This window comes from Pinus tabuliformis, chromosome Q (assembly GCF_031772625.1).
Source record: "Pinus tabuliformis cultivar Carrire ecotype Pingquan chromosome Q, CPIR1, whole genome shotgun sequence".
Classification (NCBI taxonomy): domain Eukaryota; kingdom Viridiplantae; phylum Streptophyta; class Pinopsida; order Pinales; family Pinaceae; genus Pinus; species Pinus tabuliformis.
In genome coordinates, this window is record NC_142296.1 from 903320060 (window position 1) to 903392148 (window position 72089).

The 72089-nt window shown below is 37.9% G+C and overlaps 1 pseudogene; it reads left to right on the forward strand.

Moving 5' to 3' along the window:
• The first annotated feature begins 22190 nt into the window (after positions 1-22190).
• LOC149222384 (benzaldehyde dehydrogenase, mitochondrial-like) lies at positions 22191-34236 on the forward strand (annotated as a pseudogene).
• Positions 34237-72089: the final 37853 nt, after the last annotated feature.

A 72089-nucleotide genomic window follows, 5' to 3' on the forward strand; every position in this document is an offset into this window, starting at 1 on the left:
ATGTGAATTGTTATGCAATAGGAAATTCCCACTATTCTTTGATGGGAATGGGGATTTATACTCCAAGGAATCCCTCATGAAGAGCCTCAATGACATTAAGGAAGATCATAAATGATTTTATGGAGGATTGTCCACTACATGGAAAAGAAATTGTAAATTTATATGAAGGCTGTTTTGAGGTATTTTTCATGTTAAAAAGTCTCTTCAAAGAGTGGAGCAAAGTAGATTATGAGACCATCACTACTTTAGAAGGGACCATTTTGGATGCACAATCATGTGATCTCCCTTTGGGAAAGCAATGGAGAGATATTATGGATTTATATAAACATCACATGCACCAATGTCACATGTGTCACCCGTTGAAGCAGACTCAAGCTCTAGGTCTTTATAGCAGCAGTAGGCATGACCTCATCCATCAACACTAACATCAACACAACCAAGGCCAGCACCATCGACAACCCAACCAAGTTGATGAACACTCTTCTATTATTTCCCATGCAAGAGAGAGAAATCCACCCAACACATAAGTAGGAGAGAGAATGATAGGCCTACTATAGTTAATCAAATGGGATCCACCCTACAACTAGCATATTTTTCTAGAAACTTCTAGCATAACTTAGTTAAAAGAAAGTTGTCATTTTGTAAAATATTCCTAGTGGTTTTTGAATACCACTAGAAGTTTAGGGATAGGGTCTTGAGTCTTGAGTGTAGGGGAAACTATGTCAAAAAAATTCTAGAATCTGTCGGGGTTTCTGAAGTTGTTGTAAAGACGAATTTTGAAGTATGCCTTGGGCTGTTAGAGCTTACTTTTCATGTAACTCTAAAACCCAACTTGTAATTTGAGTTTTGCACCATATTAATATAATTACAGAGATTTTTCATGGCATATTATGTTGTAAACTTGGTTTGGTATGAAATTGAAATGTGATTGTTAATTAAGGAAAATTTTGAATCAGTATGATTGTTTTCTTTAATTTTTGTAGAATTTATCAAGATTGTTGAAGAATATCTTTAATATTTTGTAAAATTTTACACGGGTTTTAAATGAAAATTAAAAATTCAAGTTACTATGTTTTCTTATAGTTGAATTCTTGATTGCTCAGTTGTGCATCTGATTTTGACAGGTTGAAATGAATTATTAATTGCTCATTTTAATTTGTTAAGATATTTTCTCCATTTTTATCTTCTTTTATAACCACTTTATTTTATTTTATGTCAAACCCAAGGCACATGGATGCTCTAACTAAAAACTAGTGGAAATCATACCCAACAAAACCATTTTGAATTGTTGATATTTTCCCTTACTTGAATTCTCAGAATAAACTAAAATTTTAAAACAGAAATTAAAATATTATTGAAATGGTTGAAAATGTATCGTTATGTTTCCTTATTTTCCGTGACCAAGCTATATAAATGAACTAGAGTGCATCAAATTTGTATTAAAAATAAACACAATAAATATCAACAAAATCCAAAGCAGAATTTACACAGTGATCCAGTAGAGATAACATTTACAATCAACATAACTAATGGTTGATTTAGTTGGTTGAAATTTATTCATTGCATTTTATTTTTCTCATTGAAACTTTACACCAAGAAAAAGAGTACATGAATACTCAAACCAAATTAAAATGGAATTATGTTTAGCAAAATTGAATAAATTCAAGTGATTCACTACAAGAAAAAAGGTCATTGGTGAGGGTCATGCCTATGATGGAATTTTAAGGTCCATCACCAATTTCGCATATGGTGACGGTCTTTAAAAAAGAGTTGTTGTAAGTGTATATAGTGATGGTCTTTTAAGGTTTGTCACCAAAGCCATTTTCAATGACACTTTTGGTGAGGATCGTTAAAGGCCTGTCACTAATTCTCTCTTTGGTGACACTTTTGGTGAGGGTCGTTAAAGGCCCATCACTAATTCTCTCTTTGGTGACACTTCTAGGGACGATCTTTTATTGACCCTCACCAATGCTCTTTTTGGTTACTTTTGGTGATGGTCAAAAAATGTTCGTCATCATTGATCATTCCAATGAGTTTTTGATTACGCTTCATGCCTGTGACATACCTTTAAGGTCTGTCACCAATGTCGCATATGGTGAGGATCTTTAAAAAGATTTTGTTGTAAGTGTATATAGTGATGGTACTTTAAGGTTTGTCACCAAAGCCATTTTCAATGACACTTTTGGTGAGGGTCGTTAAAGGCCCATCACTAATTCTCTCTTTGGTGACACTTTTGGTAAGGGTCGTTAAAATCCCATCACTAATTCTTTCTTTGGTGACACTTCCAGTGATGATCTTTTATTGACCCTCACAAATGCTCTTTTTGGTTACTTTTGGCGACGGTAAAAAAAATTTCGTCATCATTGATCATTCCAATGAGTTTTCGATGACACTATGTACCTGTTACTATATTTTTTGTTAAAAGATAACTATTTAAGACTATTGTTGTGGAGTCTTTTTCATTATGTGTCCAAGGTCGTAGTGGTTATAGTCAGTCAGTTTGTTAAGAAGTAATTAGTGTGTATCATTTCCCTCAATTCATAAGAATATAGTTTTCCTATGAGTCAACACATGATTCATCTCTATTAGGTTTATTATGTAGCAAACTTCTTTTAAATAAAGTTCCACTAGTGTGTGTAGGAACTATATTATTTAATACATAAGAAAGCTTTGTAAATCCTATTAATGAGAGAGACATATCGCTCCTCAACACTCATGGCACACCTTAACATTCTTTGGAACAGTACACTAACATTCCTTGGCACCTCACATGTCTTAGTACATCTTTGTACTTGGAACATCTTTGCACCTAGAACATCTTGCCATGAGTAGGATGCCCAAGCACATGTTGGCATGCCCTAGCATAGCATAGCACTCCCCTATCATGTGTTGGCATGCCCTGTAGTCCCTAGGATGCCTTGGAACAACTTGGCATAATATTGCATTGACAAACATTAGCACTTGGCACACATTGGCACTTGGCATGTACTGGAACATATTATTAGTGTGCCTAGCATGCCCCTTTTGAAAAAGATAAAGTCCCAACTTATTAACCCTCTTATGTGTTCATTTCCTTACATTTTATCTTGGTTATTCCTTTTGTTGCCCTGAAACTCCTTGACGCATATTAGCATACTCTAGCACCCTGAACATCCTAGCATGTCTTAGCACCTGACATGCCTTGGCGCTATTTGGCACATGTTAGCACACCCCAAAACTACCTAGCACACTCTAGCACTTCTTGACATTCCCTGATATTCCCTGGCATGCCTTACCCATGCTTAGCATACCTTGTCACTCCCTCCTTGGCATGACATCTAGCACTGATTGACACTCCCCAACACACCCTCATATTCATTCACTTCCATGCATTTTTACCTAATGCTCCCTTGTGTTTTCCTAGTACTCTTTAACACTCCTCAGCATGCATTGGAGCTCTCTAGCACACCTTAGCTCTCTTCGATATGCTCTGCAACTTGATAGCATGCATCACACTCCTTGACGAACGTTGGCACTTGGCCCGCGTTGGCACTTGGTAAGTCTTAGCATGTTTGGCATGCGTTCAGATGGCTTGGCATGCTTTGTCATGGTTTAATATTAAATTTATTTGAGATCAATTATTGGAAACTAGATGAGAAGAAACAGAGGAATATTTGGCACTTAGAATGCATTGACACTTGGCACTTGGCACCTATTGGCACCTAGTGTTGGTGTGCCTAGCATGCCCCTCATGGAAAAGGTAAATTGATGACTTATTAACCCTATTATTTGATTATTTCCTTGTATTTTAACTTGTTCCTCCCTTTTCTTGCCTTGACAGTCCATGGTATGCATTGTCAGACCCTTGTACATCTTGGCATGCCTTAGCACTTGGCACATATTAGCTTGTTTGACATGTCTTCATACTATCTAGAACATGTTAGCATGCCCTAGCATTCCCTAACACACCTTGGCAGTCACAACCTCACAAATAGCATTAAATTTTTCCATGAATTGGGAACCTTACATTCACTAGAACACCTTGGCACTCCCTAGTTGTCATGCCCTTTGTTATCCTCCACAATGTCCTAGGCTGATGAGGAGATCGAAAGAGGTAACCACAGATGAAGATTTTAGTTTGGTAGCTAGCCCTACCAAACTAAAGAGGGCTCGCTTTATGAAATCACAGCCAAGGGATGATTGGAATGTAAAGGATTTTAGGCTAGATAACTAGGCTTATGTGGGTTTTGGAAAATTTAGGGTTTTGTTGCTGGATAAGGGAGAAAAACTAGGTAGCTAGGTCAAAGGATCAAAGGTTTACATAAGCAAAGATATAAAGGAGCAACGTAGTATTACTTTTGTGATGGATCTTACAGTTTTTCAATTTAGTGTAGTGTTTAGAAGAAGAAAAAGGTCTTAAGGAGCATGAAACATGAATTCATTAAGCAAGAAAGAAAGTAATACATAATGATTTTTCCATCAAAACAGAGATTTATGAAAATAATTCATTTTATAAAATGTAAGGAAAACCATTGAAGAATTGATGAATGGAAAGATAATATGAATATCTTTCATATAAATCTATAACATAGAAAAAAAACAGCACAAACTTACTGCACATGAATTCCTAGATAATCGTTGCAAATTGTGTCCTTTGATTTCCAGAAAATGTCCAAGTACAAGCTACAACAGTTCTCTCCTATGAAATCCAACCCGTTCTATCACTGAGAAACTAATACATAAATACCAAAACAACATCTCCCACTCTCAGGGGTCAAAACCATGACTCTAGGAACTGTTCCATGAGGTGTTCTAACGAAACCCTAATGTCTAGGGAAGTTAAAAACAACTTCTACAATTAGCTTTGACTCCAACCTCTCTCATAAATGAGGTAAAATTTACATAAAAACAGCTTAAAAAGAGTAAACACCCATTATTTACATTTATTTACCCCTCACATTCATATACTTCACCCTTTTTACTTTTACCAAAGTCAAACTAGGAATTACAAAAAATTACACAGTGAATTTTTTTTAAAAATCTCATAAATTTTGAGGTGCGCAGCGAGCTGTTGGAGGACATTTGTGAGTGCCTTTATGAAGTCCAAATCCATATATGAATCCTTTTTTGGAAATATGGGAGAGTTTAGATGTATTTAAAGTATGTGTGCACTCAAAAGGACCCATGTTTGGCTAAGATATGGCCATTCTCCCAAGGTGTCTCCAGGTGTGCAGCGAAATGGAAAAAGAGGGGCAGAAAGGTGATTTTTGACCTCGCTTTTGCAAATTTCTCAAAAATTGAGAACCAGAACAAGAAAGTTGGAAAATGGGTTTTGAGAGGGGGTCATAATATTTCCAAAAATGCTGATTTTCCATAATTTGGATCCTTGAGGAAGAAGCACAGTGTGAGCTCGTTGCGCTCTTAGACAGAAATTTTCCAAAAAATTGCAAGTCTGCACCAGTCTGCACCAAAACACAAAATTTTCTCCAAATACTCCCAAAATGTGTCTAGAGATGCCTGATGAGGTATTTTATGCAATCATGGATGCATCAGCAAGCAAATCTAACTTACCCTTATCCTCTTGGTTGATTAGGGTTTCCTTGAGTTTTTCCTTCAACTGCTTGATTTTGACCTTTGCAAACTAATTCCTTGTGTAATAATGGATGGCCATTTTCTTTTGGAACTTGTTATCCTTGGTGGCCTTGTCAAGGATCTTCTCAAGGTTTCAATTGAATTTTTCAAGCCAAAATCCTTGTCCTTGTTTATTTCCATGACAATCCTATCTTCAAAGTTCAATTCTTCCATTGGTGGCTTTTGTTATCTTTCCCTATGAAGTGCCTTCCTAAGACCCATTGTCCTTGGTCTCTTCCTTGCCACATGTCCTTCAAGATTCTCAGTGTCCTCATGGTCCACCACTTCCTTGCCTTTCATCCCTTGTTTCTTGGCTTTGAAATGCTCTTTCTCCATGACTATCTATTTTTCCTTAAGTTGACTATTTACTTGCTCAAGGAATGAAATGATGAATTTGGCCCTTTCCAAATTGTCCTTGAGCTCCATGATCTAAGAATCCTTATCTTTTATGACTTGTTTCATGGTTTGATGTTCATCATGTGCCTCCAAATTAACTAGGTCAAAGTCATGCTCAATGGGCTCCTCATCAAGCAAATAAGCCTCATGATGTGATGGTGATCCTTGTTCTGCTGATGTAGTAGATGTGGCTCCTTCCTCAATTTGAGGAGAAAACACAAGCCTTCTGCCTCTCTGATATGTGTTGGTCACCTCAGGCCCAGGTGCCTTGGAAACCTCATCATGTTTTCTTGATGACCCCACCTCCATGGGATGTACTGACATGGTTTGGTGTTGGCTTGGTGAAGTGATTATATGCATTTTCAAGGCTGCCTCACTAAAGGTGTCCCATGACATGTTCTTCTCTGTCAACTGATGGAGTACTATAACCTTTATCAGGCTATGGTGAAAGGGGTTGGGATAATGCACTTTTCCTTTCAATTGCACCCTTTCAGACATTTTGGTTAGGCTCGTATACAAGTAGATGGACAAATTTAGAGACTTGGTAGTTGTACAGTGCATGAGCAGTCTTACGTGGTATTGATATAGCCTGGAAAATCTACCCTCACATGTAAAGAAATTCATGACAGCCTTCATCAATGGTGTATATTTTCTCCAACAAGCATTTGAATCAGAAAACATGTGAGTGAGCTCCTTTCTATTGTGATTTCAAGTAGGGTTTGTACTCTTTTAGGTCTAGGTTCATGCCTTGGAACCAATTTTCAACATGGTGTTATATGCATGTAGCTTGAGAGATGACATCCAATGAAAACATGAAATCAGTCCCTGCAATGGTGATCTTGTCTTCCTTCAAGGTGAGGGAAAATATACCTATGAGATGATCATGGTAACCTACTTCCTACACTCTTTGAAAAAACCCTAAACAGTTGACATCTTCAAAGAATTTCATGAAAAATGGGGAGGAGGTGATTTCATTGCAATTAGAGGGCTCAAAACTTAGTGTCTTTCCCCCCTTGTTGTACTTCCTCTTCTCTGATGGTGATGAGTCAGGCTCCATACTTCAAACCCTAGGTGAAAGGCAAGTAAAAACATTGAAATTTTTTGCTATGAGGGAATGAGGTGGTATGAAGGACTTAGGAGTTGCCTAATTTTGTAAGGAAATTTAGGAGGGTAGGGGATGATGTCAGTGAGTAGGGGAAAAAGGAATTTTGGGAAATGAGTGAGGGGAGGGGGTGGAAAAGGCCAAAACGCAGGCCTACCCTAGAAAGAGATATGGTAGATTAGGGTTTAGAGGAAAATGATAGAAAATGAGGGGATAAGGCTTTGTGATGGATGGAAATGGTATATTAGCTGAAAATAGAGGTGTAGGGACAAGGAATCTAGGGTTTAGGGAAACAACTAATCATTTGAGGATCAAAACCATGAAAATCGTGTAAACCCTAGAAGAATAAGTATTTGATAATTTTCTTGACATATGAGGCAAAGGAGGGTATGGAAATGATTAAACTTGCTATAGAGCCTGGAGGATGAAATGGCTGAAGAGGATCTTTGAAAAATGAATTTTGGTGGTCAAACAACAATTTTGGAAAACTTTTCCCCGTGCACAGTGAAGCCTTCCTATGCATAGCGTGCTATCCAAGTTCGCAACGAAGGCTCTCTATGTGCAATGAGAGTCAATTCTTTCGAGTGATGGCTATCGAATCACAATTTTTTGCAAAGGAGAGGGGGATCTGGATGCTAATATGGTAGACAAGTGAAAATTAGTGTGAATGAGCTCCTCTATGTGCTTTTATAATTTTGATTTTGGTGCCTAAGTAATTAGTGAGGTACGATGGCCCACCTCACCGATTCACTTTCTGTTTTATTTTTGTAGCCTTAGGACCTCTTCTTGTAACTTTAGAACATTAGGAACATTATTACATATAAAAACATAAATTACATTTGAAATCAAGTGTTATTGAAAAAATTTATTATTTCTACTCTGTTGTACCTCTGAGATAGTAGTAGGTCAGCTACCAATGCCAGAGCATCTAAAATAATTATTTTGGGGGTTTTTGGTTTTAATTTTGGAAGACCAATGAATGAAGAAAGATGTAGAATTGAAGTAATTAATCCTTTGGGTTATATTAATACTTCAGCAAAGGGCCACGATAAAGCATTACACAGTGATATAGATCAAAAATAGTGGTGAGTAGAAGACAACAAAAAATATGATTATCACAGTTTCTAGACTGTAAAATAGAACAATCATAAGTTGGAAAAACTTCTAAACTGCGTTCCAAAGGTTCAAGGCAGTATACTTAATGCTTACACAAGATGCTGATGATTTATTGATTAGAGGGGATTAGCTAAACAGACAGTTCATTAATCCATTCTCTTAATAGATGATCACTTCAGGAGCTTATAGGAATCAATTGAGACACAAATTGTTCCTACCTAGATATCTCTATAAGTCATAAGCATATGAAGAAAAACATAATGATTGAAAACTGGAAAAAATTACAGGATAACACAAAACTGTGTAAAACCAGATTCAGAATCCTCTGCTTTGTATTAAGGTTCCAGAAAGATTGAGTACATCAAGTGTCTGCAAAAGCTTCCTTCAAAGGCGGCTTCCAAGTTCAAAGTAGAATTAACAGTCAAGACTTTACAAGCAATGAACTATGAATCTTGAACTCCAAACCCATAATAGCTCGAGAAGAGAGTTATTTATACCATAATGAACCTAAGGCAATATCCTAAACTGATTAATATTTATTCTAGGAAAGGAAAAGATCTTCATGTAAGAAGATAGGGGCAGCTATTGAACTACTTCTTGTTGTCCCCTTTTATTTAGGTTGTGCTAGCTTTGTTTGTCTGATATTTTGCCCTTTATGCTAATCGATTGTTTATATCCTTCACATTGGTTTATTTCCTTCAATTTGATCTTTCATCTGATACTCTTTAAACTCTGTTTAATATGCTTTCACCCTACTGAGTAACCTTTGTTGTGATCCTTTTATCCTTACTATGGATTTCAAATTTTTACTGTGTTTTTCAATAGCAAATCGCTTTGGATTTTATGTTACACGGTGAAGTGATTTGATATGGTCTTCATATTTGTCCTCCAACTGTACACAGGCTTTTACTTTGTAAACCCGTAACAATAGTCTTCACCTACAAAACACAGAAATCATTTAAGAAAAACATGGTGACAGAGATGGTCATGAATAGCTTTATTGAGTCTTTAAAGGCTATTGGAAGGAATCTGGGGCATATCTGAAGGTAAAATGATGCTTTTTTGTTCAAAGAGGCTTATGGAGAGTTCTTTGTGTAAAACAGGCAAAAACAGAGAAAAATGGTCATTTGGCATTTAAAAGGGAAAAATAGTTTTCCTTTGAAATATGCGTGATAGTGAACAGTAACCATTTTGTCATTTTAAGGAAGGTGGTTTTCATCGCACCGCTTATAAGGCACGGATGGTTTTGGGGAGAGGTCACTTGAAATGATCTGAGCCTGACACGTAGCAAAGGCAACAGTGGAATACTGCTTTTCAGGTGGGTAATGCTCGTACAGAGAGCTAACCTGAAATCGCCGAGGGTTGTTGGACCTTAAGGCTTTAGATCGGACGGTAGTGGAGCAAAGAAAGAGTATGGAGGGTACAAATGGTAAAAAATGGTGGAAATGGTTGTATTATGGCTTAAAACTAAGATTAGTAGTTAAAATGGAGTTTTAATTGTTTCTTCGCTAGAATCATAGAAAATGATTTAACAAAGGAATTATTTGCAAAACGCGCTATGGCGGATTTGAAAATGTATGAATTCAGGTGGAGAATGGTATCGGGACTGGGCTGATATCGCATATCGCAATCACATTTTAGTGGGGAGAATGCCCATCATAAAGGACTGTGATATGGGTCAGACGCAACATGGAAATAAAACCATGAATAATATCGTGTCGAGTCTGGGCTCCCATCGGATATCAAAGATCGCAATGGCAGAGGGTGTATACATCGAATGGGACTTATAATGAGGGCAGATGCGAAATGGCATAAACTGTAATATATATTTGGATTAGGTCCGGACCCATCACAATCACATATCGCAGTGGTGGAGGGTTATGCTCTTAGTGGGACTTTTAATGGAGGGGCGGATGCGAAATGGTAATAGGTTATGATATATATTTGTGTCAGGTCTGGGTCCATCTTATCGCAAATCGTAATGCGGAGGGGAATGTATTAATGTTTGAAGGGCTTGCGATCTGATATTTATGAATTACATAGTTTTTAATGAAACTAAAGCGTTTCGGGTTATTTTATAAAGGAATTAATATACACGGGAAAAGGGGAAATTTAAGGGTTTAATACATTATGTTAGTGTTAATATAAAATGTGAGTGGAAAGGGAAAATGCACTAAGTTATGATGTTTTTTTTGTGTTATTGGCTTTTCACACACACACACACACACACATATATGAATAATTAGGCTAAATGACTTCTTGTGGGTTTTTCGTGTAAAAAGGGATTTTACATGGGATTTTTACTTTTCCTAGGCAAAAAGGGTTTTGACCTTAGGAAAAGGGGTTTTGTGGAAAATGAATGAATATGAATGTATGAAGGTAAGAAAGGGGAAATTAGTAAATATAGGAATGAATGGGGATGAAATTAGTTAATTAATCAATCTCGTAGACCCTCATTTTCTTTGTATAATTGCATCATGGACATAGAAACATATGGTGAAACATGATGATATACCTTTTGTCCAATGAATCATCAAACTTCTGCAATCTTATTCTGCTTACCCTTTGCTTATCCTATCATTTTCTCTTCACTTAATGGGTGCATTTAAGCTAGCAAATCCTTTTCCTTTCTTTTTATTTTACAAAAGAAAACTATCTAAATCTACCCTTATAACCTCCAAGGGCTCAGATTAAACTGATGAGCACCTTATTATTCTCTACCTAACTATTGGTCTGCCAAGATTAAACAGTTTGGCCAGATCTTTATTCTCTAACTATAACATCAAATTTAAAGCATGAAGCGATCAAGATTAAACTATTTGACTGTCATGGGTTGTGGCATTTAAGACAAGCTGCACACAACCATTATTTTGCAGAAAAAGAGTAGTGGCATTTAGACTTTCTCACTTTTAGATTTTATTTGTTTTATTTTCTTTCTAACCTAACATTTTCTTTTTGCCTTGATTTTTTAGAGCATCTACCTAACATTTTCTTTGATATGGACATCATTATCAAGATATTTTATTTTACTAAAATTTTATTCACTATTATTATGTCCATATCCTAACTTAACATTTTTTCAAATATTCTATCTTACCAAAACCAAAAAATGCTACAACATTGGCTCCAACTGGGGACTGCTTTCTCTTGTAGAATGCAGAGAACCTGCAAATCCGTGTGCCTTCTCCTCGGGCATGGAGCCTTTGCTGTAAAAAATATCACACTGACATCTTGGAAAGGAAAATAAAACCAAAGTATTTATAATATAAAATATTTCAACTTCTTAGAACTAAATTTAATGTTTGAGAAACCTTCCATTTATAGGATAAGTGGAATATTTACCTTCAATATTTTGCAGCACAAAAGTGTTGTTACCCTTTACTTTAGCAATTGCTAAAGGTCCAAACCATAGATTGTCAAATTTTCCATGCTTTCCTTTCTCTTCTATCCTGGCATCCCATCTTAGAACTAGATCACCTTCCTTAAAGTCTCTTTCCCTTGCTCTTCTGTCAAATAGGGTTTTCATCTTATTTTGATATTTGATCAATTTGTATTGAAATTCATCTCTATTTTCATTAAGTTCAATAATCTGATTTATTCTTCTTGAAAAGTCATCAGGTTCATCTATTGAATCCTACAGGAATTTTAAAACAGGGAAGGCCAAATTGGTAGTGAAAATTACATCTTTCCCATAGACTAACTGAAACGGAGATTTTCCAGTTGAACTCTTTGGAGTAATTATGTTTTCCCATACTACATAAATCAAATGTGAATCCTAGCTCTTCTTATGATCAGCTAAAGTCTTTTTTATTACCTATACCAGACTCTTGTTTGATGACTCTGCAGGTCCATTATCTTGAGGGTAGTATGGAGTTGAATGATGTAACATAATCTGATATTTCTGGAAAAAGTCAATCAATTTAAAACTAGAAAAAATTGTTGCATTATGTATGACAATTTGAGTTGGGCAACCAAATCTAGATATGATATTTTCCTCAATAAACTTAATTACTACTACATCAATAACATTTCTGACTGGAATTTCTTCCACCCATTTAGTAAAGTAGTCTGTTGCAGTGAGGATCCATCTATGCTGATTACTTGAAGTGGGATGAATCTATCCAATAAAATCTAATCCCCATTGAGAAAAAGGTGCTAAAACTATTGATGGAACAAGTGGAACAGCTGATAACTTTTGTTTACCAGCAAACATTTGACAAGGAACACAACTTCTGACCTTTGCCCCTACTTGTAAGAATAGTGTGGGTCAATAAAATCCTCATCTCAGAATTTTTTATGCTATTGCTCTCCAAGCATAATGTCCCCCACAAAAGCTTGTATGAAACTGATCAATGATTCCTTCAGTTTCTAATTCTTTTAAACATAATAACAAAATTTTTAGTGGATCTTTCCAGTATAAATTTGCATTTACAATGTAGTACTTGACTGATTTTAACTTAAGGGTTTTACACTGGGTTTTGGAGAACGATGCTGGACACTCAAAATGAATCAAGAAATTTACAATATCTTGATACTAGTTTGACAACAAGAATTTTTCATCAATGTGTATAGGACTGATCTGCTCAAAAGGTAGAGGTTCTTGTGGATTCTCCCCTTCTACAAGGACAGAAGGTTCTTTCGTATTCTTCCCTTGTATTTCTAAAATAGAATTGATTCCAGGTACTTTTCAGTTGGATTCAGCTAGAAGCTTGGCTAATCCTTGACCTTTTACTAGCTTGGTAGTCTTGATAGTTAGATCAAACTCCAGAAATTGAGTGATCCCTCTACCTATTTTCCCATCAGTGTCTGTTTGGGTTAGGACAATTTTCACAACACTACTAGGGACATAATCAGTAATAGTTGAATGTAAGACATACATTCTGAATAACTTCAGGGCTTGAATGAGGGCATAGGCTTGCTTCTCAATGATGTCATACTTAAGTTCAGCATCTCTCATAACCTTGCTGAAGAAGGCTATGGGTTGGTCATGAGAATCTTCACTTTCTATAAAACAACAACAGTAAGGGTTGTTTCAGAGGCAAAAGAGAAAATACTAAATGGCTTAGTATAATCAAGGCTTCCTAAGGTGGGAGCTTTAGAGATAGCCTTTTTTATTTGCTCAAATGCATGCCTAGAAGATGGAGTCCATTGGACTTCATGGTCGTTTCAGAGCATGTCAGTTATGTCTTTTACAATCTCTACATAATCTGGAATGAACCTCCTTAGAAAATTGATCTTTCATAGAAAAGCTTGAATCTCCTTCTTGTTTCTAGGTAAGGCTAATGTTTCAATGGTAGATACTCATTTTGGATCAATTAATACTCCTTTGAAATAATATGGCCCAACATTTTTCCTTCTTTGACAACAAACAAGGACTTCTTAGGGTTTAATGATATTCCAAATTTTCTACACCTGTCAAAAACCTTCATCAAGTGCTTTAGATGTTTCTGATCAGATTTAGAAAAAACAGTTACGTCATCAAGATAAATAACCGCAAATTTATTTAGCTGACCCATAAAGGCTATGTCCATATCTCGCTGAAACATTGCTCCAGCATTGGTTAAGACAAATGGCATCCTAGCGTACATGAATGTACCCCAGGGCGTAGTAAAGGTTGTCTTTTCTCTGTCTGCCGTATCAACATTCACTTGATTATAACCTGAAAAACTATCAAACATAGAAAGTCTTTGTGCTCCTGAAACCATTTGAAGTAACTGATCCATTTTGGGCAAAGGATAATTATCTTTTATGATTCTTTATTCAGATTTCTAAAATCCACACAGAGTCTTATTTCTCCATTTTTCTTTCTAACAAGAACTAGATTTGCAACCCAATTAGAATATCTAAGAGGGAGGATGATCTGAGCATCTAGCATTTTCTTAATCTCCCTTTCTATAGTTGGTAGAAGTGCTAGATTTATCCTTCTAAGTTTCTGTTGATAAGGTTTTGCTTCTGGCTTCAACGGAACCTTATGTTGTATTAATGCAGTATCATAGGTCTTTAGATCAACGTAAGTCCAAGAAAAAACATCCTTATAATTTTGCAGTAACTTAAGACATTGAGCTTTGATCTCAGGGTCTAGAGATGCACATAATTTGACGTTTTTGATATCTTCATTAGTTCCAATGTTAATCTCTTCTATGTCATCTATTGAAGAAATGGACTGAGGGTTTCGAAGGACATCATTTTGATCAAACAACCTTTCTAAAGGAATAAGTCCTTTTCGAATAAAATTATTTGATAATTGAATAATGTCATGATTAGCAATCTGGATTTTAAAATCTGAAGTATCATTTCTGTTTGCATTTTCATTTGTTTCAGCTCTATCTTCATCAATTTGTAGAAATGAAAAATCATCTATTACTTGCAGAAATGATTTCAACTATTCATCATCTTCAAATATTTGCCAACTTTTGAGATTATCTGGAGTAGATGGCCTATATTTGACTTGTATTTGATAGAGCACATCAGTATGATTAGGGATTTTAAAAGAACTGGCAGAGACAACTAAGGCATCTACATGAATATTCTGATCTCTGGGAATATGAGTCAAATTAAAAGCATCAAAGAAGTTTTCAACTTAATGCCATACTTCATTTCGGTAGGACCTAAGTCTAGGGTGCTTGGTCTAGCAAGCATTTTTTACTTGCCTAACAATAAGCTCTGAATAGGTGAACACACTTAAGTTCTGAACTTTTAAGCTTTTGGCTAATGGAAATCCTAAAAGGAAAGCTTCATATTCAGCAAAATTATTGGTAACTTCGAAATCTAATTTACATGATTGGGTTATATTTTCTTTTTCAGGTGAAATTATAACTACTCTAGCTCCTGCCCCATCTTTCGTGAAAGAGCCATCAAAGAATAATTTCCAAATATCAGTTCGGTTTGGTTTAGGACTTTCAACTACCTCTTCGATTTTGACTTTAGTTTTATGTTGGTTTGAAGTGAGTTGAAAACAACCAAATTCTTGATCTATTGCATAAATTGGATGGCTCCTTGGTTGGTTAGTCTTACAAAAAGTATGTACAAATCTTACCTCTCTAAATAATCTTAATTGCTCTCCTCCAACAACATGAATAGTAGCATATGACATATCCATCTGTAGATTTCCCCCTAATTTGGCACAGCAAGACCTAGAAAGGAGAATTCCAAACTTGGGAGGGATATCTATGACAACAATATCAAGTACTACACTTTTCACTGGAATTTGGGCAAGGGTAACCACTAGATCCTTGATCCATCCTAAACAGGGCACCCTTTTAGAATCAAAGGTGTACAGGTCATGGTAGGATTTAGTTATGTCGGGCTTCAAATGGTCCATGATAGATTTTGTCATAAGGTTGTGTGATGCTCCTGAATCAAGCATATAATTATACAACTCAAAATCATTTGTTTTAAGAGTTACATAGAAAGGAGGCACTATTTCGTCTATCATGTCTGAACTAGGACCAAAAATAGTGGAATTGGGATCTTAACCCTCTCTAATTCTTTTTCAACACTAAATGCAGTCAAAATGTTTTTACCAGCTTGGGTAGCATTAATTGACTGATCTAAGGGCTGAATAAGAGTTGTTTGAGCTTCAACAATTTTGGTACATGGTTCAATTACTGGAGTTTCTTTTGGAGGTCTCCCGGGACCAGGCCTAGGCCTAAGATCATACCTCTTGTTTAACTCTGCAATTAAAAATTCATAGTAAGCATGATATTTTGAGACTTGTGAAGCTTCCCGATTTTCTTGAACCTGATTCTGTTGTGGGAGAGGAATGATGGCTGTTTGATTGGAAGAATAATCCACACTATTAATATCTTCAATAATTGTCATAGTATGATCATCGAGTTGTTGGTCATCTATCAATAGAGGAGTAGGAACCTCTTGATCATTGCTAGGTCTCTGAAGAATTTGTAGTGGTTGGTTTCTTTTATACTGACCTTGATTTTGATTTTGAGGTCTAGCAACTGTTTGTTGTATTGTCCTAGGTTGGGTCTCAATCTTTGAAATCCTATTTGATAGGTTTGTAAGAAGAGATGTTATTTCATCTATTTTTGAGTCTTCTAATTTAGTCTTAGTGGAACTAGAGGCGTCTTGAATAGATTTGAGTTTTCTTTGGGCCTTTTTTCCTTAAGTTTCAAAGAAGTTGAGGCTGCCCTATTTGCTTTTACTTCTATAGCATTTGTTTGCATATCTTCAAGAGTTCTTGAATTTCTCTCTTGTAGCATAACAACAAAGTCATCATCAAAAGATTTAGAAAATCTAGACTTAGTTGCTGCTACATGGGGCTTACAATCAGCAGGGATTTTGTGATAGAGTTTATTGAATATTTTGATAAAATCTGATACTGGTTTACAAAAGTTCCTTTTAAGCTCTTCAAATTCTGTGAGGAAGTAAAGAGGATCCTTTTTCACACCCCATTGATTTTTAAATATGTTTGTAATATTTTCCCAATTTCTAATGGTAGCTGTTGGTATCTATCTAAACCAAATCCTCACATTTCCTTCAAGTGACTGTACAAACAATCTCATATAAACGTTTTCTTGTTCAATATTCATGTTGTCTACAAAGTCTAGGAAAGCTTGAAGATGGTCCTCAACTGAGGGACTAGCTTCTCCATTGTACTTGGGTAGGTATCTTAACTATCCAGGTGGGAATGCATCAAGGTTATTAGGTAAGACTATGGTAGCATATCTAGCCTGTACAATAGGTAGGAAAGCCATGATAACAGGTGGTGTATGAAGTACTAGAGGTGTATGAGGTTGTCCAAGTGGAGTATGAGGTGTTTGTGTAGATGTAGATGATGAAGAAGAAGTAGAGGAAGACGATGGTGATTTAGGAGTTGATGGACTAGCTGGAGGTGAAGGAGGAGAAGATCTTCTGAAAGAGTTCAAAGGAGTCCTAAGAACTAACTTTGGGACTTGTAAAGGAATACCCTCTTTTGTTTAAAAAAGAGGATTGGAATATATAGAGAAAGTATCCTTAGATTTTTTAGAAGAAGAAGCTTCAAGTCGGTCAAAAATGGAAGGAAAATGATAGGTGGTATGGGATATGAAATCTGTGGGTTTATATTCTGGTGGATTAACACCCAACTCAGATTCAGTTTTAGGTGATCCTGGAGGTAGTGTGGGTATTGGATGAGATTCTAAGGAATGAATAAGGTATGTTGACTTAAAATCAACTCCTCTATTTAGAAGTTCAACAACCCTAGGTGATAAACGGGAGTAATCAGGATCAAATGGGATATTACTATAGGGGTCAAATGATTATAACTCTTCAAATTGTAGGACTGAAGAGGAAGAAGAAGATGGTTGGTGTCCCCTTTTAGAAATAGCTTTTTTCAAAAGCTTTTTAGGATCTGACAGAGGACTAACTATGTCAGCTTCTGAAAGAGATCTGGTATGTTTAAAAGGTGCCAGCTTGGGACTGTGGAGTTGCCTAGGTGAATGATTTTGACCTTTCTAAACCTATAATCACCTTTAAAGGAAAAAAATGAATGAATATCATTGTCCCAAGGGAAACTTAAATGAAATTTGAATCCCTGACAACGGCGCCAATCTGATATTGTACCTCTGAGATAGTAGTAGGTCAGCTACCAATGCCAGAGCATATAAAAAAATTGTTTTGGGGGTTTTTGGTTTTAATTTTGGAAGACCAATGAATGAAGACAGATGTAGAATTGAAGTAATTAATCCTTTGGGTTATATTAATACTTCAGAAAAGGGTTGCTATAAAGCATTACACAGTGATATAGATCAAAAATAGTGGTGAGTAGAAGACAACAAAAAATATGATTAACATTGTTTCCAGACTATAAAATAGAACAATCATAAGTTGGAAAACCTTATAAACTATGTTCCAAAGGTTCAAGGCAGTATACTTAATGCTTACACAAGATGCTAATGATTTATTGATTAGAGGGGATTATCTAAATAGACAGTTCATTAATCCATTCTCTTAATAGATGATCACTTCAGGAGCTTATAGGAATCAATTGAGACACAAATTGTTCCTACCTAGATATCTCTATAATTCATAAGCATATGAAGAAAAACATAATGATTGAAAACTGGAAAAACTTACACGATAACAAAAAACTATGTAAAACCAAATTCAGAATCCTCTGCTTTGTATTAAGGTTCCAGAAATATTGAGTACATCAAGTGTCTGCAAAAGCTTCCTTCAAAGGTGGCTTCCAGGTTCAAAGTAGAACTAACAGTCAAGACTTTACAAGAAATGAACTATGAATCTTGAACTCCGAACCCATAATAACTCTAGAAGGGAGTTATTTATACAATAATGAAATTAAGGAAATATCCTAAACTTATTAATATTTATTCTAGGAAAGGAAAAGATCTTCATGCAAGAAGATAGGGGTAGCTATTGAACTGCGTCTTGTTGTCCCCTTTTATTCAGTTTGTGTTGCCTTTGTTTGTTTGATATTTTTCCCTTTATGCTGATCGCTTGTTTGTATCCTTCATGTTGGTTTATTTCCTTTAGTTTTATCTTTCATCTGATACCCTTTAAACTTTGTTTAATATGATTTCACCCTGCTGAGTAACCTTTACTGTGATCCTTTTATCCTTACTGTGGATTTCAGATTTTTACTGTGTTTTTGAACAGTAAATCGCTTTGGATTTTATGTTACAGGGCAAAGTGATTTGATATGGTCTTCATATTTGTCCTCCAACTGTACAAAGGCTTTTTCTTTGTAAACCTGAAACAACAGTCTTCACCTGCAAAACACAGAAATCATTTAAGAAAAACAAGGCGACAGAGACGGTCATGAATAGCTTTATTGAGTCTTTAAAGGCTATTGGAAGGAGTCCAGGGAGTATCTGAAGGTAAAATCATGGTTTTTTGGTCACAGAGGCTTATGGAGGGTTCGCTGTGTAAAACAAGCAAAAACATAGCAAAATGATCATTTGGCGTTTAAACGGGAAAAATAGTTTTCCTTTGAAATATGGCGCGATAGTGAACTGTAACCATTTTTTCGTTTTGCAGAAGGTGGTTTTCATCGCACCACTGATAAGGCACAGGTGGTTTTGGGTAGTGGTCACCCGAAATTATTTGAGCCTGACACATAGCAAAGGGAACAGTGGAATTCCACTTTTCGGGTCGGTAACACTCGTACAGAGAGCTAATCTCAAATCGTCGAGGGTCGTTGGATCTGAAGGCTTTAGATCGGACGGTAGCGGAGTGAAGGAGTATGGAGGGTACAAATGATAAAAAAAAGGTGGAAATGGGTGTATTATGGCTTAAAACCTAGATTAGCAGTTAAAATGGAGGTTTAATTATTTCTTCTTTGAAATCATAAAAAATGATTTAACAAAGGAATTCTTTGCAAAACGTGCTATGGCAGATTTCAAAATGTATGAATTCGGGCGGAAAATGATATCTGGTCCAGGCTGGTATCACATATCACAATCGCATTTTAGCAGGGGCAAGGCCCATCGCAAAGGAATGCGATATGGGCCGGACACGATGTGGAAATAAAACCATGAATAATATTGCGTCGGGTCTGGGCTCCCATCGGATATCGGAGATCGCAATGGTGGAGGGTGTATACATCGTATGAGACTTGTGACAAGGGCAGATGCGAAATGACATGAATTGTAATATATATTTGGGTCAGGTTCGGACCCATCACAATCGCATATCACAATGGTGGAGGGCTATGCTCTTACCGGTACTTGCGACGGAGGGGCGGATGCGAAATGGTAATAGGTTATGACATATATTTGTGTCGGGTCTAGGTCCATTGCATCGCATATCGTAATGCATAGGGGAATGTATTCATGTTTCAAGGGCTTGTGATGCGATATTTATGAATTACGTAAAAGGGCATACTGATGAGCAACCTGATGATTGTTCTCTACCTAACTATTGATCTGCCAAGATTAAAGAGTTTGGCCAGATCTTTATTCTCTAACTATAACATCAAATTTAAAGCATGAAGCAGTCAAGATTAAACTATTTGACTATCATGGGTTGTGGCGTTTAAGACAAGCTGCACACAACCATTATTTTGTAGAAAAAGAGTAGTGGCATTTAGACTTGCTCACTTTCAGAGTTTATTTGTTTTATTTTCTTTCTAACCTAACATTTTCTTTTTGCCTTGATTTTTTAGAGCATCTACCTAACATTTTCTTTGATATGGACATCATTACCAAGATATTTTATTTTACTAAAATTTTACTCACTATTATTATGTCCATATCCTAACTTAACATTTTTTCAAATATCTATCTTATCAAAACCAAAAATTGCTACAACATATTCCTCATTTGCCAGATTTATACATGAAATGATTGATTTTGTGACCTTAACCCTAATGACCTAATGGTGACACTGAGCTGAATGGAGACCATGATGATGTGACTAAAGTGATATTAATGATTTTTTCCTAATGGTCGAATCAACTGAGTGATGAAAGTGACCGACATATGAAATTCTTGAGAGAGTGGAAATAGCCCTAGACACACTAGCCAGTGACCAAAATTTTATTTGAAGACTCACTGAAATGACAAAAAATTGACTTGATACCCTAACAACACCTTGTAAGAACATATTTGGTCACTAGTGATAGGCCGAACTGACTGACACTAACACCCTCACAAATAACCTTACTTTTTTTGCAACTTGGGATCCCAACCAATTCATTAGAAAAACAATATTGTGCCCAACCCAAAGTATCCCTTTCTCCAACTTGAGGTCAAACATGCCAAGTTAGAGATCCACCAAGTCAAATTTCAAAAAGTTCTAGAACCTTGTCAGCCATTATGGCTTGGCGAAATTGTGAAAAATGGGTCTCAAAGTGCCACTTGTAACTCCAAGACAATAACTGCCATGTAAACGATGAGAGAGACTTTTGTTTTTGGGTATGTTCTAAACAAAAACCTCCTCCAGTTTTCAAAAAGATTTTCCCATTTGTTCAGAATCCAAGCTTGAAGTTGGTCACACATAAATGCAAAAAATCTTGGCAGAATCACAACAAATAGTTAACTTGAAATTTTGATGACTTGAATGAGTTTTTGAGTGTTGTTGAAGACCTGTGAAGAAACTTGGAGATGTCCACTACACCCTAGAGCCTTTAAACCAAGAAAAAACATCATTTTGACCTCTTCAAACTTGATTCCAAAACTGACCTTCTAGAAGAGCAATGAAAAGAGCATCAAGGAAGACAAACTCATATCTCTATACCATAACACCTGTGCAAAAACTGAAGGAGGTTATTGTGCTTGGTTCCATGCTTAACTTAAACCTTCTTTTGTTTTCCAAAATTCATCTCCATGGATAGATTAACAGATTTTACCTTTAAAAATATTTTATTCATATTTTATCAAAACAAATTAACCACCATATCTATTATCCATAATTGTTGATTTAGGATGAAAAGAATGGAGATTGACAACTCAATTACCCAAACCAAAAAATATGAAGCTCTATTGTAGAAAATCCACACCCATAAGTTTACTAGTTGGTTAAAACAATAGGTAACGATATTATTTATATTATAAGTATACTTAAAAATCAGTATATGGGAATATTGCCATGTAGGAAATTAAATGATTTTTTTGGAGGTTGAATGTATGAATTCTAACTACATTTAAAAATCTAAAACTACACAGGCGGAAGGAGATGGAAAGGTGTATGATACACCTAAATGGCTAGCGTGTGGCCCCAGGAAATTCGTGAATAAGTACAAGGGATTCCTAATCAATGGTTATAGATTCCGTACAAAAAGCATAGAGAATGAGAGAACCACCCAAAATAGTGGCATGTGTATGGAAGGCCAAACAATGATAAGGTCCAGTTCCAAAGATGCAAACGCTTAACTTCAAAACACAACATTTTATGGAGTGGTAGAAGAAATAATTACATTGGACTATTTTTTATGGAGTACACATTGTTCAAATGTAATTGGATTGATGTATACAATAAGAGAGGGATCAAAACTGATGATTCGGGTTTTACAATGGGGAATATGAAGAAATTCTTAAGTCAAAATCATTGGCAAGATGATCCATTTATTCTAGCATCGCAAGCTAAACAAGTATTTTATGTACAAGATCCAGTTGACACTGACTGGTATGTAGTGTTAGCATGTCCTCCAAAAGGATTGAGAAATAATATATCATATGAACCCGAGTATGCAGATTTGTCACATGTTATAGACATTCAAGAAACAAAATGTGTAAGTGAAGAACATATCGATGATGTCGATGTCAACATTGATGTGAACGTGGATTATGTCCATTCTGATTGTGAAGGAATATGGTTGAATATTAAGAAATAAAAGATATTAATTTTTCTATTTTGTTTTGAGAACTCCAAAATTGATATTTGGTTATGGAGGGAGATTCCTTTGTTTATTATCTACTAAATATTTTAGACCCATTTAGCAGATCTATTTTTAGTCCCTGCCTATGACAAAGACTATTTTTTTCGACTTGCACCATTAATCTTGTCAAATTGAACACATGAAAAATTGATATGTTAAAATTTTCTCTAACTTTTGTATTTTCATATTTTTTAAGATTGAAATGAGATTTTTCTATATTACTATTGGACCAAAGTCCTAAAATTTACTCATTTGAAAGAACACAGAAAAATACAAATTTATTGAGCACATGCCATTTTTTTAGCCTTCTTCTGTGATTGTTGGTTCCACACATTCAAACAAACAGAGGTAGGTATTGGGAATGATGTGGGTGCGCTAAGGAGATCACCTACCTCTTGATTGCATAGGACTTATACATGTTGGATGTGTAACGCCCAACAATAACATATTTTTATCTCATGAGGAGAAAATTTGCTATAATATAGTAGGGCTCATCTTGGGACACTACTAGCAGCTTTACTATGGGATGGTGCTTACTCATCTCATCAAGGACACCTCAAATAGATCGTTTATATAACATATATTTGGAATTTCTCTTGTCGATTGCGGGATATCCCCAAAGATCAATTTAAGGAAATTCCATTCTAACTAAATGAGAAGAATATTCTTCTTTGATCCTCAACGAAGAAAAATAATGGTCATCGGATACATCAAAAATAGATTTTGGCTATTGAAAAATGCCAAAGGATAAGGGCTTTGATTTAAGATAAGATGATCTAGTCCCACTGATAGATTCTTTTCATCATAATTGTAAGGATGAGAAGAGGTTTGCACTGCGAACCTTAGCTAGCAGGAAGGAATTCTTGGTTGAATCTAATCAATTAGTAGTGGTAACATCATCCCATTTGCTAATTCTATATATTGGATGAACCTGTTTGCACCCCTTGTTGGTGCTTAGCTTCTTTTATGCATTATTTTATGCCATAGTAGCCTATTGTTGTCCCTTAATGGAAGATGCATAAAACTTAGATATCGGGCAAGCTCTATCTTTTTCTATCGCAAAAGGTTAGAGCAACATCCACACACACATAGGAGGAGTACACTCATCCCTAATATATATGGTATGGGTTTCTTATGCCTGGGCTAAGGAGATACTTACTAGTGATGTAAATTGGCTTTGATGTGGAGACTATGAAAAAGGATAATATCATATGGCACATTAGACACACTGAATGGGTTTGAAACCCTCCTCTTGCATAGATACACACCTTAACATAGGGTGAAACCCTCATAAATCAATATGACACCCTTAATGGCTCTGAAAAGCCTTTTACCTCCCTCCATATAACACTTGATGGGTTGAAACCCTACAACTGGAAGTAAGGAAGGAAGGATGGGTTCACATTTTGGTTGCAGACCATCATAGTTGGATGGGGAAAGTTTAACGTCTCGAAGGCAAGTTTCATCAAGCCTCTCAATCGAAGGCATCCTAGCACTATTATGGAAACCCCCAGAAATTCTATTTTTCCCATTTGATATCACCAATGTGGGATTTCCTCATTGAACCACTCAAAATTAGGTTTTCACACTATGGCAAAATGTGAAATGAGAGGGATCTGCTGGAGTAACTATCATTCTAACTATTTACAAGTAGGGGTTCACATAACGGACCATAATAGTAGGAATGAAGGAATTGGTGTTTGCATAGCTCTCAACGATAACTTCTCTCATGGTGGTTCCCTTTCATGCTGTATAGTTCAGTTTAACCACCTCATCAACTATGCAGTTACTAAAAGCCTTTCCTCTTTGTTTTGTTGAACCTCACTAACTTCATGGGGAACAACACATTTGGCTATCCAAACAACCATATGGAAAATATCTAGCTCGCTCGACCTCAAAGAAAGCCAAGGGGACACTCCCTAACACTCCCTCGCACACATTGCCACACTCTAGCACTTGGCACAATCTTTCCATGTCGCCCTAGCACTCTAGCATTCCTTAGCACTACCTAACATACCTTGTCACTCCCTCCTTAGCACACCTATAACTCACTGGCACTCCCTGTCACACACTCTTATTCATTCATTTCCATGCATTTGAAACTAGCACTCCCTTGTGTTTCCCTGGCACTCCATAATACTCCTTGATATGCATTGGCACACCATAGCACCTGACACATCTTGGCATGTTGCTTTGGACTCTAGCATGCCTTAGCACTACCCAACATACCTTGTCACTCCCTCCTTAGAACACCTGGAGCTCACTAACACTTCTTGTCACAAACTCTTATTCATTCATTTCCATGCATTAATTGACTTAGTGCTCCCTTTTGTTTCCTTGACACTCCCCAACACTTCCTAGCACATGTTGGCACACCTTGGCACCTAACACATCTTGGCCACATGTCACCCTAGCACTCTAGCATGACTTAGCACTGCCTAGCATGCCATGTCACTCCCTCACGCTAGTTGAAGATTCATGTTTTCCCGTTTTCCAAAAAAATGTCGTTTAGGGCCTCAAAACGGCTCCGGAAGTTTAGGACACGAAAAACTGCTAAAAATAGTAACTTGTGCTATAATTAAGAATATTGAAAAACTGAAAGAAACAATGGTGGGGGTCCAAGTGGAATAGACAAGTGGCCACCAATATCCACCTGGATCATTCCTCCCCCCTTAGGAAGAAATGGTCCCCATTGCATTGAGTGCCTCCATGAGATGGGAAAACTTTTGTTGAACTTAGTCCCTCATGAGCCACTTGCCTTCATGTAGGAGTTGGCTAGCGTTGATAACCCAATACAATTGGATATTTTGCTGGTGATTTTTCTTGATCTGTGTGTCCATGATCTGATCAGTTAACACATATGTTAGCTAATTAGTTTGCACATATTAATTACCACTAGTTGAAGAAGTATAGGTGCCCTGAATCAAAGATGATATCTTAACACAAGTTATCGACACTTGAACATAGTTGCCATGGATCTCATGGAAAAAATATGGAGAGACTCTTTGAATCTTAGGAAACATTTTCTCATAATCTACTTAATCTATAAGTGGTAGGGCTTCAATTTTTTCCATTTACTGGGAAATCTCACCCAAAAAGTCAACCATTGAAGAATCAATCCTATGCTAAATCACACCTACCTTCTCATTTTTAAGATCTTTGTGAGCTTTCACCTATGAACCTTAAAGTCAGTTCCCTTTAGCACCTCGAATGGTGGAATAGAAGGCATTGCAATAGGAGGTAAACTCCATTCCCCTTCACCTTTGTCAATATCTCTAGAGACACCTACAATCTATACCCCTCCCTTGACTCAACATGATTCCACTTCCTTTACAAACCCTCCCTTCAAGGGCATCCTCATAGGAAGAGCTTGTGGTTGAAATATTACGATAAAAAAATGGGGCACATCATCTCTTTACAGGGTTTCAAGGGAAGGGTATTGGAAAATAACCGTCTTATCCTCTATAGCCCTTAATACCTTCTCAACGCATAAGTGAAACAACATAGTGATAAATAGACCCAAAGATAGATCTCAACATTTAAGGCCAAATTCAAATAGAAAGAATCACACCATGGATTAAGAATTGACATTTGGTTTGGTAAAACTAATGACCTCCTTTCAAGATCATGACGTTGCCTTTAGCATTCTCAAAAGTAAGGTTTAAAACCCACATTAAAAAGGGGAGATTTTCACCTTAGCCTTTGCAACCTTTGCCCAAGACAAATCTATCTAATTGAGTATTATAGATATGTTAGGTCTTGAAATTGTAGAGTACCCAATCAATGCCTTTGAGAGGCCAACTCCCTAGCTCCAACTAAAATTTAGTCCTATTGAAGAGGCAACTTGAATAATCCTGCTAAAAGGAGACATTTTTCCTTTCTTTTGATTAATTTACAACAAACATTAATGCCTCTTCTTTCTTACCTTCCTCTTCCATTCCCAAACAAAAAAATCATTAATCTTATATTATAAACACTCTCTATATATAAGAATTGGAATCATTTTCCTCAACTCATGGGGTACCTTTACACCTCAACCCATGCAAGTGGACCTAAGTCCATGGTACAACCCATCACACTCTAAGATGGTTCTAATTGTCTCCTCAAAACTAGGGCATAAGACACCTTACAATGAAAAATGGTCAAGACATATCAAACTTATGGGATTTTTGCCTTCATGGCACACATTCTAGGGCATAAGACACCTTACAATGAAAAATGGTTAAGCCACATTATAGGGCATAAGACACATTCTAGGGCATAAGTCCATGGTACAACCCATCACACTCTAAGATGGTTCTAATTGTCTCCTCAAAACTAGGGCATAAGACACCTTACAATGAAAAATGGTCAAGCCATCTCAAACTTATGGGCTTTTTGCCTTCATGGCACACATTCTAGCTAGTTCTCATCAAACATGATGCGCTAACACCACTAACACACACCAAAAGTCCAAGATACTCGTAAGATGTGACCCACACCCAAGCAGTTAGACTACACCTTCATAAAATGCACCTTCAACTTTGGATGTCCAAAAAAAGTAATAGCCTAACCCAATATGGCTTATTTTCGTAGATTTGTGTAATTCAATCCTTATCAAATCCTTGCACCTCCTTAACACTCCATGAGAAATCTACTTGAATGGTCACCTTCCAAGTTCCAACACTTCCTTTTGCAACATGAAAAAACCACATATATATGTTGCAACAACCTTACCAACTTCTTTAGTGGGTTGCACATATATTTCAGATTTCTTCTTCACCTTCCAAAGTGGTAGTGCAAGGAGAGGGTATCAACTTCAATAAAGGAATGTTCACTTAGTACCACTACCAAGTTTCCTTCCCACAACTTGTCAAATGTCTTAAGTTAGCTTCACAACTTCTCATGGTGCATAACATGCTTGTCTACACCTCTATGTGAGACCACAACCTGCAACCCCTCTAACTATTCCACCTCTTCAATCCTTGTTAGAGTATTTTTGGATGTGCACCCATGCCTCAAGTAGAACATAACACTAGCATCCCAAACCTGCATGCTCGTTCCATATTTTAATGCCTCGTTGAAACCACATTATCACACTGCTTAAAATGAAATGTTTACATCTTAAGGAAAAACATCTACTTTTCTTATGACAACCTAAACTATGCGAGTGACTTGGAGAGGACTCCATTTTCTCAAGATAAAAACATTAGGTCTTACAAACCCATTCACACAAAAATTTGAATATATTTAACCTAAAGAAGGGTACATACCCTACTCCTTCCAAATTTGTCATATAACTTTTAAGAAACTAACACATGTTTTTAATTATTAAATCTTTACTATAGACTCTCTTTTGTTTGCACCCACCTAATATGCAAGAACACTTAAATATTTTCAATACAAACAAATTAAGAGCACATGTTTCCTTCTTACACTTAAATGTTTTCAATACAAAGAACTTGTTTCCTTCTAATAACATTCAAATTCCAAAAATACAATATATCTACCTCCATAAATTTTAATAACAAAATAACATTCAAATTTTCCAAAAATACAATACATCTACCTCCATAAACTTTAACAACAAAATCGTTACATAAAAATGATAATCTTAAAATTAGATTATTGTTAGGATGATCTTTCAAACCCAACCAAAAACACGCATGAGGGCGCTAGTTTATCAAATGAAACTAAAAAACTTAGTATGAAAGTGAAAATGACTCTAGTTCATAAAATGAAACTAAAAACTTAGCGTGAAAGCGAAAATAGGCGCTACTTTATCAAATGAAACTAAAAACCTCCACTTCATTGTGCTCTTACCTGAGTTATGGAGGAAATTTTTAGCATATTTTAAAAAAATAAGCGTTAATTTTGCTTTACGAAACCCCTCCCAACCCCAATATCCGTTTAATGTTCTAGAACATGTTAGCCTCCTGCTGCAACAGGTATTCATCTTTCATGATTGACATTTTTACATGCCAAATATGTCATACTCTACAAGCTGTAGTGTTCCATATTTCCACAAGAAGCAATGAAAGTGTGCTGGTCCAAATGCCACTGTTGTATTCTATTTGTGATGAGTTTTTCGGTTAAGGGAAGGCCAAACAGCTAAATCTTGGTCTCCCTAGATTTCAATTTCCTGTTGTAGAATATAGAGAATGCATCTGTCCAAACAGTTTAATCTTGGTCAGATTTGTAGATAGGTAGAGAACCAAAGGGACCCAACTGTTTAATCTGGGCCCTGGCAGAAATAAGTGCAGATTTAGACAGGAAACATTCAAAAGAAAAATTGTAATTCTGGGTCTGCAAGTCTAAGTGCACCCTAATCAGAAAAGAAGAAAAAATGTTAGGACAATAGGCTGGGTAGGTAGTTGTGTGGTTGCAGAATGATAATTTGTGATCAGTTTTGTGGTACAAAGTATTTTATCTTTTCAGATCACAGTTGTCAAGTAGTTTTATTTTAAAGGAGGTACTCAAGCTGGAATTCACTAACCTCCCCTTCTTCTCATTTCCCCCAAGTCACTTACTAACATCCCCCAAGAGGTCAAGATCTGCTTGAGCCTCTTAGTTTCATCATTTCCATGACATTTGCCTTGGTGAGGATCTGCTTCACCCAAGGATTGCTCACTCATCTTTTGTGAGCCTTCTTTTCCCAACAAAGCCTAAGGCCTCATACCTTAGCGCCCTCTATACATCTCCATATTAACTACTAACTTTATTATATAACTCCCTATCAGTTTTTTCCTTCCCCTATTAAAATCATGTATATAAAACTCCCTTATGTAAATACTCCCTCTCGGGCATTATAGCCATAATTCTGCTGAGTCTAGGAAATCACAGTCCATCTGGGGCTGTCTTTAGCCCATTCGAGTCATTAAGGAGCTAGTCTGACATCTGGTCAGCTAGTAACCTCTCCCCTAGCCCAAAAACCCCTCAAAACCTCAAAAAACCCATTTTTGCACCTGTTCCCGATGTTCTGTACATAAAATATTAACCCCGCTTGTCAAAAAACCCATATTCCACCCTTGTCTCTAAGTCCAAATGTAAATGTATCAACCCATGCCTTTTTTAACACATAAAAACCCCATTCCCTAAGTTTAAACCCGCCCACACAAATATTAAAGGAATATTCCTGCGCATATACCGCCCCTTATCCCTCCGTCATATCACACTCCCCGCTAGCAGTTGGATCACCCGCCCCACAGATCAACGGTGGGCGGGCCGTCCCATCCCCGACCTGCCCGACGTTTAGCGTCCGGGAGATGGGCAGTATTACCGTCGTACCTCCTGCCACGCGTCAAGCGTTGGACTGTGGCGGAGCTCTCTCCCCCGAAACCACCGTTGTCCATAAGCGGTGCACCACAAAACCACTTACCGCCCGTGACGTCACATCCCACGTCACCCCCTGCACAACTTCCTCTTACGTCACCCCCCTGTCGAGTCACCTGCCTGCGTGGCCTCCTGCCACATATCCCTGCCACTGTACCTGCCTCGTCACCATCCGTACATGATGATGTCATGCTGACGTCATCCCCCCATGTCGTCCTGATGATGTCATGCTGACATCACCCGTCGTACAATGTCACATCATGCTGACATCATCAGCACTTTTTGGGCGCAAAGGCACGAAAATTGCACTTCGGAGCCCCGGAATCCGATTCTGAGGTAGTTTTTGATGAGCGATTTGCCGCAAATCGCTCATCGCTAGATTTTTTGGGCATGAATGGGGAATCTTCGGGGAATCTTTTCATTTTGCGGCCCCCAGCAAGCCCGAAAGACGCCAAATGACCCACTTTTCCTCGCGAAGCTTGCCGGAAGGGGTAGAAAACAGTTTCGAAAGAAACAGAGGCAGAACAACGGCCATTTATTTGTGAATAAGACCCACAGCACCTCAGAACAACATCAATTTATTGCCAAAGGGTATCGAATGAAGAAGGAGAGCCAAAGAGTATCAGTCGAAGATTTTTTAAGGGCTCAAGGTACTTAAACATTGATGAGCCCCCCAGAAATTCAAATCAAGAGGAGTAAGCCCATCCTAGCTCTCAAATCACAGTCAGAGGCATTTAAAACCGCCGAACAGCAAGGGTGCAAAGACCAATGCACAGTTATAACAGATGAAGAGCACAAAGCCACCAGGACAGATATTAACTCATTTTGATACAGTTGCCCCCAGCAAAGCTCAAAGATATTTTCTGGCATTTATTTCTAGATAGGATTAGGTTAAAGTAATCAATTTTCTGTCAGACCTATTAGGTCGGCTGTAATAGATAATTTTGAATAAATCTTCCCTATATATACCACCCTCTGTATTGTTTAAAGGGTCGGTTGGTTGATAGTTTTTCAGTGGAGACTCGCACTGTATACCTGATATGTTTTCTGTAATCAAAGACTGCTGAAAAGCTTGGAGGAAAGACTGTCTGCTCTGTGTCTAATGGTTTCAAGAAGTGAATTTGGAATTCATGTGCTGCAACATGACTCAATAAGTTTTCCTATCTCTTTTTTTTCCATTGATATACCGTCTAAATAGCAGGAAGAAAGAATAGCTTGGAATTAGTTTAAATACTCTCTATGCTCAATTTCTGCTGTTTATTTATGTTTTCCTCTGGATCAGTCATGAATATGAATTCCCTTCAACTCATATTTCCCCTAATCCATCCATCTTTGACAGTTGTCTAGGAATTCTTAATTGCTCCTAGATAGAGCTCATTCACTTTCCCCCTTTAAGCATAGTGAGAGATTCTTTGTTGCCTCTCATTCCTTATTCCTCATTCCATCCCTTTAAGCTTTAAGTGTTGTTTCATGAGCAGCTACCTTGCTCCTTATTTCTATTGTGACCAAGAAAACGCACCAGCAGTCCGACTCCTTGACACCACGCCCAATGGTTTGAAACTTCCAGACTATGCCTTGCCTCTCTGTCTGAAAACATCAATTTTCCCACCAAAAAACAAAACAAAAAACCCTCTGAACTCGAGACCTAGCCTAACATCCTTTTTAAAAAACAAAGCTAAATCTAAAAGAGAGAGCCCTCTCTGATTGCAGGTTGGCTAGAACCTGCAGTCCAAAGTTGGTCTGTGGTTACCTCGGCCGTATCCTTTTCCGGAGCTTAAGGAAAACCTGAGTGATAACAGAACAGGTAGTGTCTATTAACTTTTCAATAGGCGGGAGTGAAAACTAGATTGAAGATATCACAGGGTAGAGTGAAAACTAGATTGAAGAGATTTACGAATGAGGTTTTTACCAGTAGCAAACCCAGTATCGAACCCCATCCAATCTTCAGTTCATTGATGGTGCTAAGGTATGTTTCATATTTAACTTCACTGCATTTCCATCATCTTCATTTCCCCCATTTTCAGCCTTCAACGCAAGAAGAGTACACACATCTCAGGTCTCTGGTTCAACATCCACTATTTTTTTGCATCCACACTTGTATGTTTAGGCTTTAGTCACTTGTATGTTTAGGCTTTAATATCTGTGCTGCATTTTGTTACTGTTTGCAGGCATGGCATTGGAATTTGATGAGTTTGAGAGGCCATTTATCATATTGAAGGAGAAAATGCAAAAAATCCGAATGAGAGACTTAGATGCTCAAAAGGCCAACATTGCAGCTGTCAGGGCCATCGCAAGAATCTCAGCCCCATGCTCTGGAGCCCCAATCTTCACTTCTAGCTCGAACAGTCCGTTCGTCTAGTACACAGTGGCCCGCCATTGGATTGGCAGCTTCGTCACAAGAAGAATCCATAAAGAATATTGGGATTCAAAGTTTAGGAACAGCCTAAAGTGCTTTGGAAGAACCTATAGCACCACCTGTCCAAGTAAAGTATACATAGCTTCTTATCGATGGACAATTTGTTAATGCGGCTTCTGGAACAACATTTCTAACATTGGATCCTAGAACAAGGGATTTTATTGTCAATGTGGCTGAAGATGATGTAGAATACGTGGACAGTGTTGTAAAGGCTGCACGAAAATCCTTTTGCGAGGGCCCATGGCCGAAAATGACTGCTTATGAGAGATCATGTATTATGCTCCAGTTCGCTGACTTGCTTGAAAAGCATAATGATGAGATTTCAACCTTGGAAACATGGGAAATGGGAAGCCTTATGAGCAAGCAGCCTTGGTTGAAGTGCTAATGACAGTGTGGCTATTTCGTTACTATGCGGGGTGGGCAGATAAAATACATGGTCTTACAGTTCTAGGTGATGGACCTTATCATTGTCAAACATTACATGAGCCTACTGGAGTTGCAGGTCAAATCATCCCTTGGAATTTTCCACTACTTATGTTTGCTTGGAAAGTTGGTCTTGCACTAGCTTATGGGAACAATATTGTATTAAAGAGTGTTGAGAAGACACCATTAACATCTCTTTATGCAGTAAAACGTTTCCATGAGGTTGGACTGCCTCCAGGAGTTCTGAATATCATTTCGAGATATGGTCTAACTACGGGAGCTACAGTTGCAAGACACATGGATATTAATAAGGCTACTTTTACAGGTTCAACTGCTATTGGTCAAGCAGTGCCAGAGTTAGATTCCAAGAGCAACATTAAGCCAGTGACATTGGAACTTGGAGGAAAGTCCCCTTTTATTGTATGCGAAGATGCTGATGTCGATCAAGCATGGAGCTCACTCACTTTGCATTATTTTTCAATCAGGGTGAACGCTATTGTGTCGGGTCACGAACCTTTGTACATGAGAGTATCCATGATGAGTTTCTAGAAAAATAAAAAGCGTGGTGTTTAAGTCAGGTTGTCGGTGATCCTTTTAGAAAAGGTGTTGAGCAAGGCCCTCAGATTGATCAGGATCAATTTAACAAGGTTATGAGTTATATCAAGGCTAGGAGGGAGAGTGGTGCAAAACTTGTAACAGTGGGCGACCAAATTGGTACCAAGGGCTTCTATATTTCCTACCATTTTCTCAGAAGTTAAGGTATGGGAATAACATTTTGGGGATAATTGCAAGTCCGCAAATCTTTCCCCAATTAGTTATGAAAATGCTTACTTTTTACTGTCTTGGTTCTTACTTTTCCACTATAAACTAGATTTTAACTCTCATTGATGATTGAAATCCACATATATTCAAGATGACATTATTATGGATTTGTTTGCTACTGTCTTTAACAGGTGGAACTAGACACAAGTAATATAGGAGTGAGGGTATTGTTAGTTTGAGCACATATTTTCCTTTACTGCTTAACATGAATGACGTTGTTATACTTATCTTACCTCTGTTTAGGTGACAAAATGAGGATGACATGGCCATAGCTACTAACAAAATATTTGGTCTAGTAGAGTCAATTATAAAATTCAAGTAAGTATAGATGATGGCTGAATTGATTCTGAAGATATTGATTTCACAATGTATGTTTGAATTTTGATTTAACAACTATATTTTTGGTGGATACTATTTGCTACTATCTTGTGCAGAACTTTAAACGAAGTAATAAAGCAGGCGAATGCTACACATTATGGCTTGGCAGTAGGGGTGTTTACAAAGAATATATAGTCTACAAACACTCTTACTTGGGCATTATGTGTCAGAACAGTTTGGGTTAATTGCTTTGACATTTTTGATGCTAGTATACCTTTTCGTGGCTATAAAATGAGTGGAACTAGAAGAGAGAAGGGTATCTGTAGTCTCAATAACTACTTACAGTTTAAATTCATTGTCTCTCCTTTGAAGAATCCAACCTGGTTGTAGGATGTTAGTTCATACAAAAGGTTCTATTATGTGGGGGAACATATTCAGTTCCTGATGTTCCTCTCAAGTCAATCTAATTTGAATTTAACTTTATCTATCAATAATAATGTATATGACCTTCAGATAGGTGTGATGCTCTTGTTTTCCTATGAACCTGCACAGACGTGTCTCTCAAATATTCTGTAGTTTTAGAATTTGGAACTCAATTATCATGGCCATATCAAATGCGAAATGAAGGGTGTCATAGTTTCTTCCATGTGTTATGGTTCTTGTTTTTCTGTGAAGGTGCATAGTATGTCTCTGGAAGACTCTGTAGATTCAGAATTTGGAACTCAATTATCATGTTCATATAAAAAAAAATGATGTTAGTTCGGAGAAACACAATAGAAATAAAACTTTTTTTGCAACAGACAAACATCACAAATAATGGAGAAACAACAACATTACTCAATCATATTCTATACTCAATCATAGACATTAGAAGAGATAAATTGACAGCAGAAAAGAAAACAAATAACTAGAGAATAGAAATCACTTCATATTACACAACAGGCTTGGGAGTTGGCTTGCCTTGTTCAGGCTGAGAAAATACATTTTTATAGAGGCTGATGCTCAGGCTGAGAAAATAAAAAGTTATAGAGGTTGAAGGAGGATCTAGAATCATGCATGTGATTCAGATGCAAAGCTAGAAACAAATGGCGGTGTGGCAAGTTCGGCGCGAGTGTGGCGGTGACGGAAAAGTGTCAGGGAGTTGGTGTTTCATTAGCACAGTGTGAGTCAATTTGGATTCACACTTCACATTAATGTCTGTTCACTTTTCAACAGGTGGGAGTGAAAAATAGATTGAAGAGATCACAGGCGGGAGCGAAAACTAGATTGAAGAGATTTATGAATGAGGGTTTTACTAGTAGCAAACCCAATATCAAACCCCATCTGATCTTCAGTCCATTGACGGTGCTATTGTATTATGAATTATGAAGAACAATAGCTAAGGTTAGAGATATAAATGGCGAGCCTTTTAAATTTTTAGGCATAGGATAATAATACCTAACTCTAAGAAAATACCTAGCAAAACCTTGCAAAATGAACTAAGGATGAAATCTGCATCGCAAATCACAAATCACACTTTTCCATGTGACTGTCTTAAAACATCTTTCAAAGCTTGTGGTCTGCGATCAAATCTCCTGTTACGATAGCTCGATAATAGCACCTTGTCATTTCACAAATCTCACTTTGTGCTTCGCAAACTTTGCAAGAAATTTAGCTATGCCATTAGAATGTCCATTAGCGATTTGTGAAAAATGATATTGCGATATTCGCAATCGCATTTCAATTTATGCATATGATAGTGCTATATTGTATCCATTTAAAGATTGCGATGTGTGATTAAGATCGGTCAAACATGTGAAACAATTATGTTTTAATATCAAAACGAACGAATTGACAAGTTAATAAATATTTAGTGGCCCAAGGAAGGATAATCATTTTCCAAGTTATGGGTAGTTAACATCAAGTATCTCATTAAACCTTTCTCACGATCCAAAGTCATTTCAAAGAAGCTTTCAGTCTTACTTATCCGATACGGTCTGCGCTGATATATCTTGTCTATTTCAGGCAAGATACGAAAGACATGTCACTAAGGAAGGTGATGCAGAAACAGAGCAAGCAGACCATTGCTGAATATGAGTTTATAGAGATGGCTCCTATTTTATTTGATACAGTTTGCAATGTTGTTGTAGGAACAACAGCTTGGGAGGTCATATACAATAGGCTTGAGGACAAACGTCCTAAAATCATTGTCACGAGAGAAACAACTGACTCAACAAGGCCTTTGGGACTTAAATTCAGGGATGCTTCCTATTCTTTCCTTCATAGGATAGGAGCAAGACCTAAAATCTTCCCATACACAGATATGATCAGGTGGGTGATTGAAAACCTCATCATTGAAGATAGGCAATTCAAGAATTTAAAAATGGAGCTCATAGGTTCGTTCATAGCAGAGGACTTAAAGAAAATGTACCACATACCTGACCCTCAGGATATTTATGACAAGACATTTGTGGCCAACTTCACAAAGAAGAACTCGGACCCCTTCAAGCTAATTCAGGGTTGGAGAGTATTGGACAACAAATTCAAATATGAAAAATCGGGTATGTATGCTACAACCTCTTTGGAAAACCCCTACAGCTATGCAGAAGCTATGTTATGTAGATTATATGGGTTACCCAATAATAGTAAGCTTTCCATAGAATGGATTCCTCTGATTGATGCATGTGTTAATTTCAACATCATGAATTGGCCCTCAATCCTGTCTGATAACCTAGCCACCACCATCACTGAATATTGATAGAAGAGAGTGTCCTCTCCAGATAACCTCCCTCCGTTCTATTTTAGTGCCTACATTATGGATGTCATTTGTTTTTGCACGACATTTCTAACCATGGGTTGGAAATGGACCTTACAGGTCCCCTACCCAATCCATCTTAGTCATAAATAAATATGGGAATCGCATTATATACCTCACTTCTATAAAATATTTCATGTTGTTGTTTTTCACCTACATCAAATAATTTTCAATCAGAGAGCCCTAAGGTTTTCCCAAGAAGCTACAAAAGACCCGTTTTTTGTCAGAAAATATTTTATTGAAGAATGGTTCACCTAAATTAGGGTTTTTGGTAGCACAATTGATCCACATGTCCTTCCTTTATATGTTTCTAATAAATTATTAGTAAGAGAGATTGCCTATCAGACCATGGAAAAAGGCCTAACTAAAGTTCTCAAAGACAACAAGAAGTCATCATGGCCCTCTTTTCCTATCAAATGCAGTCCTTTTGCTTTAGAAAAATTTTTTCATGCTACTAAGGATTCAGCACACATGGAAGCCATCAAACTTCATACATTTTCTAAGAGACAATTTGATCCAGACAAAGTGGCATATAATATCACTACTGCAGTAAAACTCAAGAAATACAACCATGAGGATAACGATTTTGAAGACTTGTTACAGTCAGTAGAATCCTTCAAACAAGTGTTCGTATGGGAAAAGGCGAATCTGAAACCTAAAGATTTTCAAAGCTTCCATGAATTCATAAATGAAAGGCTCGAAGTGATCCTAATGCATTTCTTAAAACTCGAGGATGAGCCTACACCAAGTGTCGTTGTTGATAGTGAAGGTCCTAGTTCTCGAGTAGATTCTCAAGTAAATACTGAGAAGACACCAGACATATGGAAACCACAAGACGCAGATAACACAGCTGAGTCTAGTTGGAAGTCAGCTAAGAAACAAGTGATGAGCACCCCAACTACAGAAATCAGTTCAGAGATCAAAGGTAGTAGTTTGGAGCAAGAGTGGGATCAGTTTAATCAGAAATTGCAATGCACTCCAAAAATGAAAAATACCTAAGAAACAGTGGAGTATAAAACTCCTTTGCATGTTGATAAGGATACAGAGCCCAAGTCTATCGGTGAGTAGTCCAAGCCTATGGAGGAACAAGCAACAACATCCCAGCATATTGAAATTATCCCTTCTCTTCCCACATTAGAATTTTTTTTGAAAGTAACTGAAATAGCTCCACTTCATGTGTTCTATAGTCCTCTCCACAAGGCTGTAGTAAGAAGGCAGAGAAAAAGGAAAAGGGTAGACACACTCGAGTTCCCACTTGGAAACGAGCTGATGGACATCTTTTGGAAGGACATTCCTTTCAATTCGACCGAGAACTTGACTAGACTATCACATCTCTCAGGAGCATATGCATCGGCCACTATGGACAGGGCTACTGAAGTCTCTAGGTTGTTAAGGGAAAAAGAGGAGAGGATTGCACAACTCGAGCAACAAATCGAAGCAAAGAAAGCAAGCGTAAACAGGCAAGCGGCTGGTAGCTCGCCCAATTGCAACAAAAAATGGATGTCCTGAAAATAAGTCATGAAGCCGATATATCGGCCAAAAACATGCAACACCAAGAATTGCAGCAACCCATGGAAAGGTACAATGATTTTACCACTACTAAAGAGTTCATTAAAGAGGCACTGGAATTAAATTCCCTTCTCATGAAATAGCAAGAGAATTTCTGCCAAAATACGTCACACATTACCCCTTATCTGATCACTAGAGACAAGCTGAAAAATAAGGAAATCAACCATAGAACCTATTTTAACGCTTTAAACAACAGAGTCTCTGAGTTCATCGAATGGAAGGAAACAAAATATAGAAGGAAATCCAATCTGCCCGAGATTGAGGAAGTCATAAAAACATTCTCTTCACAGATTGGGATGCGAGAATCAAACAAGTCGAGCTAGCAGTTGCAAGGGCAGCTAGGGTATCAAAGAATATCATTAAGGCAGTGAATCACACCCTTTTTTCCACCAACTTGATTAAATAAGGCAATCTGAAAGAAAAGTCCAATTTAAATCATATGTATAAAAGCTGGCAGGAAAAGGCAGAGACACAAAGGGAGGAAATTAACAAATTGAGTAGGACCAACTGGGATTTGTATTGGCAGTACCTCCTCAAGCCACATAGCCACATTATGACTCTCAACTATTCTCTTCATACGACTTAGTGGATGTTGCCACCTCTCACCAATGCGATTTTCACAGGATAGCTCAGGACACATTTTGGGGCACCTACTCAAATTCAACTGATGACCGATATATGCGATTTGAAGGACAAGCTGGCAGACAACAAGTCATCATCTTAGGTTTGTTCATTTATCCACTGTTTATTTTTGGAGTTAGTTAACTAGTTAGGAGGAAGGTTGTTTGAAAGCTACTCAAATTTTGTATAATCTATTTTTGCACATTAGTTAGAATAGTATTTATACCCTTCTCATGCATTTAGAAAAGGGTCCAGAATTTTATCAAAAAGAATTTGAAAAGAATGCACCATTGTAAGTTTGTGAATGCTTTGGTGAAATTATGGAACATGATGGTTTCTTTTAGATATCATACTACTTTCCTTTGTTGATGCACTATTGTATTCTTGGGAGACAATTTGATTTGAAGAAAGAAGTTGGCCTATGTCATTTGTCAAATGAGCGGGACTTCGCACATATGGTACTATTATCTTGTATGTTTGATTCTGTTTTCATTTAATTAGTGGCAAACCTTTACTTTCATGAATTTTATGTGAGATTTATTGCTTTTGTTAAGCGTTAATTGCACTTTTGTATGATGCCTAGCTGAAATTGTGATTTTCATATATAACTCATCATATATGCGATATATTTTATAAATTTCTTTGACTAACTATTTATTCAAAGGAATTATCTTTATACGTTATCATCTTGTTTAGTTGTGACTAATCTTTATTATCACATGTTAAGAAAATATCTTTGTAGATCGCATACCACACAGGAATACCCGGTTTATATTAGAATAAGTTAGTCAGAGAATTGCATTATAGAATAGCTCATTTAGATTATCATTATTCTATTGCAAATACTCATGAAATACCCACTCTCATATTAAAACCCACACTAGGAAATTGGTCCCATTATCCCCAATCAGAGCCACCACTTTAAACGGAAAAGGAGTTGTCTTAAGGTCCAAACTGAGTGGTTATCCCCCATATTTCGACAACAGAATTCTGAGGCTGCAACATTTTGGCGCTAGAAGGAGGGCATCCTAATGTGAATGGCATATAAACCTAAATATCACTCAAAAAAAAATCATAAGAATCAAAACCGCTCCATAATTTCTACACCTTCTAGATCTCATTTAGAATCCCTTGATCAAAAGTCTGAAGTTGTAGAAACATCTCCCTCGTCTCCTGAAGTAGTAAGGCAACCACCCTCTCCATATTACACTCCTGAGTCTCCTGAAATTCATTCTTTGATACAGAAATTGGAACAGATATCCATTTCTACCGAGAAACTAGAGAGACTCGAAGTTTATGAAGAAAGTGTTACCTCCTTATTACAACAAACTAGTGCATTAACTAGACTGCAAAGTTAAAGGCTTGGGGTCACCCCTTTCGAGTTCCCCATCCCTTTATAATGTAGGAAAGTTACTACATCAAGATCTGAATCAAATACCAGCAAGATCACATCACCTTTCCATCCATTCACTTCCCCATTCACTTCTACTCAATCCACGACTTCTCGACTATCCACTTCTCCAATTAGTACTACCATTAGTAATACTAACCCAGTAGTAAGTTCTTCTCCATATATACCTACTTCTAAGTTGACCTTCCCATCTTCTCAGTCTGCAACTCAAGTTATGGCCAATCAACCTACTCAATATTGGACAAATCCAGGTGTTGTCCTAGTTGCAATCCAAATGCATTCCTAGCAAACCCAGAAAAATGGCTGCCTAAGAAAAATATTGGTGATGCTCTCCTGGCTGAAGAACATCTAAATAATTTTATGTTAGCCATGAATCTTAATGGGGTCGCACATGAAGATGTTATAATTAGACTGTTTCCTTATACTTTCCAATGATCTACTGCATCTTGGTATTTTTTCCTTTCCAATGGGTTTAATTAGAGACTGAGATACTTTTGAAGAAGTGTTTCTTGCAAAATTTGGTGATAGGACCATAGCATCCTTGATCAATGATCTTTCTAATTTGAAAGCTAATCTAGATGAAAAGATCAAAGATTTCAACTCCAGATTTAACAAGTTGCTAAATAAGATCCCAACTGCCTCTAAACCTGTTGTAGATGTACAAATAGAATGGTATATGTCATCTCTTCCTTATAATATTGCAATTTTTATAGATAGAGCCAATAATGCTACCCTTGTAGAAAACAAGAAAGAATCCCTATCTGTAGAAAGAAGAATTATAGCTTTGGAAAAGAGATCACAAACAGATGAAAGGAAGTCAAAGAAAGTAACATTTAAGGATGAATCTAAGAAGAAAGCTTCAAAGGACCCTTTCGATCTTGAAGGCATTAAGAAATTGTTAAAAACAATGTCTAATGAAATGGTCGAAATCAAAAAATAGGTTGCAGAATCCATTTCTCCCAAGAAACCTTTTCACTTATTCAAGAGGAACTCTTCTTCTACATCGCAACCCCCAAACACCATTGCAAATGCTGAGTCTGAAGAATATTCACTAGATGAAGAGGACGTTGAAGCGGAAGAAGAAATTGAAATAAATGGAATATGGGATTTCATCCTCCCAACTGAAGAAGAGGCACAAGCAATGCAAGTGACTACAAGGAGAAAAAACTTTCCTGACATGTCTATCACAAATTAGAAACAAAAAACTGCTACTCTTGTAAACGAGAAAACATTAGCTAAGAAATATAAGACTATCCAAACTGATCCTATTCCTCTAGATCCTCCAAATGCCTCAAAGACATTGGTAATCTCAGATACAGTGGAATACAATATAGTCAAAGACATGAAAAAGACTAGAGCAAACATCTCATTGCACAAACTCATTAAACTCAAGCAGCAAAAGAAAATTCTATTAAGAGGGTTAAAAGAAGTTCCTGTATCTCCTCTGCCATCTGTTGTAGTTACTCAAGCTGCCTACGATATGGGAAAACCTCCCTTATCCTCAAACAAAGTAGATCCCTCAGATCTAGCTCTAATTGGTGATATGTTTATTTCTCATATTCCTCCATTTTTGCTCACTTATGGAATTTTCAACAGGAATGTTCATAACTACCTGGTTGATTCAGGAGCCTCTTCAAATATTATGCCAAGGGTTGTGTGCACCAAATTGAACATTACACCTCAAAAATATGCAGTACACATAGTTCAATTCGACAGGACGAATGTAGAGGTACTTGGATAAATAACATAAGTTTCAATTAGGCTTTCCTCTAATCGAAAATTTTCCCAAATAATTGATATTTTGGTGTCTGATATCCCTAAATTTTATGCTTTAATTATCAGTAGGGATTGGTCTGAAAATTTGCATGGTTATTTCACAACTGATTGGTCTCACATGTGGTTGCCACACAATTGTAAACCAAACCAAATTGAGGTAGACCAAGAAACGTTCATGAAATATACAGTCACAGACCTCGAGGGAAGAAACGAACCTGTTTCCTTCACTAGTAATATCATTGGAAATTGCTTAGCCGACTCATTTTTTGGATCCTTTAATGCTCAGATGTCTCCCTTTCCAGATAACGTTGTAGTTTCTCAAATTGAAAAATTTTCACAAACAGATGCTTCCAAGTGTGTAAATTTAGTAAATAAAGTTTCAAATAATTATTTGTTCTGGACTCTCTATTTTGACGTTTCTAAATTTGAAGATGGCACAGGCGCAGGATGCATTTTGATCAATCCACAAGGAGAGAAAACCACGTTAGCTTGCAGACTTGAATTCCAGTGCACCAATAATATCGTTGAATATGAAGCATTGATCCAAGGACTGTATCTATGATCTAAAGGATAGGTTCAAGAAAATTAACAACTCCAAAACTCAAAGTTCTACTTTGAGATTTGAAGTAGTAAACCTATGGTCAATTGAAAAACCTCAAAATCTCAACCTAGGTCTTGGCATATCATCTGAAGAAAGAATATCATTCTTTAGGTTGTTAAAATCATACGAAGGTGTCTTTTCCTGGGATTACGCAGATCTGAAGACCTACGATACCTCTGTAATTCAACATACCATACCTATGACTTCGAACAAAAAGCCAGTTCAATAGAAGCTTCGAAAAATTCACCCAAGCCTTAAAGTCAAATCAAATATGAATTGAACAAGCTTTTGAAGGCCAAAATAATCTTCCATGTTAGACACTCTAAGTGGGTATCGAATATGGTACCTGTAAGGAAAAGGAACGGTGAATTTAGAAACCTGAATAAGGCTTGTCAAAAATATAAGTTTCCCTTGCCTACTATGGAACAGATATTGCAATCAGTTACAGGTTCCGAATTAATGTCTTTTCTCTATGGATTCTCAGGATATAATCAAATTCTTGTGCATCTAGATGACAGATTAAAGACAACATTCAGGACCAATTGGGGAACACATGCCTATCAGAAGATGCCTTTCGCACTCATTAATGATGGTGCCACATTTAAACGTGCTATGGAAATTGCCTTTAAAGGTCTAATTAATAAATTAGTTTTTATTTACTTGGATGACGTCACAGTCTATTCTAAGGATAGGAACAATAATTTAAGCAACCTGAAACACATTTTCAAAATATGCAACAAATATGGCATTTCCTTAAATCCCAAAAAATCTTATTTTTCTTTACAAGAAGGCAAACTCCTTGGGTTTATAGTGTCCAAGAAAGGAATTTACATTGATCCTGATAGAGTCCAAGAGATCGAAAAGATTCCCCTCCCACACAACAAAAAAACCATGCAATCATTCCTAGGCCAAATAAATTTTGTAAAAAGATTTGTTCCATATTTTTCACAAATCGTCCTACCCCTACAAGCAATGATACAAAAAAACACAGTTTTCAGATGGAACAGGGATGAAAGGGAATCATTTGAGTTGATTAAAAAAGCCATTATTAATGCTCCTTCATTGACGACCCCTGAATTTCTCAAACCTTTTGTATTATATACTTTTTCATCTGATACATCATATGCAGCAGTTTTAACACAGCTGAATGATGAAAATATCGAGGCACCCTGTTACAGGGAAAAGTGTCTATATAGAATTGCTCTATCCCACTAAGGTGTGACAGCTGCCTTAGAAACAAACAGAGAAAAGCTACTTTCGTTTTTCCTTTATGAATTATAGATAGAGAGGAACAGAAAGACCAACCTCTGTCTTGCGCTAATCTCCTGATTTGATCCCTCTCTTCTTTGATAGTCTTTAGCTACCTGCTCCCTTGCACGCCCAGCTTCACAAAGTACCTGTAAGATCACAGAAGCATAGCACTATACAAATACGTGGATATATAATCATAAACAATCTAGGATCATATGTAAATTGACCATACAAATGTAGCAAGCATCAATGACACAAAAGCATGGAGGAAAACTTGAATAGCTTTTATTGATAAACAAGAAAAGAGCCAAGAGGAGTTACAACCAGTTGTTCTGACCCAGCATCAACCTCCCAGCAAAGAAGCCCCTCTTCACCTCAAACAAAGCTTAGATCACCCAACAATCTAGTGTTTGTCTCAAGAAACCAACAACAATTCCTTATAATATGTAAAATTCCAGCCTCTAGATCTTTGGGATGAGGGATCCATATATAGATGTTTGTAATGGAAATGAGTCAGCTCAATATTTGATTAGTGTCTTCCCTCTGATAGTTCTTGCTTCCACTTGGAGATTGATGGTCTCTTACTCATCCTTGGTCGAATTCAGTGAGACAAGTGTCACAGGAGAAGATTCTGGAAGCTTCCATTGCCTCTCCACCTCGCGGAATGACACTGCCATTTGTCATTTCTCGCCCATCGCACCCCACAGAAGGGGTTTTTGAAATGCAACGCACCCACACAATGTATTTAGGTGAGATGCAACGCACTTAGCCAGTGGAGCAGCTAAAATGATCCTATTTTGACCAATTATGAGCAGTTGTTCATGGAGAACTTCTGGGAGAAGTTGTAATCTGTTGACCTTGTTCCTTTAGGGGTTAGAACAACACTTTTAGGGACTTAGGAGCCCTTGGTTTATGGACATTTCATGCTTGGGGTTGTAGGGCCCAAAAATTTCTATAACAGTTTCCCCACTAAAGCATGAGGTCCTTAATCTTTTGATGTCGGATGAAATGCTTTATTATGAGGATCTGAAGTTCTTTCAATGCTGGGAGGAGACCTGTAATAAGATACAATACAATACATTATCTTCATAATATTTTCATGATCTAGCTGAGGCGGGCATTCCCATGCTCAGCTTTATAAATTCATTTTCATGTACATAGGACAAACAATCGTCTGAGTGTAGACTGATGATTCTGATACAGCCATCATCCTTTTGATTGGATGATTATCTGTGCAACAATGATGTACATTTGATGTCTTTATTTTCCCTGAATATATATCGCAGCCCAGATGGATGAGACTAGATCCAGGGTCTTCAATCTTGTTCGATCTTCACTCGGAGTACAAGTCGATCCATGTGAGAAATGTTCTGAAGTCGAACATGGAAAGACATCGCTTGATTACCAGCCAATGATGTAAACTATTAACAAGGGCGAGAGGAATCACCGATAATGATAATGACCCTCAAGGTACTGCAGTACAATTTACGTGGTGTGAATAAAGGACTTGGTGTCGAACACCACGCAAAATCTTTGGATCGAAGGCCATTGATGTAAAACTGTCGCCGGAAGTGAGAAACCTGTCGTTGAGGCATGCAAGCTTCAAAGTACTGAATGGGGTGTTCCTAGATCAACTTCTTGGATAATGAGCTGATGTCGACAAGAATTGATCCGTCACAGGAGGGCCTTAATGAGTCCCACATCAATGACACAGAATGGAGCAAATGATTTTAATGGAGATGAAAACGATCTGGTGATATAAGGTTCAGAGTGGCGGTCATGAAAGAATGGAGTTTAATGTATGGTAGTGGGTGAGACACAGGTGAATTCTCTGAATGACTTCTCTTGAACATATCGGCGACACTGTTGTGATGGATTGGTAGCATTATCCGCAAATGTGGATGGTATGATGGGACCATGGTGATGTGACCGGTGAATGAAACAACCCAACCTGACTCGGACACGGAGTGGAAGTGTCATGTTCAAGAGCGACTAGTACCAACAAAGTTTCTTCAAGTTTTCTTCCCAATTTTCCCCAGTCATTGCTGACCAGTACCTCTTTATTTTTGTCAAGCTTGAGGAGGATAACATATGCTTGCTCTATAATTTTCCCTTCGAGCAAACCCATCGCTATGTTTTAACGAGCCTAGCGATAGTGAAACTCGCTCTCGTCTATAGACAAGTTTGTCACTATTACACTTTTAACGAGTTTAATGACAAAGACAACTCGGTCCTTTTCAATTTTAGAGAGTCTGAAAAGGAACGTAAAGGTAACTCCAAAATTCCTTTTTCGTCATCTAATCCCTTAAGTCCGAAAAAGTATAAAACAATACAGAAGGGATGAATTTTCGATACTTTTAACGAGCCAAACAAAACAAGCGCTCGATCTTTTTGTGTAATAATCCCTCAGGTCCAAAAAGATTAAAATCTAGAGGAGGGATAACACTTCCTGTCCCTTTAACGAGCTGGAGAGGCCAATGGCTCGGAAATCTTTTCATATTTTATGAGTCAGTTGAAAAGAGCTTAAAGGAGACTCGTCTTTGAGGAACGAGTGATAAAATGGGTAGCAATTGATTCCAGGTAAGGTTTGGAATTTTCCAATCACGGCAGTGTCACAAGGATGGCTAGTGAGATCACTCTTCGCAGTTGTTCCTCAAAATGGGTAAACAATCAAATGGGGGTGAATGTTCAGCCAATGAAAAAGTGGAGGTGACGGTGCAAACAAGACCAAGGATTTAATGGCTGAAGTACTACATTCACGATTGTTATTTACCGGGGAATAGTTCATTTTTTAACGAGCTTAAACGCGGGGGGAAACATTTGCTCATGTCTTATGTTTATTTTTTAACGAGCTTGAACTATGTGCTAAAACTGCTCGATGCGGGTTTATTTTTTAACGAGCTTGAACCTTGCGGTAACATTGCTCGATTAATCCAGTCATGTGATAAGAATGTCTCATATAAAATAGCAACTTTTAGAGTTTTGCCCCACATCCTTTCTTTATGCAAGTTAGGAAACGACCAATCCTACGAGTTTAAAGGGTTAGAGGACCTACAAATTTAAAAAATAAATAGTTGCTCTTCACTTGCAAGCCAAAAGGTTTGCATGCCCCCAGGCATAAAACAGAGTTTCAAGGTTACCCCTTCTTTAGTCCGTTAAAACATTTGTTTTACCGAGAGAAGCCTACCTCTTACAGGTTACCCCAAAGATCGTTCTATTCACAGCACAAACAAAACACTTCTTCGACGATGTCTACCGAAATAGACAAAGGTGAGTGAAGGAGGCTACTCCACCCACATAACTTTGACAAGAGAATATTGTTCTAGAATAACCCCCTCTTCCAATCACAGACGGGAGTACAGACTAGTCATATTCTCTCGTTGAAACCTACCCTATACCCGAAGTTTTCCTGCTGAAGTAGACCAGGGTGTATGCCCCCTGGGTTTCAGTCATGTCCCCCCGAATCACTCGCGCTCATCGAGTGGAAGGACTAGAGATTGAGACATTTCTTGCGTGAAAAGACCATTCAGGGATGGTATATGACTATTTGCTCTGTATGATCTGGGAAATGAAAGCTGGTCTACGAGTTTGACCACTCTTCCTTCGTGCAGAAAACACATTACTCTAAAGAGTGAGGAGACAATTGCTCCCATGCAATAAATATAGTCTCGTCCAAGGAATAGATTGTAATACAGGGGTCCTTGGACTACCATTACGTTCATGTGAACGGTTTTCCCTCTCAATGTTATGGGCACATCGGGAAGGATCCCTAACGGTCGACTGGTTCCTTTATCAAAACCTGTTAGATTTCTCATCTCAGGCAAAAGTGATGGTGAACCAAGCGCTTTCCAAGCAGTTGAGGAAAGGCTACTCACAGAAGCCCCCTCATCTATGATGGTACCAGCCATAACCATTCTACATATTTGAACAATGATTCGGAATGGTACACTAGCTGGTAAACGGGGTCTGCCTAGTCGATTCCAGTCGAAGGAGACAACTAGGTTGCTTGGAGGTGGGACCGAATAGACGGCCGGGTACGACTTTGACGAACTTCCTTCCTGCAGTAAAGGAATGGGTAAATTGCCCCCATGTTCATTGGAGTCTGTGCTTATGAAAATAATTTGGATGGTGTCATCCTTTCTCTCTTCAGTGACTGTATCATCTGAAGATGGAACCTCTGAAGGCAAGACCGAGTCAACTGCCGCCTCAACCTTTTGAATTTCGTTTGGTATGGGTTCAGATGGTTTATCTTCATTGATAGATGCTTCGGCCGACCACCTGAGCAGGCTAGCCGGGTTTTCAACTAGTGACGGACTCGGCAAGAGATTTTTATTTCTAGGAGGAAGTCATAACGGTGAAACCGGATGATCGTCCAAAACTCTTTTAGCTTCATCTAAGAAGGGACAACGGTTGACGGCATGATCGCCTTTGCACATTTTACAAGGAAATCTATATTTTCCTTTTTGTCCTGGGGCTTCACTTTCACTAGTTGATGGTGTGTTTTCAACATGACCATCAGAGGTTGACGACACCGAGTTGTGCAAACGAGGAGACCAGTCCCTTAAGATCCGAGGGATGCAAGGACAATCTTTGTGATAGTGGTCTCCTTTGCAAATGACACATGGTGATTTAGGCCTGGTTGGTGTAGTGTGTGGATTTTCACTAGACGACACTCGTTTGCCCACATTCGCTTTTGGCTCCTTCTTCTTCTTCTTCTCTTTCTTCTTATTTTCCTTCTTCTCCTTAGGTACTTGACTTTTGGCTTTTCCAGCCCCATCAAGCGAAGAGGAAGGAGGAGAGGAAGAATTAGAGGAAGTAGAAGGTTGGTGGGTAACTCTGGACTCCTCTAGTCGCTGGTTCGATTGTTCAGGAATTGTGGTGTTCTAAATGACAGAGGTTGAGAAGAGCCATACAGGAAAACCAATTGTCAGTCCTGGAAGCGACAATGTGGCAATATGGGGTGCACCAACATCTCCCCAAGAGGAGAAGGGGCTAGGATTTCCTCCAAGGGGAATTCCTTGGTTGGTGTATTCCATTTTCTCAACCCAAGATCAACGTAGGAAAGGGTAATGAATATTCCGTTTAAAATAAATTTTAGATGCTTTGACACAACTTGTTTTTTCAATTTTTAAGAGTCAAGAAAAAACAAAAGATGACTCTAGTCTCCTTCGATTTTTAATGAGCCTGAAGTGACAAGTGCTCAGATGGATCTTTTCTGTTAAGGAGTCTGAAAAGGAACGAAAGGGGCTGCTCTGGAAATCAAGGTAGAGGGATTACCAAACCAATCACAAAACTGCAAAATACTTTTTACGGTATGGCAGTCAATCTTCCCGAATGTTGTGTTCAGTGCATTGCGATCGACAAGGCAGCAAACTCGGCTTCCTATGGATAAAGGATTAAGCCTATTGGGGTCTCCCAAAATATACTTGACGGTACATGGGAGCACAAGTCTGTACTGGCACTTATCGTCTCAAAGTGGAGGAATCACCCAACCATCAGTGAAAACAATAGTTACCAGGCTTTACGACACCGGAATACGTCTCTAGCCTAGACTTCTAAATGTTGTGCGTTAAGTTCCAAAGCATTGTTAGATTCATTGAATTTATTTTAAGTTGATCTTGTTTATGAAGTTTGCCTTTCAGGTTCACCACAATATGTAGATGTAATTCCTAAAATGCAATCTAAGATGATTAAAAAACTTTTTATCTCCTTTGTGCAATGAAAATCCTAGCTACTAAGGAAAAGAAAGACAGAATCTTTTCACAAAGAGCAAAGAGCACACTCTAAATGCACTTTCCTAAATCAAGCCAATCAGACTGTCTATATGCAAATGCACATGCATGTATTTTTTTTCGAATTTCTTAGTATATGAATGCTAAAAAGAAAGTTGATGCATAAATTTGAATTTCTTTTCAAGCAACAAATATCAGCAAGTTTCTTTTCGAAATCAAAAAATGGAGACGATCACAACACTTTACGATTTTGAACTGAATACTTGTTCTCGACACTAGAAAATTACAAATTCAGACTAAAAGCAATAGTAACAGGATAATTGACCATCAACAGCAATCAAAATCTTTCCTATGATTGAAATCGACACTTGCGACAGTTTCAAATCAAAGGACGACAGTACGATTATGCTACTTTTGCAACGGAGAACTGTAAATGACTCAACAAACACACAAAAACATCTGCAGTTCTTTTGTACAAAGGAGGCGGAATAACAGCAAGGAAAAGGGGTTCCAAACAGACATATACTGATCACAAGCAGCAAAATTCAGGAATAGAACTGGAAAGAATGAACCACAGAAGCCACAACTGCACAGAGCTAGTTTGATCAGCACACTTGTAACACAGAGAATTTGAAATGCAGCACAGCTTGTCCACTCGGGAAGTGCACTGAAATTCAGATTCTCTGAACAGTACCTGCGCTGAGCCAGAAATGGGACTCTGTTCAGGTTCCGGGTCACAGTTTGCAGTTCAGTTCTTGGGTTTTGGCCAAGCAAAAAGCAATCAGTAATGCAACAATTAGGGGTAGATCTAAGGAGGATCTAAGAGCTATCACAAGGGCAATCAGATAGTTTGTGAATCAGTTGTTTAAATCATAAACAGATCCAGTAGATGGATTTAAGTAGCAGTTATCTACTTTGCATTTGTTATGGCAAATGCAGTTCGAATGCTACCTATAAGTTTATGAAATAGACAACAAAGAATGATAAACAAACCAACTAATTAGCTCCCCAGCGGAGTCGCCATTTTGTTACAGGGAAAAGTGTCTATATAGAACTGCTCTATCCCACTAAGGTGTGACAGCTGCCTTAGAAACAAACAGAGAAAAGCTACTTTCGTTTTCCTTTATGAATTATAGATAGAGAGGAACAGAAAGACCAACCTCTGTCTTGCGCTAATCTCCTGATTTGATCCCTCTCTTCTTTGATAGTCTTCAGCTACCTGCTCCCTTGCACGCCCAGCTTCACAAATTACATGTAAGATCACAGAAGCATAGCACTATACAAAGACATGGATCTATAATCATAAACAATCTAGGATCAAATGTAAATTGACCATACAAATGTAGCAAGCATCAATGACACAAAAGCATGGAGGAAAACTTGAATAGCTTTTATTGATAAACAAGAAAAGAGCCAAGAGGAGTTACAACCAGTTGTTCTGACCCAGCATCAACCTCCCAGCAAAGAAGCCCCTCTTCACCTCAAACAAAGCTTAGATCACCCAACAATCTAATGTTTGTCTCAAGAAACCAACAACAATTCCTTACAATATGCAAAATTCCAGCCTCTGGATCTCTCGGATGAGAGATCCATATATAGATGTCTGTAATGGAGATGAGTCAGCTCAAGATTTGATTAGTGTCTTCCCTCTAATATTTCTTGCTTCCACTTGGAGATTGATGGTCTCTTACTCATCCTTGGTCGAATTCAGTGAGGCAAGTGTCACAGGAGAAGATTCTGGAAGCTTCCATTGCCTCTCCACCTCGCGGAATGACACTCCCATTTGTCATTTCTCGCCCATCGCACCCCACAGAAGGGATTTTTGAAATTCAATGCACCCACACAGTGTATTTAGGTGAGATGCAACACACTTAGCCAGTGGAGCAGCTGAAATGATCCTGTTTTGACCAATTCTGAGCAGTTTTTCATGGAGAACTTCTGGGAGAAGTTGTAATCTATTGACCTTGTTCCTTTAGGGGTTAGAACAACAATTTTAGGGACTTAGGAACCCTTGGTTTATGGACATTTCATGCTTGGGGTTGTAGGTCCCAAAAATGTCTATAACACAACCATCTCTTTTTTCAGTTCTAATTTGCAAGGTTCTGAATTAAATTATTCATCTATCGAGAAACAAGCATTTATTGTTTTTAAAACTTTGAAACATTTCATACCTTTTCTTCTTAAATCCCATACAAAGATAGTTGTACCCTACCTTGCAATAAGACAACTATTAATCCAAAGAGAAGTAGGGGAGAAAAGAGCTAATTGGGTTACTGTGCTTCACGAATATGATGTAGAAATCCTGCCAGCTAAAATTTTCAGGGGCCAAGGTTTTTGTAGGATGTTAACAGGAGCTTCCTAGTTACCACCTGAAGAAGATCAAGGCAATGAAGTGCAAATATCAGAGGTAAGCATCAATGATACACAATCACAATATGCCGATTTGAAATTTTATCTAATAAACGAATATGATCTTATGCATATTTATTATAAAACAAAGCAATCTTTAAGATTTAAATCAAATCAGTATAAACTATTCAATGATGTATTGTTTAGAAAAAATTATGATTCAGTATTGCTAAGATGCCTAGAGAAACTTGAAGCCGAAAAGCTCATGCAGGAAATAAATGACAGACCAGCTGGAGGATATTTCTGGGGAAATACCACAACTCACAAAATCTTGCATGCAGGATATTATTGGCCAACAGTATTTAAGGATGCACATGAATATGCAAGAAAGTGTAAAACTTGTCAAACCACAGCCGGAAGAGAAAGAAATTCAACATTCCCTTTACAACCAGTTAACATCTAACAACCATTCGAGCAAGGGGTATTAGACATAATTGGTGAGATTGTTCCTAACTCTTCCAAAAAACATAGGTACATCCTTACAGTTTCTGATTATTTTACAAAGTGGGTAGAAGTTGTCCCATTAAATATAGCTAATACAGAAAGCATCATGGACCTCATTGATCAGTACATAATTACCAAGTTTGTCTTACCCTCATCTTTAATGTTTGACAATGCATCTTACTTTTCTGGAAATACAATGGTAGAATTTTGTCTAAAGCAAGGTTTCAAGTTGAAATATTGAGCCAATTATTATCCACAAGGTAATGGATTAGCAAAATCAATGAACAGAAACCTCATCAAAATTATCAAAAGGACTATTGATCAAAATCACAGGGATTGGCACAAAGCTTAACATTTGCTCTATGGGCAAATAGAATTACTCAAAAGGCCTCTATTGGTTCTTCTCCTTTTGCTTTAGTTTATGGAAAATAAGTTGTTCTTCCCACAAATGTAGCAATCCCATCTCTTTCCCTTGTACAATTTATCGATGAAATTCCTTCTTCTTCTCTCCAGGCTAAACAGTTTCAGATGCTTAAGCTTGAAGAAGAACGAGAAAAGGCTAAAGCAACCCACTTCCATCATCAACAATTAGTCAAATCTTATTTTGATAAAACTTCTGCCAGTCAAAAAACTCTTGAAGTAGGTGACTTGGTTTTGAAATGGGACAAAGCACACGAGGAAAAAGGTAGACATACCAAATTCCAAAGACTATGGCTTGGCCCTTTTCAAATCATTGAAAAAATTGGAAAATCAACGTTTCTTTTACAAGACTTGTCAAGTAAGAAGGATTCTTTACCCGTTAATGGGAAAATTTTGAAAAAATACTTTTCTTAGAAGATAACTTCTTCCAATTTTGTAACATATTGCTTTTTTCTTAGGAAAATAATGGTTAACTAGTATTTACTTTTGGGTTTTCAAAATAAAATCTTTGATAATATTTCTGTTTTTCACTTCTATAAGTAAACAAGAGTTAAAATAAATAAGTAGGACATTTGAGTACTAAAATAAACTTCATTTCTTTGGAAAAACTTGATCTTGATTAAAATATTTATTCTATGAATAAACTCTTATCTTTATATAGTATGAATGTTTTGTTATCAATCAACAAAAGAATCTTTAACCTAGTAAGGACTTTTTGCAGACGAGTATCTTAAAAACTCTATCATTATCATCCAAAAATCTTAATAGAGCCATTTTTTCAACCCATCTGATAAAATTTTCTTTTCTCAAAGTGTAATTCTAAAATATATGAAACTTAGAAGATAAAAAGTCTCATTATGAACTTGTTTACCATGTTCATAGGGAAATAATTAAACTTATATAACCAATATTGCATATCAAAATAGGGTACTAGCTAATGATCTCCTCGATCAGAAGACAAGGGGTCTCATCAAGAGCCAGCTTGTTCAGTTTAGTTACAACCAGTAAATGGCATTGTCATTATTGGGTTTCCACGCCTAGAAAATGTCTTTTACAAAACCAAAAAGAAAAAGATTATATTCGAAAAGGAAAAAGGGGCAAGGTCCAAGTGAGATTCAAAGAAAGTGAATATTATTTTGAAATTTGAAAATTCCTACAGATGGGATAATGAATCATTATTGGTTAAAGATAACCCTTTCGAGGCTATGAACACCTGTTGGCACTAGAGGCTCTATCTGTGATAAATGAGTAAACACCAAAAAACTAATCTGCAGAAGACACCTGCTATATCACTTTAAAAGTTATTATTGGTTGATGCGAGTGTTTATATTTTTATCATTACAAGAGTAGAGTAATTTAATAAGTAGAGTGAGCAAGTAATGATGATTCTAGAGAAATGTTGTTTACCTTATAACTCATGTAATCATTATTCCTATAACTCTAATTACTTTGAAAGTTTTTTTTAGAAATTTTAGAAAACTACTTAGAGATAACTGGTTCTCCCAAGTGAATTGCCAATTGCTGTACTATGAAACAACCCCCCCATTTATGAATAACAATAGCTAAGGTTAGAGATATAAATGGGGAGACTTTTAAATTTTTAGGCTTAGTATAATAATACCTAACTCTAAGAAAATACCTAGCAAAACCTCGCAAAATGAACTAAGGATGAAATCCACATCGCAAATCGTAAATCGCACTTTTCCATGTGACTATCTTAAAACATCTTTAAAAACTTGTGATCTGCGATCAAATCTCCTGCTGCGATAGCCCGATAAATAGCACCTTGTCATTTCGCAAATCACACTTCGCACTTCGAAAACTTTGCAAGAAATTTAGCTATTCCATTAGAATGTCCATTAACAATTTGTGAAATGCAATATTGCAATATTTGCAATCTAATTTCGCTTTATGCATCTGATAGTGCTATATTGTATCCATTTAAAGATTGCGAAGTGTGATTAAGAGCGGTAAATTGTGTGAAGTAATTACGTTTTAATATCAAAACGAACGAATTAACAGGTTAATAAATATTTAGTAGCCTGAGGAAGGATAATCATTTTCCAAGTTATGCGTAGTTAACATCGAGTATCTCATTAAACCTTTCTCATGATCCAAAGTCATCTCAGAGAAGCTTTTAGTCTTAATTACTCGATACCATCTACGCTGATATATCTTGTCTATTTCAGGCAAGCTACAAAAGACATGTCACTAAGGAAGGTGATGCATAAATAGAGCAAGCAGACTATTGTTGAATCTGAGTTTATAGATATGGATCCTATTTTATCTGATATAGTTGCAATGCTGCTATAGGTGCAACAGCTTGGGAGGTCATATACAATAGGCTTGAGGACAAACGTCGTAGAATCATTGTCATGAGAGAAACAACTAACTCAAAAAGGCCTTCGGGACTTCAATTCAGGGATGCTTCCTGTTCTTTCCTTCATAGGATAGGAGCAAGAGCTAAAATCTTCCCATACATGAATATGATCATGTGGGCGATCGAAAACCCCATCATTGAAGATAGGAAATTCAAGAATTCAAGAATGGAGCTCATAGGGTCATTCAGAGAAGAGGACTTGAAGAAAATGTACCACATACCTGACCTTCAGGATATCTATGACAAGACATTTGTGGCCAACTTTTCAAAGATGAACCCGGACCCCTTCAAGTTGATTCAGGATTGGAGAGTATTGCACAAAAAATTCAAATATGACAAATCGGGTATGCATGCTATAGCCGCTTTGGAAAACCCCTACAGCTATGCAGCAGCTATGTTATGTAGATTATATGGGTTACCCAATAATACAGAGTTTTCCATAAAATGGATTCCTCTGATTGATGCATGTGTTAATTCCCACATCATGAATTAGCCCTCCATCCTATCTGATAACCTAGCCACCACCATTACCGAATATCGATAGAAGAGAGCCTCCTCTCCAGATAACCTCCCTCTGTTCTATTTTAGTGCCTACATTATGGATGCAATCTAGTTTTGCACAACCTTTCCAACCATGGGTTGGAAATGGACCTTAGAAGGCCCCTATCCAACCCATCTCACTCATAAACAAATATTGGAATCACATTATATACCTCGCTTCTATAAAATATTTCATGTTGTTTTTTTGCCCCTACATCAAATAATTTTCAATTAGAGAGCCCCCGGTTTTCCCAAGAAGCCACAAAAGACCCGTTTGATGTCAGCAAATATTTTATTGAAGAATGGTTCACCTACATTAAGGTTTCTGGTAGAAAATTTGATCCACATGTCCTTCCTTTATATGTTTCTGATAAATTATTAGCAAGAGATATTGCCTACCAGACTGTGGGAAAAGGCCTGACTAAAGTTCTGAAAGACAACAAGAAGTCATTATCGCCATATTTTCCTATCAAGTGAAGTTCTTTTGCTTTAGAAAATTTTGTTCATCCTACTAAGGAGTCAGCACATATGGAATCCCTCAGGCTTCATACATTGCCTAAGAGGCAATTTGATCCAGACAAAGTGGCATATAATATCATTAGTACAGTAAAGCTCAAGTAATACAACCATGAGGATAACGATTTTGAAAACTTCTTACAGTCAGTCGAATCCTTCAAACAAGCATTCAAATAGGCAAAGGCAAATCTGAAACTTGAAGATTTTCAAACCTTTCAGGAATTCGGAAATGAAAGGCTCGAAGTGATCCCAATGCATTTGTTAAAGCCCAAGGATAAGCCTACACCAGGTGTCATTGTTGATAGTGAAGGTCCTAGTTCTTGAGTAGATTCTTAGGTAAATAGTGAGAAGACACTAGACATAGGAAAACCCAAAGACGTAGATAACACAGCTAATTCCAGCAGGAAGTTAGCTGAGAAACAAGTGATGAGCACCCCGGCTACAGAAATCAGTTCAGAGGTCAAAGGCAGTAGTTTGGAGCAGGAGTGGGATTAATTTAATCAGAAATTACAAGGCACTCCCAAAGCAAAAAATACCCAAGAAATAGTGGAGTATAAAACTCCTCTTCATGTTCATAAGGATACAGAGCCCAAGTCTATCAGTGAGCAGTCCAAGCCTATGGAGGAACAAGTGACAACGTCCCAACATAAAAAAATTATCCATGCTCTTCCCACATTAGAAATTGTTTTGTAAGTAACTGAAATACCTCCACTTCATGTTTTCTATATTCCTCTCCACAAGGTTGTAGTAAGAAGTTAGAGAAAAAGGAAATGAGCTGATGGACATAGTTTGGAAGGACATTCATTTCAACCGGCTGAGAACTTGACTAGACTATCATAGCTCACAGGAGCATATGCATCGTCCACTATGGACAAGGCTATTGAAGTCTCTACTTTGTTAAGGGAAAAAGAGGAGAGGACTTCATAGCTCGAGCAGCAGCTCGAAGAAGAGAAAGCAAGTGTAAATAAGAAAGCAGCTGAGTAGCTCACCAAATTGCATCAAAACACAGAGGTCCTCAAAGTAAGTCATGAAACCGATATATCGGCCAAAACATGCAACTCTAAGAATTGCAGCGAGCGATGGAAATGTACAAGTATGTTCCCACTACTAAAGAGTTCATTAAAGAGGCACTGGAATTAAATTCCCTTCTGGTGAAATAGCAAGAGCATTTCTGCCAAAATAGGTCACACATTGCCCCTTATCTAACCACTAGCGACCAGTTGATAGATAAGGAAATCGACCAGAGAACTGAGTTTAACAATTTAAACACTAGAATCTCTGAGTTCATCGAATGGCAGGAAACAGAAGACAGAAGGAAATCCAATCTACCCGAGATTGAGGAAACTTATAAAGACATTCTCTTCACAGATTTGGATGTGAGAATCAAATAGGCCGAGCTCGTAGTTGTAAGGGAAGTTAGGGTATCAAAGAATATCATTAAGGTAGTGAATCACACCCTGTTTTCCACCAACCTGATTAAAGAAGACAATCTGAAAGAAAAGCCCGATTTAAATGCTATGTATAAAAGCTGGTAGGAAAAGGTGGAGACACAAAGGGAGGCAATTACAAAATTGACCAGGACCAACTGGGATTCGTATTGGCATTACCTCCTCAAGCCACATAGCCACATTATGACTTTCAACTGTTCTCTTCATACAACTTAGTGGATGCTGCCACCTCTCAACGATGCAATTTTCACAAGATAGCTCAGAACACATTTTGGGGCACCTCCTCAAATTCAACCGATGACCGATATATGTGATTTGAAGGAAAAACTAGTAGACAGCAAGTCATCCTCTTAGTTTTGTTCATTTAGCCACTGTTTATTTTTGGAGTTAGTTAACTAGTTAGGAGGAAGGTTGTTTGAAACCTCCTCAGATTTTGTATAATCTATTTTTTCAAATTAGTTATAATAGAATTTATACCCTTCCCATGCATTTAGAGAAGGGTCCAAAATTTTATCAAATTTTTTTTGCAAAGAATGCACTATTCTAATTTTGTGAATGTTTTGGTTTTTTTTTTTTCTAAATTATACTAATTCTATTAATGTAACAAAAGTAGTACAAGGAGGCACCGACCTCTACAGAGCAAGCCCCAAATTATGCCATGCTTAATAACAAAATACTAGAAAGAGACTGCCCGCACTGGGGAAACCAGTCCAAAACTATAAGATTTTGCTGCCCAGGTAGGGGTAACAGTCTCTAGTGCCAGAGTGGAATAGTTTTTTGAACAATCATCAAAATTAACAACATTGAATAAAACAAAAGAAAACCACCAGAATAGACCCATAGTATTGGGAGCCGAGAACCCAAAACCTCAGAAACATTGACTAGCTAGGTGTCATTAGTAGGAGGAGGTTCTTCCACTATTAGACACCTGTACGCCTCCATGTCATCTTATGCATCCTGTTTACTTCTCGGAGTTTCTTCCATGTTCTTGAAGTAGCCTGGATTGGTGCATCCCTGAGCTGCTTCTGTGCATCCCTCAGCTACTTTACTGCTTCTGTGCATCCCTGAGCTGCTTCCAAGGGCTTTTCTCTTGCTGGTGGTGTTCTGTGCCTGAGTATTGTTGTTTGGGTCTTCAGAGTTTTGTGGCTCCTCTCTAAATTCCACCGAGATAGTCGTTATTATGCAGGGGCATTCCAACGTGCAGCGAAATTGAAATTTTGTAGAATGACTGGGCTATGAAGATGATACAGAGGCAACAGGAGGTTGGAAAGCAACGTTAGTAGGCTGAGGACCTGCAGTCTAAGCCTGACCCCAACCTTTGCGAGTGGTTGTGTAGTGTCCAGAGAAATGAGCCATCGAAGCTGAGGATGACTCAGAAGGGGACGAATTAGAGAGGGACAAGGAGGGGGGTGATCTTCCTCTGTTACTGCCCTTCCTGTAGCGCATTCGATAACACAGACGAGGCATTCTCACCTGGGAAAAATTGAGTGGACGAGGACGAGAAGGACCAGTGCCAAAGAATGAGTGGTCAATGGGAACAGAAGGACCTGTAATTAGCGATTCAGAGCAAAGATTCAAGACCAAAGAACTAGTCCATAGGCAGCATAGAAGACTCTGCAAGAAATGTGCACCATCCACCATCTTAATGCAGCACAGAACTTGGCAACATCTCCCTGTTGTCGTGCGCGAGCTCAACTTTGCAGTAGCAGGGAGACAATTCCAGTTCAGAGGAGGTGGAGCGGGGGGAAGACGGTCTGAAGAGGCCATCTTAAAAACAAAATTGATGAAGCTGCAACCCACACAGTTCATTAATGTTCCATTAATATTGGTGGTGGCTTTCTATATATGCTTCTAAGTGGAAGCGTGGGTGGCCAGGTGGCCTCGCCACTTACCAACCCAAGGTCGCTGCATAGTACCTGTGTGCCTAAACACCTGCATCCGGGAGTTCTGCATCATTCTACACCTGATCAGTGCATTCCTATAAATGAGAGCTATCATTTAAAATGTCAAGTGAGCATACGTTTAGAACTCGATCACTATCCACCCCTAGATTTTCCAGGAGATCTACCACTTTATTACCTTCCCTTTTGACATGTTTGAATTTGATTGCTCTATTAGTTAAGAGTGATTGTTCTATGATCTCTAAACGAGTTGTTAATCTCCAGCTGCAGACAACTTTGTGAGCAGGTGTCCCCTGAATAATTTGATTATCCATGTTGATAAGGATCTGTGAGTCTCCTTCAATTACAATAGGAAGGAATCCATGCTGAGCTAAGAAAAGTCCCTGCCACAATCCTTCTAGTTCAGATGAATTGTTTATGTCCCATCCTATTGAGCTAAGGAAGAGCAGGAGTGGTTTTCCTCCATGATCCCTGAAGATGCCTCCATAGCCTGCCATGCCTGGGTTGCCTTTGGAGGGTCCGTCAAAATTTAATTGTATCATTCCTTGGGGAGGAGGCTACCATTTGCTTGGTGCTTTGGGATTTTGAGAAGACTTTCTGGAGTTCTCATGTGTTTGGGTAGTTTGAAGATGCCAATTCTCCTAGATGTTTTGCTCCTGAGGAAGGGTAGGAAAGTCATCTTCATGCTACTTTTGAAGCGCCAAGGTTTCCTGAAGATTATTGTAGAAATTACTCCAAATGTTATCTAGAGGTGTACATTGATTCTTAAAAATGCATCTGTTTCTGTCTTTCCATAATGTCCAGATGAGAAGGCCTGGAATAACTTTCCACTGAGAGTTTAGCAACCTGCTCTTGTAAGCTTTGTAAGGATCGATTGCCTAGTTATGGATGGTGTTTGTAATATCCCCTGTTACTCTGCATCCTTTTTGACATCTAAAGCTAGTTTTTTCCCATAGTTTATTGGCTAAATGGCACGAGTCCATAAGATGTTGTATGGTCTCTTCCTGTTGGTTGCAATTGGGACTTCTTGAAGGCCTGTGGAAACTTTTTTTCCTTAAATTGTCCCAAGTGAGTATCCTTTTTTGACATAGCAGCCAAAGAAACGTCGAAACCTTGGGCCAAATTCTAGGAGACCAGATTTTGTCCCAAAGAGGGTCTTTGGAATCTTGATTGTTAGTCAAAAAGTTGTACGCCTCCTTAGTAGTAAAAATCCCACGTGGTGTGTACCCCCATCTCAAAATATCCTTCTTGCCTGAGAATCTAATTTTCTTGTTCGTGAGTTCTGTATCAATCTCATTATGGATTTGCTTTGTTCCTTGTTTGATAATTTGTGCCACTTTTAGCCATTGTCTATATCCCTGGTTGAGGGCTGGAATCCAGTGCTGATTGACTTTTTCCTTATGTTGCATGTCCCAATCTTCTGTTTGTGGAGGTCTGAAAAAATTGCTTATCCTGGGTCTTTGTTGCCAAGAGTCAGTCCAAAAATGAGCATTACTGCCATCTCTGATTTCCTAGAAACTGTGCTGTTGAATCATGGTGCTATGTTGTCTAGCTGCATTCCATATTAAGGAGTCATTTTCAGTGGACATAACTCTGATTAAATATTTTGGCGTCTATTATTTGCATATTTGTCAGTCCAAAGTATAGCCCACGGTGTGTGTGGAGCTAAGAGCCATCTCCACCATATCCTTGCTCCATAACTGCATTGCTGTGTTGAGGATCTTGGAGACCCGTACCTCCATATTTTTTTGGAAGCAAAACTGTCATCCATTTCACCAATGCCCATTTATGATTTTGGCCTAGGATCCCCATAGAAAATTATGTTGTAAATTTTTGATCCTCTTAAGTACCCATTTTGGTGTCGCCAAAACAGAGAAAAGATATAAAGGCATCGATTGTAAAACGACTTTAACCAGCACCAGTCGACTAGCCATATTGAGGGCTTTGTAGGTCCAGGAGGAAAGGCAGGCTTCAAGTTTCTTGAAGATTAGTTGCAATGAGGCATGTTTTAGTGCAAAATCAATCAAAGGGTTGCCTAGATACTTTGAGGGTAGAGAAGCTACAGAGAATCCAAGAATGCGGGTTATAGAGGACTGAGTAATGGAGGGAGTGTGAAAAAAGAAGATTTGGAATTTTGTAGTGTTAATGCTGGCTCCAGATGCTTCTGAATAGTCATCAAGTAGGGATTTAAACATTAATGCTTCTTGAACTAAAGGGTGCCCAAACAACATGTTGTCATCTACAAATTGTTCATGAGTGACAGCTGGGGAGTCATGGACTAAAATTCCTCTAAGCTACTAAGTTTGAAGAGCGTTCTTGATTATACAACCCAACCCTTTGGCCAATAGCACAAAAAGAAATGGAATGAGCAGATCTCCTTGATGAATGCCTCTAGAGGGGTGGAAAGGACGAGAAGGAATTCCATTTACCAATATGGAGAAAAATGCAAAGGAGACAAGATTCATTACCCATCTGACCCATGGAGGAGAGAATCCAAAGGCCGTAAGAATTTTTTGAATGTAGATCCAACTTAACTTGTCAAAAGCTTTAGAGAGACCAATTTTGAGAAGCATACCTGTTTTTTTGTTGTGCTTTAGTGAATGAATGATCTCATGGCTGAGGATGATGTTGTCAATGTTTTGTCGTCCTTCTACATATCCCTATTGTTTTGGCGATATGAGTAAGGGAAGGAGTGGTTTGAGACGGGAAGCGATGACTTTCAAGATGACTTTATAGATAACATTGCAAAGAGATATTGGCCTGAATTTGTCTAGAGTAATAGAATGCTCTTCTTTAGGAATGAGTGCAATAAAGGTGGCATTTAGAGATGGAAGCAACCAATGAAAAGTCCTAGATTCTTCCACAACCTGCCATATGTCCACTTTTATGAGATCCCAGAACTTATGAAAGAAGTTGGAGGTAAAACGATATGGTCCAGGAGCTTTACCCTCCTTGAGCTGATTCATTGCTGATTCAACTTCCTGTAGAGTAACCGAACGAAGGAGTAATTGATTATGTTCTTCCGTTATGATTTTAGGGATGTGCTGGAGAATCTATTCTATAGCTGGCTGTCTATTGATTTGTGGTTCCTGATGAATGTTTTTGAAATTCTTGAGGAGCTCTCTTTCGATATCATCGTGTTCTTCCAACCTTTCTCCCTGCTGATTCTGAATTTGTGTAATGTTGTTGTGCATTCTTCTCTGTATGGTGGTGCAGTGAAAGAATTTTGTATTCCGCTCTCCCTCTTTTAGCCATCTTACTCTGGATTTTTGCTTCCATAGGATCTCCTCTTGCTTTCTTATTCCGTCCAACTGATTCTGAAGGTTCTATTCCTTTTCCACCAATGCTATTGTCCTTCCTTCATTAATTATTTTCTGTTGAAGGTCCATCATTTCTTGTGCTAGAGCTTTTTGGGCTTGAAAGATATTTCCAAAGGTCGTTTGATTCCACTGCTTGATGTGAATTTTGAGATATTTGAGTCGCTGTTGAAATTGATACATTTTTGTTCCTTCAGGGGGAATGAAGCTTTTCTAGAATGAGAGGACCAGATTGTTGAATTTTGGATGTGTAAACCAAAATGCTTCAAAATGGAAGGGTCTCCATATGGAGTTTCCAGGTCTTTGCCATTAAAGAGATATGGGCCAATGGTCTGATCCAGATAGAGGCAAGATTGAGGCAGTAATGTCTCCTCCTAAATGAATGGCATTTCCAAATAACAAGAAACAATCCAATCGAGAGGAAATTTGTTGCGAACCTGATCTTCTATTGTTCGAGGTATACATTCCACTGTTAAAGGACATATCAATGAGCTGGTTATTTTGTATAAAATCCTTGAAGTGGCTGCTTTCAATGTCTAATTTGACTCAGCCTCCAATCTTTTCCTCAAATTTAGTGATCATATTAAAGTCACCACTTATAATACAAAGAGGATGGACTCTGGTAGAGTTGAGCGATGCTATCATGTTCAGTAATGCCAATTTGTTCGTGGCAGTCTGGGGGAAATATAGATTGGTGGGATGTCCATGAACATTGGTCCCTATGATATGAAAAGTAGCTTGAACAAGATTATGAGTTGAATGGATGTTAGTGAGTGAAATAGCCTGTGTATCCCATGTTATTGCAAGTCCCCCTGAAGCTCCTAAGGCGTTCACTACTACTGAATGGCTTCCTGGCCAGGCTTTTGAGAGAATGGTGCCAAGTGTATTACTATTACATTTTGTTTCTGGCATGAAGAATGTTTGAGGTTTCTCCTGCTGTATCATGTCTTTGATCATTCTGTACTTCACAGGGTTGTTTAACCCTCTTAAATTCCATGATGTGAGCTTCATGGTTCAATATTGGGTAGTGGCCTGTAATACTTTGTTAAGTTGGAATATCTTCCTGACTCCACCAACATTTCTCGAATGATGATGGTTCTTTTCAGATCTGTCTTTCTCCCTCGATTCTTGGTATCTTTGGGAAGGTTTTTCCCATCCCATTAACTACCCAGTAGGATCCCTAAAGTTCACTGCTAATGTGCTCTAGAAAGGATTACCTCCAATATTTATAACTGTCTATCCAGGGATTTTATCAAACTCTTTCTTCCTACATGCTTTCTCAAGGCTGAATATGTCTAGATCCCTAATGTCAATACTTTCAGGCTCCTCTTCCATATGTTTGGGCTCACTGCTTTCTTCTACGAAGTCATTTGAATGGATTGGTTCTTGGAGAAAGATATCAATTTTCATTCCATTAGGCCTCCATTCAGATTCCTTATTGGGATTGGATTTTGGGCTTATAGTGGCATGAGGTGGCTTCAGTGCATTATTTATGTCTGAGGGTTGGATTACAGAAGATAGCTTGGGTATATCAGCAGTTTGGTTGGGGGCCTCAGAGTCATTCATTGCTAGTTGTGCCAAGAAATCAAAGCTATTGCTAGTAGAGGGTATGGAGGAGTTAGCTATGGGATTTCTAGAGCCAAATCATGATTTTTATGGTGCTTTTTCTAATTTTTGACTTTGGTAAATCCTTCCGAATCAGGTTTTTTTGAGGTGGCATTGGTTTTGGGGGTTGCATTTAGGGGGAAATCACAGAAAATATGACCATGGGCATGACATTTTCTGCATCTGAATGGAACATGTTCATAATCTATAAGCTAAATCCATTCAAAATCATCATGATATAAACTTACCGAGTCCGGGAGTGCTTTGTCTAGGTGCATGTAGACACAGATGCGAGCATAAGAGGTGTATCGTTTATGTTTCATTTATTTGGCTATCTTTATGAAGTCTCCCAGACCATTTCCTATGTCTTTTAGTGATTCTTCATCCTAGTACTCTAATGGAAGGGAATACATTCGGATCCAAACCGGTGCCCAACTGAAATCCTCTTTGTCCGGGTTGAATCTTCCGATCCAGTCTCTCAAATACAGGCTCGCGGAGTTGAAGAAGTAGGGGCCTCCATCTAGGAATCCGTTACGGTCTTCTATGCAATTGAAGATAGCCGTAAAGAAACCTTTTGGTCTGAGCTATAGGGTGACATGTCCTTTAGGTTTCCATTTGGCCACAATCCATCCTTGCAAGGCTTTCTCTGTCGGCCAGAAGCCGATAAATTTCCCTATGAGAGCATGGTCCTTCATAAAATGGATTTGGGTATTGATCTGGTGACCAGGTAATTCTATCTTTGGTCACTCTACTATAATAGGTTTGAAAGTGGTAGAGGTCTCTTTAGGGATCTCTCTATCCAGTGTACAATCTTGTTGTTGAGTATGAGGCGTTGCCTCCGTATCCTATGGTGATTTTTGTTTTCCTTGATCTGCTGGGTCAGTATGCTTTATAGTGATGTCAGTCTTAGCTGTTTCAGAAGCTCTTATAGTCACATTAGGAGTTTGAATCTCGCTGCTGCCATTGGGGGAGGCTATGAGTCCCCCCCGGAAGAGAATGCATAGCAATGGGCTTATTTGCTGAATAATGTTGTCACCAGAGGGGCTGAGTTGTTGCAGTCTGGTGTTGTGCAGAGTGATTCCGTCACTGTACAGTTTGCCAGAAACCCTAAGCAGCCATGAAGTGCACCTGTGTTTTAATTCTAAATGCTTTGGTGAAATTATGGAATGTGATCATTTCTTTTAGATATCAGACTACTTTCCTTTGTTGATTCACTATTGTATTCTTGGGAGATAATTAGAGTTGAGGAAATAAGTTGGTCTATGTCATTTGTCAAATGAGGAGGACTTCGCACATATGGTAATATTATCTTGTATGATTGATTCTGTTTTCATTTAATTAGTGGAAAAACCTTACTTTCATGAATTGTATGTGAGATTTATTGTTTTTGTTAAGCGTTAATTGCACTTTCGTATGATGCCTAGATGAAATTGTGATTTTCATACATAACTCATCATATATGTGATATATTTTATAAATTTATTTGAATAACTATTTATTCAAAAGGAATTATCTTTATATGTTATCATCTCTGTTTAGTTGTGATTAATCTTTATTATCACATGTTAAGCAGATATCTTTGTAGATCGCATACCACACAGGAATACTTGGGTTTATATTAGAATAAGTTAGTCAGATAATTCCATTATAGAATAGGTCATTTAGATTATCATTATTCTATTGCAAATACTCATGAACCACCCACTCTCATCTTAAAACCCACACTGGGAAACTGGTCCCATTATCCCCAGTCGAAGCCACCACATTAAACAGAAAAGGAGTTGTCTTAAGGTCCAGATCGGGTAGTTATCCCCCATGTTTCGGTAGCAGAATTCTGAGGCCGCAACAGGTGCCAAGGTATGTTTCATATTTAACTTCACTGCGTTTGCCTCATTTTCATTTCCCCCATTTTCAGTCTTTGACGCAGAGAGGAGTACACACATCTCAAGTCTCTAGTTCAACATCCACTATTTTTTTGCATCCACACTTGTATATTTAGGCTTTAATCACTTTTATGTTTAGGCTTTAATCTCTATGTTGCATTTTGTTACTATTTGCAGGCATGGAATTGGCATTTGATGAGTTTGATAGGCCATTTATCATATTGAAAGAGCAAGTGCAGAAAATCTAAATGAGAGACTTAGATGCTCAGAAGGCCAAAATTGCAGTTGTCAAGGCCATCGTGAGAATCCTCTGCACCTCACTTGGCCCCATGCTCCAGAGCCCCAATGGTGATGCCACCCTTAGTAAGATCCTGTTCCATTTAATGGTTGTCTATTTTTGGATCGGTGAAATAGATTAAGTTATGAAAATAAGTAGACTTTACTTTAAAAATCTATGATTTATAAGTAGAAATTACATTAAAAAAAATTGTGTACATATTTTGCAAGGAGTGGAATAGCCAAATACTTTATTATCTTTTATATATTAAATTAAATCTTGCACATTGAGAAAATATAGCCAAACTCAGTAATAAAAAATTACATGGCTTTCTGACAGGGCAAAGCGTAGAGCACGTCCATGCCTTGAACATGATTCTAAGCAGTATGACTTCGACTGCAATTGAGAACTCACATGGTAAAAACAAATATTTGACTACTCTCATCATAGTATCCTATGCATGTACACCCGACTTTCAATTACATCTCAAAATATTCCTCCATAACCGCAACAGATAATGATATAAAATGAAAAAACTCAGGACCTTTTATTCACATTTCAAAACATTCCTCCATAACCACACAGACAATGATATAAAATGGAAAAACCAGGACCTTTTTCCAGAGCATCTGGCTTTACAATAAATTCAACATACTGAACATAGAGTAACAAATCGTAAATACTTGGGAAATATTATGCCAGCCTTTGATTAAATAATGCATTGTAAATTTCTACAGATGCCAAAGATAGAAAAAGCCCTTAAAGAATAAATCATGTTCTTTGCATGTTTCTGTGTTTCTTTTTCTTTGGTGGTTGATGAACCACTTTGATTATGACATAAAAAACAACCTTAACATTCTGTTGTGCTTTAGAAATGCATTCAATGTACGCGGCAACCCCGATTTGCCTCTTCAAATCTTCACCTTGCGCTATCAAGATTGGGACTACTCCGGGATGATCAACAAAAAAATGTGTCTTTTCATAAATCTAATTTTTCCTCACCAAAATGATAGGCATAGATGGTGCGTAGTGTCTCAATTCTGGAATCCACTTTTTGGAAATGTTTTTATAACTGGCCTTGCTGATCAAGGAGAAAGCCAAGAGGAAGACATCTGCACCTCTATAACTCAAGGACCTGATCCTGTTTTAATCCTTTTGTCCCTTCATGTCCCATAGGCCAATATTCGATGTACTTTCATCCACCAATATATTTGCACTGAAGTTATGAAACATTGTAAGTACATAGTCCGTTCGAAATCTGTTTCTTGTGTAGGAAATAAGCATGCAAGATTTTCCCACAACACCATCCCCCACAGTCACACACTTAATAAAACTCAGATGGATATTGTATTTTAAAAGTGTCAGCACAATTTGAATTTACTAGTGCAAAATAATTACTATCCATATATTGAGCATTCAATGGAGCTTCTGCATCAGGAATCTAAGAAACACAGACTGGAAAAGTACCCTCTTCCAGTAAACTGATTTCTCCATGTTTAGAAGTGCTTGGAATATTATTGCACAACTTTTCACAATCATCCAACTTAAAAGATCCACCTCTGATTTATTATAGTCCCATTAAATTCTAAAATCTTCTCACCCAATTCCCAAGAAAACTTTTCAAGCTTCATCTTGGACATCTTTCACAAAGTAAAAGTATTTTCCTTGGTTCTGGAATGACCTAGGTCATCTTGGTCCCTACCTCCTCTTGAAATCCCTCCTATTGCCTCCTTTCCTGCTCTCTTGTTTGCTTCAACTTTAGTCACTACATCCTCTTCTTCCTCTATTTTTGGGGAATTATGTGTTCTCCTTGGCCATTTCTATTCCTTCATCCTCCGAATTGGATTTTAACAACATTAATATTCGAGCTTATTTCTATCATTTTGTAAGAAAAATCATAAATATGATTATGGAATTTGATACCCACACTGCACATCAGTACACATACTGAGAGGGTGTCCTTATTAGGATATATTTTTCTATAGGTGTCCTTGTTGGGATATATTTTTCTATAGGTTTCCTTATCAACATTAGCTTTTTGAATTCTCTATAGCTCTCCTTGTCTAGTAAATATTTCTCTTTTCCTCCCCACTAGATTCCTTTCTGTATCTGCATATTACATGCACTTAAATAACCTCATCCACATATTTTTTAGCTTGCCCCACAAATATTAAGATGGAAATATTTTTAGAACTTCTCGTAATTTTGTGCCAAGTGGAGGGGGTTGTTCCCCCTTTTTGCAAGCATAGGAGGTGAAAAACAATCTACAATAGCTATGTAGTTGTTGCAACAACTAGATGTGTGTTGGGCATGGAATCCCCCCAAGGCACGTTTTGGGGCTCAAAGCCCAAGTTTTGACCAAATTTTGTTGTAAAGCTCCGCGAATTGCAGGCGCAGGGTGCGGAAGTATGTTAGAGTCACAGGGTTGTCCGCCCTAGTTTTGTAATATAATGTCGGCCTACCCATGGTCTGCGGACCATGTGATTGTATAAATAGAACGAGGCTCTAAGTGTAAAATATGAGTAGTAGAGAAGAATAACAAGTCTAAGTAATTGAGTCGCAAGTGTAAAGTGTGTCTTTGGGTCATACGGTAGGTGAAGGCTCTGTAGTTGAGTGCGCAGAGGCCTAGTAGTCCACAGCTGAGTCCGTAGGGTGGAGTCGAGTCTGTAACAAAGGAAGAAATTAATAAAGAGAAGTTTTATCATAATTTTGTGCATCTGTTGTTGGGTTAATACATGTTTGATATAATTTACGAATATACTGTTTATTTACTGCACACACCTGTATGAATGGTTTATATTGTTAAGTATAACTTAAAGCATGCAAGTAGGCTAAGATAATCAACTAACATTGGAATATCAGTAAAGTCTTAGGTAATAACATAGAAGTGCAGCGTTCAACCCTTTAGTAGCGCTGCGCGAAGGCAATATCTCAAGTTGCGAAGGATGGGAAAGTGCACGAAGAGACCTGCGTGCAGGGTCGAACCGCGAACCACTTGAACTCATCAGACATCTCCAGGGTGCGGAAACCTGGTTCTAGCACCCTCCCATACTACTTCAGGTGAGACCTCAGTCCACGCTCCACAGACTGTTGCCGAAAGGGCCAATAGTACTGGGATTTGTTTGGCTAAATCAACTCTGAACCTAGGTCAGGCCCCAATAAGGCAACAAATAGTTCTGTTGTCGAGACTGGGATTTGCATAAGAGATATCTAATGTCGTATCACTAGAATCCGAAAATGAAAGGAATTGAAGAGTGGTTGTACAGGAAGATTCACAAGTTCACGGCGCAGGAAAATAGGAACCCGCAATTATCAAAGGAAGAGTGGTTAGATTGCTACCTATATATAGAAATCCACGAAATTTTCTTTGCATCCTTTTCCTCTGAGTTGTACGAGTGGAACGCGAAGCTAGCAGATAGTCAAGGAAGGTGTAGGCTCGACAAACCTATTGTCTAGACTCCAGAGTTGGTGCACATACTAGAAGCATCGGAAGATAAGATCACGCACATTGTGGATCACTGGCTCGATCGAATAATAGGAGGATTTATCACCGAGTTCGTGGTAGATACTTCAGTTAGATATAGTGAGAAATAATGACTCTTCCTCAAAGGACCGCGAGGTAAGTACGTTAAGTCTTTGAACACTTGGATTAAGATGCTACTGTGTGAAAAATGGGTTATGTGAATAAATTGATGTTTGGGGCTACATGAAGTGGGAGGATCTACAGAAACGAAGGTAGCGCAGAACTAGAAACTAGCCCCTTGATTTCACCTCTCCAAGAAAGCGAGGAATAGATCGTGAAGGTCTCACCAAGGAGTGCGATCAGTTTGATAAGGCAACGAATTCTGTGCATACCACTTCCAATGACACCACCATCAGCTTCACAATATTCACCCCTGTCTTCACCCACACCACCTCCGCCACCACCACAGTTAAATATGGCAAGCGCGATAAAGTTTTTGGTGTTCAAAGGAGTAGGGAATGAAGATCTGTACCAATTTTGGTTTGTTGTAAAGGCTGTATGGGAAGCACAGGGAGTCACGGATGATAATATAAAGAAAGCAACATTGGTCAGTGCTTTACAGGATCGTGCACTGACGTGGTACATTAAGCATTCCAATTACAACCCAAACGCAGGGATCGTGGATATCCAAGTTGCGCTAAACAAGAAATTTAGCAGGCCTAAATCAGAGACACGGTCAATTATTGGATTTAAGGAAATTGCCATGCTTCTAGGAAAGACCCCATGGGAGCTGGACCAGAGACTGATGATTCGTTAAGCCAACATGACCTTGGTGGATGGGCAACATCGCGCATGTTTCGTAGCATCGCTAACACCACATCTAAGGAACGCATTGTCATAGCATAAGCTATCCACTCAGGACAAGGCCTTGGAGATCGCAATGAGACTGCACGAGACCCCAAAACAAGATCCTAACCTGGGAGTCCAATAGATCCACGCACAGTTGAAAAACTTGTGTCTTGAGATGTAGAGATTGAAATAAGACAGGATAGCTTTCCCAGAAGCGCGCGAGGAGGTATGGTGCATAAAGTGGAAAGGTCAGGGACATGACAAAGACCATTGCCTAGTCTTCGTGAACTACCTGGCAGGAGGAGGACCAATGCCATTGATACTAGAGGCACAAGCAGGACCGAGCGCAGTGCCTGCATTATGGTGTGCGATTTGTCAAATAGGAGGGAATCATGCTACAGATAACTACCATCTATTACAGGAGTACACATAGACGTCCCAGTAGTTGTTCTGAAATTTTTACAGGTCAGTAGGCCACGATGAGCGTACTTGTAGAAGTTATGAACTGATGATGGATCAGACTCCTACCTATAGAGTTCAGACCAAAACATGAGCCCTCGATCAAAATGTAGGGATGGTGCGCACTGCATTTCAGGGGCGCAGACGAGGTCGAGGTGAAATGTGACCAGGAAGAGATCGTAGATAGCTGATCTATTACTATTGCAGAGGGCTAGGGCATTATGCCCATGATTGTACAAATCCGACGAGAGAATCATGTTTATATTGTACCTAATTTGATCATGAGACAGAGTATTGCCCCACACTGATAGCAAGGTTGTGCAATAAAGGAACACTCCAACCTTCCCCCACTCAAAACCTGCAAATGATGAGGTTTGAGCTGCGTGAGGAAGACCTGAATGTAAATATTGTACTCTGAAGTGGCATTACGACGAGGGATGACAAAGGAAAGTAACCCAAAGAGAGTGCTTGGTTTTTTAAGGCTCCAACAAAGAAACCAAAATTTTATTTGGAGCATGATAAGGAGACATTCGTGGAAGCTAAGAAGAGCTTCATGGAGGCCTCCACTTTAGGTAGT